The 71,596-nt window shown below is 46.0% G+C and overlaps 2 protein-coding genes across 4 annotated transcripts in view; one reads left to right on the top strand and one right to left on the bottom strand.

The window, feature by feature from the left end:
- The window catches only part of sulf1 (sulfatase 1), a gene marked incomplete at its 3' end in the record, with an annotated part of 31,061 nt that extends 3,326 nt beyond the window's left edge, over positions 1 to 27,735 (top strand). The window contains exons 2-20 of one of the 2 annotated variants that reach the window (XM_079292414.1): positions 8,717 to 9,009; positions 9,487 to 9,726; positions 10,434 to 10,585; positions 13,182 to 13,351; positions 16,055 to 16,205; positions 16,319 to 16,494; positions 16,694 to 16,822; positions 17,383 to 17,439; positions 19,490 to 19,616; positions 21,606 to 21,819; positions 22,206 to 22,452; positions 22,561 to 22,657; positions 22,825 to 22,919; positions 23,071 to 23,142; positions 23,916 to 24,088; positions 24,208 to 24,350; positions 24,542 to 24,665; positions 26,119 to 26,152; positions 27,572 to 27,735. In XM_079292414.1, the coding sequence (XP_079148540.1) occupies positions 8,835 to 9,009; positions 9,487 to 9,726; positions 10,434 to 10,585; positions 13,182 to 13,351; positions 16,055 to 16,205; positions 16,319 to 16,494; positions 16,694 to 16,822; positions 17,383 to 17,439; positions 19,490 to 19,616; positions 21,606 to 21,819; positions 22,206 to 22,452; positions 22,561 to 22,657; positions 22,825 to 22,919; positions 23,071 to 23,142; positions 23,916 to 24,088; positions 24,208 to 24,350; positions 24,542 to 24,665; positions 26,119 to 26,152; positions 27,572 to 27,605 (2,610 nt within the window). In that variant the 5' untranslated portion in view covers positions 8,717 to 8,834. Of the gene's footprint in view, positions 1 to 8,716; positions 9,010 to 9,486; positions 9,727 to 10,433; positions 10,586 to 13,181; positions 13,352 to 16,054; positions 16,206 to 16,318; positions 16,495 to 16,693; positions 16,823 to 17,382; positions 17,444 to 19,489; positions 19,617 to 21,605; positions 21,820 to 22,205; positions 22,453 to 22,560; positions 22,658 to 22,824; positions 22,920 to 23,070; positions 23,143 to 23,915; positions 24,089 to 24,207; positions 24,351 to 24,541; positions 24,666 to 26,118; positions 26,153 to 27,571 lie in introns of those variants that run through there. The other variant, XM_079292415.1, reaches the window with a different exon arrangement.
- Positions 27,736 to 31,745: 4,010 nt separating this feature from the next.
- slco5a1 (solute carrier organic anion transporter family member 5A1) lies at positions 31,746 to 71,239 on the bottom strand. Of its 2 annotated transcripts, none has more exons than XM_079292587.1 (9): positions 69,907 to 71,239; positions 55,887 to 56,019; positions 55,563 to 55,780; positions 51,191 to 51,355; positions 40,242 to 40,440; positions 38,099 to 38,258; positions 37,410 to 37,651; positions 37,152 to 37,216; positions 31,746 to 32,011 (listed from the first exon to the last, which is right to left on the bottom strand). In XM_079292587.1, exons 1-9 carry the CDS (start codon positions 70,823 to 70,825, stop codon positions 31,845 to 31,847), a joined length of 2,268 nt encoding a protein of 755 aa, XP_079148713.1. In that variant the 5' UTR covers positions 70,826 to 71,239; the 3' UTR covers positions 31,746 to 31,844. The 2 variants fall into 2 exon arrangements, with proteins under 2 accessions (XP_079148713.1, XP_079148712.1); XM_079292586.1 differs by having other exon boundaries at positions 31,871 to 33,837.
- Positions 71,240 to 71,596: the final 357 nt, after the last annotated feature.

Here is a 71,596-nt window from a genome sequence, read left to right as displayed (position 1 = left end):
GTTTGAAAGAGATGGGGTTTGTATAGAAAAACACATTTTCAGGAGATGGTTCAGCTGTGCGACAGCCGGGAATGACCCCAGAGTAGTTCATTGTGATGTTAAGTTGAGACCTTACTCATTAATGTGCACTTTGAGCCAGCGAGTGAGGGAAAAAAAGAGGATTTCAATGCGTTTGCTGTGATGTCCGGAGCTGCTTTTGTTCAAATGTCACTGAGCACAGATGCAGCATGGGCTTCACGTGGGGAAAGAGAAAGCTGGGTCAAGGGAGACACAGAAGGGATGAAGTAGAAGAGGCCGAGATAAGAGAAAGGGAGGTGTGACCACGTGATAACAGAGCGGTGGTTTGAAAGTGGACAGAAAGATCCAACGGTGTTGTCGTGATCAGAGGCGGGATCTCGCGCACGCGTTCTTGGTCGCCACTCACACGTGCGCGCATTTGAAACCCATTGACACGAACATAATCTTCTTATGACACAGGCATGTACACAAGAGAAACATAGAAAAACGTGTACACACACACACCATCCACGAGCTTACCCCCTCCGCCCTCCACCCCCCCCCCCAGAGGGCTGCACTGTCCCTGCTTTGTCATCTCTCTTGTCCAATAATCCCCTCCCCAGGGAGAAGCAATCTGTTTTAGATTTGAAAGAGAAAGGGCCCTGCCTGTATCACGTACAATTAAGCAGCCGTCAGAATGCGTCGGCGTAGGTTTGGAGGGAGAAGTGCTGCCACTGGGGGGTTGTCCCTTTCATCCGCCGCTTTTCCCGAATGGAGATAATGGGGTGGGAGGGTTGGAGGGATAGGAATGGATGGAGGGGGGTAGCCGTCCAGAAGGAATGAATGCATTTCCTCACCCCTCCATCCCGCTCGACTAATAGAAGCCAGCATGCGTTTGTTTCAGCTCTTCTGCTCCCTTTCTTCCCCTTCTCCCCCGGAGCGGGCAAACACATTCAGCCACTGCCAGCACTCCCCTCCTCTGCCCGTGTGTGTGTGCACAAACACTCATTTGTGTGGACTTGGCCATGTGCTACTGGTAGCCTCTGGTCCTGTTTGCCCTTACTGGAGCAGCCCGACTTTGCCGTGTGGATGCAGAATGGCTGATTTGAACAGTTGTGTTTATACTGACAATGTCCAGCTTTGCACGACACGCATTATCTGCGCTTTGCGTTCCTTGAATTGCCTGCGGCAAGTTCAGCCGAGTCTGGCCGGTGTCTCTTGAACATGTTTGGGTGATGCATTGACTGCATTCCTTCAACTTTGGGCTCATGATGTAAAGGAATAGAAGCATTTAGCGGCGGTAAGCTTCCTGTTTTATGCTTTGTAAGCGAACTGGTTGCTCAGTAGATATCGCACTTTAGATATTTTGCAATGCACTGAGATCTGGAATTTTTGCCGTGCAGGATAAAGTTAATTCAATTCCAAATGACGTTACTGCATGCTTTGGCAAGCCACACACTGAGCCAGAGGCAATGGAAAGGAGAGCTCCCCTGTGCACAAATTACAGGTTACGTGTCTGACTGATTCTTACTCTTTAGTGAATGACGAGCACGCACGCACACACACACACACACACACACTGAGAGTATATGACATCCAAATACACACATGCATATAGGCCCACAGGCGTGGACAGGGGGGAGTGCTGAACAGGTGCAATCAGACTGCGAATGCGTTTTTATGAGCGGTATCATGTTGGTGTGTCACAGCCGTGGAGAAGTTTGTTTATGGCATTCGGGGTCACGCAGGCTGGTTCTCATGGTCTATGTTTGTCTACCGTTCTCAGAGAATATGCCTACACATGTTCCACATTTTAGGGGTGTTTAGTTTCACGCGCCAGCAGCAGCAGCCCTACACTCATGGGGTTTGCTGACTGAGCTGTTGCTGAGTGGTTGTACAATTTGCACCCAGTATATTCTGTTTACCTTTGACCGCATCCTTTTTGTTGATTCTTACTGTATCGAGACTGCCATAACTCTCTTCAGTCTGCATTATGAGTTTATTTTTATTCTAATCACTGACCCGCACAGAGATGGGGGGAAAAAGTAATGCTCTTTACATTTGCTATGTAAAACATTTCTCTACCTTGTACTACCTTTGCTCCCTAAATCAAGTCAACGTGCTGTTTAGGAGAATGGGGGATCAGTCACACTATTTCTTTAAACTGCGCCTACACTAAAGTCTTTCTGTTATTTTGTCCATTAGTAATCAGTGCCCACGTCTTCCTAATGTCAAATACTATTTCAGTTAGTTGTCTTGAAACTCAACAACGCAGGTCTTAGTTTCCTCGATATATTCAAGTCAGAAGTCGGCGAACGTTCCAGGGCTATTGAACTTGGTAAATCCATCAGACTTGAATTCTCTCTCTCGTTCTTTCTCCGTGCCACCATGCTGCTGATTTCATGGAAAAGAAGTCAATCTCTTTATTCTTGACAATTACCTCAGTGGAAACCCATTGAAGAAATTTGCCATATAGCTCTCTTTTGTGGTGAAAGGAATAATTCATCTGGGGTATATTTGACGAGTCGAAGAGACAAGAAAGCCACCCGTGAGTGAGCAAATACGTTCTCCTCCCTCTCTCGCTCTGACTCTCTCTGCAGCCCTCGCTTCCTGATGGAGTGTTTCTGATGGGAGCGTGGGTTTTGACAAGAAAGTGGCTGGAGGAATATAAATGCGCTGTAATTTATTCATCCGAGGTAGTCTATCGCTAATGGTTTCCATTCATGTCTTAGAATAGATTTAGCAAGAAAGTGCCTGCTTGAGGCTCGTATCCTGTAACTGTGGCTGCTGATCCTCTGCTTGTGATTCCATCTTTTCATATCACACTATAAATCAGAGGACTGGTTTCCCTCTCTTCATCTGGGACCGCAAAGGGGCTTTTGTCGAGTAATACTAATAGTACTTATAATCTATTATTATTCAGTTATTTCTTCATTCGGCCTTTGTGACCCCAAATAGCACAGGTGTGAAAATAAGCACCTTAAGGCTCATTTGTTACCAGCATGAGGCCTTTGCTTGGATATACAGACCTCAAACTGGGTGTCCATATTAAGGATATGAACACTTGAATATACACACCACCTTCAGGAGAGGAACACACATACATACATACATACATACATACATACATACATACATACATACATACATACATACATGCATGCATGCATGCATGCATGCATGCATAACTAAATACAGGCATCCTTGTGTGTTTTTTAATTATTTCCCTCTTAGAGTTCTCCAAACCCCGTCATGATTTCCAACAGACCACCTAGTGGCCCGCAAGCCAATTCCCACTTTGAAGTCTTTTAGACCAGGATCCATTTAATTATACATTAAGATGCATCCATAATATTGATGGGGTGGCCTGGCAGCCTTGGCACTACAAAGAGTCTCTTACCAGGTCCGAGAGAAACATGAGGGGTTTAGCTAATAGCCGTGAACGCACTCACTCCGGGTTCACATTTCACTGAATTGAGGCCATTCTTCCTCATTAAAGTGGCCTGCGTTGTAACCCAGAACACGCCGCATACCAGTGGATGGGAGTCATTTCTAGCTCTAACATCTGAAGTAATACGGACGTAACAAAGTGTCTGAATGTGCCTGTCAAGGTTAAGAGTTGTGAAGCCGTAAACATGTCGGAAAAAAGAGCCAGTGATCTCTCCTCACTTGCCTCGCGCTTTGTTTTCTCACTGGAATTTTGTCATAGATCCTACACTAATTTGGGCATTTTGCTCAAATAAATCAGTGGAGTTAAGAGTCTTAAACACCAAGGTCTGAGCGGTTTCCCAGTGCATATATACCCACAGCCAAGTGAGTGCACCGGCACAGAGGTCTCCTTCAGTCAGCTCAGTGTGGCAGATGGGCGGGTCTTGGTTGGTACAACGTGCTGCCCTTGGCCCGCCGGGCACAGCGAAGTCCTGACACAGGCCTTCCTCAGTGCAAAAGGCCCTCGTCAGTCCTCGTGGAAGCAGACCAGCCGAATTCCCATGCATATATTTGGACAAACCTTAATCTAAGGCCTTGCAATAATTATTTTTTCCCCTCTGAAATGGAGAGGGAGCAATCAGCCAGCACTGAAAAATGTCACTGGTCTGAAGCAAAAATCAAGAGATCTAACATCGTTGTTTCATCTCTACTGCTTTGTCTCTAAGATCAGTTTGCAACTACACATGTATGCTTTCTCTCTGTACTCTCAGTCATTTCTACTTTCCACAGTTCTGTCATGGCAGACGTTGGAGTGGAGTTCCTGCCTAAAAGTTGTAACTGTATGAAGAATGGCCCTTGCCGTCATTGCTCGTCGTGGAGCCTATAGCTTGAGTGCAGTCTACAGAATTCAAACTATGCATCAGACTTTAATTCCCCTCTCTTTGCCATTGTTCCTCTGTGTCTTGGCTGCCTTAGTGATGGACTGGGCAAATAGAGAGGGAGAGAGAATGGACAGGAATAAGAGGGGATTTGAGGTGCTTTGAAATGGCCATTGTCCTTAATAAATCGGCTCTTTATTTGAGAGGGGCAGGGCATCTAGTTTGGGTTTGACTTGCATCTTGTTTCACCTCTTGAACAAGACTCAAAAGTACACAGGCAGACACACGTTAGTGCACAAATGCACTGCTTTAACAGATACATGGATTCATTGGTGTCGATCAGTGTGTTTTCTTCCAGAAGAATTCCCTTCTGTGTCTTCTCGGTGCGTCTGCTGTTCAGTGACAGCTGATGAATACATAGACTGCCACTGTTGACTGAAAGGAACCTAAGCCAGATGTAGCCTGTTTGCCATTGCTGAAAAGAATATGCAGGCCAATCAGAACCAGAACCAGAACAAGGCTTTTGTTACCTTCATACCTCTGTACCGAACCCCCTCCAGTCAATTTTTCTTCCCTCAGAGTTCCCCCTCTTAACCCGTGTGTGTGTGTGTGTGGCTAGCCTCAAGTTGCTGAGGTTAGGTTAGACAAGCCACCATCAAAGCCATATTACCACTTGGGTCAGGGTGCAGCAGGGTGTGTGGTTTGAGGCCCTAACTGGAGGGCACGACTGCCAACCAGCCAAATAGTACTGCCCTGGATGGTTACACAAGCAGCGACACTATTATGTTTTCCTCAGCGCACAAAGCACAGCTGTCTGTGCAGCCACACCAAATCACTGAGCAGAGCTGCCTGTGCCAAAGGAGAGTAAGTGAAAGAGCTTTTTTTCTGCAAGAAAAGTAGAAAAAAACCCCGTTTCTGTCATGAAAGTAAAGAATGGTAGGGTGTTGAGGTGTGCTTAAAGTCCCGAGTGTTGATGGCCATTAATCTGAAAATTGCACATCTTTTATGTATCTGGCAGCTGTGTGTTTGAAAACTCCATAGTGGCCTTTTTGTTCCAGTCTTTTGAACCCCAGGGCATTCTGCGTTCCTCCCATCCCTCCCCAATATTCCTCCTCCAGCTTAACCGTGATGAGTACAGTAAAGGCTCATTTAAAGGGTCATTAGTGCTAATCCTCCAAAACAATGAGGAAGGAGAAACAATGTGCTCCCTAGTCCTCTGACTCTGTCCAGGAATAAAGACCTCTTGTCTCTTCTACAGATGTATAGAAGAAGCCTGTTCTGCTTATATCACATTACATGACAGAAATAAATGACTCATTCAAAATGAAGGGTTTAAAAAAAAATATGTCGTGAAACATAAATCTCAGAGAAGGTTCTCAAAGGGCTCTTGAAATTGGCAACATGCATTTTAACTCAGATGTTGGAGGCAAGTTAGACGCAGTGGCACTAACAGAGGAGAGGTTCAGAAGCCAACTCCATAATGACTTTCAGATTTGAGCGTATTTACTCATATTGTTGCTTGTATTTACAGAGTTTGAGCTGCCTCTTCGGCTTGAATACATCCAGCAATGTTTAGAGCTGGATGCACTGGGTACCTTCCCTGCTGTGTACAAAACACTCACAAATGACTGTGTTTTGAACACACATTGATCTAATACGGTTAATCTTATGCTGGTAATCCTGATAACCAGTAATGAGTATTTAAATTGTCCAAACTGGACGATTTAAGTCCCTCCATGTGAGAGACTTCCTACATGCACCATAGGTCTGAATACAAGCAGCCAACTGTCAGCCAACTGTCATCAATCTACCGCTGGTCCACAAACGGCAGCCGCTAATCTCTTTACACTAGTCTTGTCACTTAGCTGGACATTCTCCATGTGGCAGCTTTAAGTTCCATATGTCATGTTAGCATGAAAAAGCCAGGTCACTGGGGATGCCTCATGAATAAATGATAGTGGTGTTTCCTTTGATTCGGGGTGACTTTGAGATGGACGGTTGTTAAATGATCCAGGGGTACGTTTGGCAATAAATCCTTCTGGTCATAACTGAACTTGAGATGACCGAGTGAGGAAAGTGGATCAGGTGAAATTGAGTTAGGATGAGAGGTAGCCCAAAGGACAAGGGGAGGCCTGCGCAGCGTCGTTTAGCATGCGTAACTTCAGCCCACATCCCATTGGTCGTTATGTGTCGCCCTGCCATCTCAGTCGTTTCAGACAATGTAGCTATTGATACCACTACAGCTAACCACATCAGTACCGCAAGGTTTGTATCAGATTCCACAATGAGCCTTCTTGTCTGTAGTCTTACGTCTCCGAGTCGCATGAAGAGGCTATTGCTGGGAACCATTGGCATGTCAAATTGAATTTGCACTGGGTGCTAACATTACACTAGTGATGATTTCAGGTCATCCACAGCTTGACAGAAATAGAGGCTTGAGTTTTGTTCTAGATTTGGGCTGCATCTTTTTGTTTCTGGGAAGCGTTCCCATTTATGTAAGAGTTGCACCGTCGCAGCAGGCAAATGTGTTTTTGTGGGAGAGAGCCTTGTGAGTGTCTTATGAGTTCCTGCATGTCACCATGTGTTTGTACAGTAGTTTGTGTTGTGTGTATGTGTAATTCACTGTGAGGTTCTGTGCACTCTGCCACCCTGCGCTGGAGGGGTGTTTGTCCAAACGGCGCCAATGTTTGCACAGGGCTGTCATGATGACTGGGCTGGCTGGCCCGGACACTGCTCGTCTGAAACGCAGGACGGACCAAAGTGCTCTTAAAGCTCCGTCTGAAGACCCGTTTATCACAGGCAGCATCAGGCCGGTGGAAAAAACGGGTAAACATGATTTACCTATAAACTTGTTTGTGTTTGTAAGAGAAGACAATTTGTAGGTGTGGTATGTTGTGTAGGGCCATCTGTTTGGCACATCCATGAGGAGCAAGTGTTTGCAGATGTAGGCCTTTTCTGGATATGCGCTTTCTGTGAGTTTGTGAAAGGACTAAAGCAACATGTCAAAGAAAATGTGCGTTTCACCCTTTAAAATGTTGATACACTTATCCAGAGTGCCTTCCATTAGGAGTCAGACACCATACATGATCACTTATTTTAGGTTTTCTGCTCTTTGCCAATCGGGAGCGGCCCTTTGTGGAAATGAGGGTGAGGGTGGAGGCTCAGGTGACACGGCTCAGGTGTCATAGACCTGCCGTTTGTTTTCAGGCCATTAACTCAGGGAAGCGAGCAGTATGAAGTGAAGTGTGGACTGCTGTCCATAAGGCAATGATGGAGTGCTTATTGCTACGGCGTCATGGTTCATCCCACAGCCACAAGCCAATCTTTCACATACATTGTTGTTACTGAAAATTACAGTCAATCTCATAATGGTACGTTGGATTTATTGATCAACGGTTGAAATGTGTTTAAATAAGTGTGATGCGTCTTTAAACGATGGCATAATACTCTGCATAATATCTGCCTACGAGCTCAGGCTTAACGCTAGTATACATTTTACGCTGGTCCGTGGCATTTAAGCAAAGGATATGCAGACTTTTTTTATGACCAACGTGCTACTATGACTCGGTGGTAATCTGTGATTGGCGACAGTGTCATTGGGGTTAATATAGCGGAACCCTCCCTCCGCCTCCCGTGCCCCCTAACCCCCTCCGCCCTAGTGTGGTCCCATCCTCCCCACTGGCCCTCTGTCACGCTTGACTCACCAGGGGGGTGACTTTTGAGTGACTGGTGGAAGGTGGACCGTGATTGGCCGGCACGGGAGAGTGGCCGTGGGTGTTTTGAGCGCGGGCAGCCAATGGCGCGGTCTCGGCACAGTTAGCGCAACAGCTCCCCAGTAGAGAGAGAGAGTTTCCGTGTGCGAGTGTGTGTTATCTGACACAGAAGGAGAGGGTGAAAAAAACACAAGTAAACTTGGATACGATAAGAAAAGGCCAAACAAAATGAGACTTATGGGATTCTCTGAGGTGAGATCTTTGTTTCTAGAGCTTCGCTTGCGGTTTCTGTGATCAAGCTGTTTTTTTAAGTTCAGGTCAGTGGAGTTGATGTTGAGGGGTTTTGTTTACAGGGCAGAGTATTGAAGGGGTCAGCACGCAACTTTAGTTGGAACTGTTGGGTAAGTTTTCCTTGGTGGACCATCAAGGGCTTAAGCGCGGAAGAATCTTTTTTGGCTTCTCTGTTTATGGATCAACTGTTGTGTTTCCGCACGATTTGTGAGCAGATGCACACACAGTGTCTCTGAAGTAAATATGCGTAAATGTTCCTAGAATGGTTCTAGGCTTTTCACTGACTGTCTCTCTTAGAATTGAATGCAGTTTGCTATTCTACGACTTTAAAATTCCCCCCTTTTATTTCTCTTTTTTTTCCCTTGTTGTAATGTCTCCATGTGTTTTCCTCCTTCTCTCTCTCCATAGTCGACCACGGCTGCCCGAGTGTAAGTGAGTGGCCTGGCTGGACCTCTTCTCCCTCCCTTCATTTCTCCATTAATCCTCCTCCCCGCTACCCACCCGGTCTCTTGTTGTTTCGGGAACCATGCTGATGCAGTGGCTGGCTTGGTTGGCCCTGCTGTCTCTGGACTGGGCTCCAGGCAGCTGGGCCTTCACCACCACCAGGGCTCAGGGCCTGAGGGGTCGCATCCAGAGAGACCGCAGGAACATCCGGCCCAACATTATCCTCATCATAACTGACGACCAGGATGTTGAGTTGGGTAAGGTTGGCACACTTTCTGGTCTTCCTTGAATTCTATAGGCCCTATTCACTTTTCATGGTTTTTGGCACTATTATTGCCCTACTTAAAAATGAAAAGAAATGTTGTTTCCGGGATTTGTTTTCACGCTGCCTTAATCAATTTCTTTGTCCTCGAGTACATTTGCATCAGGATGTATGTGGTCTTTTTTCACACATGAAATATTAAATAGAGGCCATAAGCCAGAGCAGAATGGCCATCTGGCCTATTAACTGCTGAATATTTATTATTTGCCACTCAAGAGAATTCAGTTAGAAAAGATCAGGAGATCGAACTGGACTGAACTTTGTTATACAAGTGATTGTCATTTTGCAAAAATAATAACATTTGTCGTGTGTGTATTGTCACAAGCAGTTTTTTTCCCTTAGTATTAACAATGCATGTAGCACAATTAAGACTTCAGTGAATCCGCACTGACCTCCATACTTTGTCCTCCAGGTTCTCTGCAGGTAATGAATAAAACCCGTAAGCTCATGGAAGACGGAGGCACAACCTTCACCAATGCCTTTGTCTCCACACCCATGTGCTGCCCGTCACGGTCCTCCATGTTGACGGGCAAGTACGTCCACAACCACAACACTTACACCAACAATGAGAACTGCTCCTCCCCTTCCTGGCAAGCTCAGCACGAGCCACGCTCATTCGCCGTCTACCTCAACAACACCGGCTACAGGACAGGTTGGTGAAACAAGGACACGCGCTTGCATATATTAACCCTTTTATAAACAATGATCACCATTAAGGGCCTGCTGTATGTCCACCAAAGACCTCCTAATGCAGCGGTTTTCCCATTACTTATTTTGGAAAAGTGGCATTTCTCAGATTCTGATTGGGAACTGTGACCATCTCACTTTTTTTCGCCAATATACTGTCAATCACCACCAGCTCATAGGTCCTCTTAGGCCCTCTTTATTCAACGTGTTTGTCAATGAACATCTTTTACCGTCAGCTAGACTCCACCGCTCTGCCTTGGCTGTCTGCTGTGAGAAATGCAAACAAGGTGAGCGTGCCAGGTCGCTGTCGTCTCTCACCAGACAGTGTCTGTGTGAGTGATGGGCAGGCGTTGGACGTTTGGACTGGGCAGCTCAGTGGGGTCCTGTGGGGCTGCAGCACGTCCTGCGGTTTAAGAGCTGATGCGTGAGTCTGCAATTAGCCTTCTCGAGGACAGGCTGGCTCCCTGCCCAGCCTGTCCGAGAATGCTGTTCAGTGAAGCCAGCAAAAAGGAGACGAGCAAAAAACGTTATGCGTCACATACACACACACACACAGATAAAGTCACACAGAGACAAGGAATTTTCACAGGTACAGGTGTAAGCCAGCAATGAAAACATTATTTATGGCCTAAATTTTGGTATTTAAAGAAACCTTCCTTTGTCTCTCTGCAGGCTTCTTCGGCAAATACCTCAATGAGTACAATGGCACCTACGTCCCACCTGGGTGGCGCGAATGGGTTGGATTGATCAAAAATTCCCGCTTCTATAATTACACTGTCTGTCGGAATGGTTACAAGGAGAAACATGGTGCCGATTATGCAAAGGTATGTGTTCCTATAATTTCGGAAAAAAAGGGGACCGTTAACTCAATCACTCATTTTATTTTCCCTTTATGGCCTGATATAAAGACTTGACAAATTGCAGGTTCCACTCCACCTGTAAATACAGACGGTGAAGCACTTCACTTATCACGGTGTTGTGATCTAGGCTGGCAGGAATTTTCATTCAAGAATTAAAGGGAATGACTTGAGCTGGAGTCTCCGCTTTCTGCAGCATCCCTTTATTATGACGTACCTTAACATTTAGACAGCATATTTATGAGAAGCCTGTGATAAATGCCACCCTGCATTTGTTTTTGTCTCACTTTCTGTCTGTCTGCCTTTTCCTCTTATTTTGTCTCACTCTGACTCTCACTCTCGCACTGATTTTGCGCTATAATGCCACAGTAAAAGAAGAGGGGAAACTTAATTTTACAGCTGTCAGACTCTGGAAATGAACACTGTGGTTACAATGTCTTTTTGTAGCTCTGGATGGCATCGGCCATCAATCATCCCCAAATGTTTTTGGAAGAGCTGTCAGTTTGTTTTTCGCAGCTCCATGCCAATAGCTTCCCAGGTAGCGTAGTCCTGGGTACATGAAGAATCCATGAGGAGGGTTTACAGTTTGGACATGTTTCAAGATGGCCTACCCAAAAGATGGGCAAGCAAATGTTTGGACTGCTATTCCTCTGCCAAGTTGGACTGAGGTGTAAAGTTACCCACAAGCTGAGGCCAAGGTGTTTACATGACATGGGCTTGGTCAGCAGTTTGTGGTTTAGAACCAAATGGACACACTATTTGCTATTTACTGACAAAAACCATGAACCTGCTACTACTGGGACAACCACAGGTCCTGTTTTTAGATTCACACGGGGTCAGAAGGTTGTGGTATTCCAAACAGAGTCATTGTGATTAAATGAGGCACTTGCCCAGTGATTTCATTCAATGAAGTCCCATTTGATTTTCCATCTGTAGGAGGGTGAGCCCATTGACATTAAGGCCTTTGTCAAAGACCTACGTGAGATTTAGTTCGAGTATAATCCATTCAATATGTTTCTTCAAATTGCATGACAGAAGACAACAGTCATTATGACACAAAGCAATGCAAATTCAAGCCAGATGTGATATGTTGGTGTCAACGGTGCTTGAAAGCGTGTAAATAATAACTCTTCATGAACAAGTCTCATGACTTCAAAGCCTCAACTCCCTACTGCATTGACAGTCAAACCATCTTGGCTGTTATACAACCTAAAATGTCAGAGTATCAATTTTAACGGGTGAATGTCATTGGGGGAAATTAAACCATGTGTGAATGGGATTGTATTATGTGACACTTAGTACTAATCATCTCCAAAAGGTTCTGGGAAAAGTGATACTCTTCACCTTCCTGACTACTTTGGAGCTGTTGGCCAGTCATTCCCGGTGACACTTTTGCTTCCTTCTGACCTGCCAGAGCCTTTAGCTGCGGTGGCTCAGATTATGGGGAGCTGGCAACGCATAGAAAACAAGGATGGTGATGTTTCGCCATATGCACGCAATCACCAGCCTCCATGGGCATGTGCAGCCGCCAGGCCATTGAAGCTGGCCCGGCTATAAAGCCTATTAATAGAGACAGGATGACTCAGCCAAACCCACTTCTGACATTTCAGGAAAATCACCCTTTACCCTTTCATTCCGAACCTGGCACTCCCTTCCGCATTATGCCAGACAACAACTGTGGCAAGCCGAAACTGCAGGTAGAATGGTTAATCTGTTGGAAACTTGGCAAATGATATTGTGATTTTTGTTCAGGGTGTGACCCTCCTGTACATTCAAGACAGACTCCAGCGTCTTTTATTCAGCCTGGAATAAAGGTTTTGAGATGTCCGGCCTGTGGGTGGATTGATGTGACAATATCACAAGTCTAAGCTCTTTATAGTAAGCTACAGTTTAATTCACTCATGTGTCCTCCCTGCCAAATAGATCTGGAAAAACAGAGCATTCGGGGACTTTGTGTCCTTCCCATCTCCTGTGTACAAGTCGCTTCTCACTTGAGCTCATTTCCCTGGTAGAGTTTGAGGCTTATAACTGTCGAGGTTATTGTGTCTTATTTGTGTAGTTCCATTATCTCCCAGAGTGAATCCGTGACAAGAAGCAAGAAAACACATGTTGAGTAAAAGGGAGTCAAACGCAGCTGAATAGGAGAGGAGGAAGCTGAAGGAGAAAGGGAATGGATTGCCCAGAGAGGATTAGAGGATGGGAGCTGTCATAACAACATACCATTTGAGAGCGCCGGGCTCCTCTCCACCATCAAGTGGCGTCACATACATGCACAGACTCAAGCACACACTCACACAGGCAAGCTGCCAGCTGTTGACTCGACAAATTGGTAGTGTGTTCAATGGCCCCAGTTCATATGCTCAGTGGCCCTTGTCCATTTATTTGAAAATGCCTGGATGAGGGAAAGCAGCATGTCGTGGTGATTGGACTGCGAACGAGTTTTATCAAAGCCCATGTTGTTTTGCATTCCCCCCCCCCTTCCACCTTCTCTTTAGCCTTCTTCTCTAGATGTGATTTTAGCCCCGCAGCGCCTAATAAATCCTGTTTATTCTCTCTTTTCCAGGATTATTTCACAGATCTGATCACCAACGACAGCACTAACTTTTTCCGCATGTCTAAGCGCATGTACCCTCACCGCCCTGTGATGATGGTCATCAGTCACGCTGCTCCTCATGGCCCAGAGGACTCGGCTCCACAGTATGCCCAGCACTTCCCAAATGCGTCGCAGCACATGTAAGATGCATTCAGACTCACTTCATCACACGTGCACTCATCATGGTTCCTACATAGCTGCTGCTTTATGGATTTTTTATTTTTTTTATTTGAATTTTCATGATTTGGTCTGTATAACATTACAGTATTCATGAGCCTCAATCACCAGTGATGACAGGCTTCTTAGAAGCTGCTTGGAGCGATGACTTGGCAAGCGTGAAATCAAAATGATTTGTCATCCGAGAATAGCCGGGGCACATACCAATGAAGAAGATCACGGATGGCTTTTTTTCTTTTAATGGAGCACAGCGCGCATGCCAAGCCCACGTTGGCCTCCAACAACTCTCATTACTGAGTTGAGGCAGCGTTGCAGCACTGTGGGTCTTTCCATGGCAACATGCCCTGCCATCTCTTGGTGGGCCCTCCAAAAAGGCTCCCAGGATGTCCTACTCCACTGGGTGGGGGGGAGGTTGTTGTTGTAGATATAAGTTTCAAGACCGCCATTTCTGCTCAATATTCCCCTTTTCTGTTTACCAGCGCTTTCAGTGTTTCCCCACTTCCTCCCTCTCACTTTCAACCCCACCTAACATTCTCCTCTGTCTGTTTGCTCGCCCTGTCAGTCGCTCTATCTGTTATATCTCTGTGTCTGTCTGTCTCTCTGTCTTCTGTCGTTTTCTCATCCCTTGCCGCTCTCCCCACCCCTCCCTCTCCTCCTGTGAAATTCGCAAAGCACTTCCTGATCCTGTCCATATCAATCAGTACGTTCTCCCCGTGGGCTCTTGGGATGAGAGGAATGCATTGTGTGCTTGGGAGAACACCCTTTGTGACATTAATAATTTATTTTTAGCTCAAGCCTCTGGGTGAAGGGGGTGGACCTGGGGCCCGGGGGTGACTAAAGGGGTTGCCCCAGTGATTGTGCGCCTGAATATGTGGTGAGGTTACTGCGGCAGCAAACGCAGTCGGTACGGGTCGGTGTTTGTTTTGGTGTTTGTTGACATAACAGATATGGAAAAACTACTTACTGGCAGATGTTGTGGAGCAAATGTCTTTGACATATGATTGTTATTTCAAGCTGTTCCAGTTTGAGTTTGAATTGGTTCAATGGGCTTTGGTAATTCTCTACAAAAGCCATTAAGTCCCTGGTAAGGTCAACCACCAATGGAAATGTGTCTGGTCTGCCACTTTCTGTCTTTCCAGCAGATGTCGTATACCTCTAACCCCTAATGCATTGGGAAGAGACTGCGTGGCAGCAAAGGAGGAGCTGCCTCATATATCAAATGAGCGTCTCTACTTTTGACAGCAACAATAGCCGGGGAGGGTTTGACGTTAATGTCATGAACATTCCTCACTGAAAGTGTTTTTTTTACCGCGCCTCTTAGATGTCAGCCAAGCTCCTGACCTATTTTAAACACTATAGATGTAATGCGGTCCCTCAATGGCATGCCTTCTTTATAGCAGGGAGCGTATCGAAGTTATTCTGGTTGTAGCTAGTTGTTTACGGGAATGTCACTAATCCTCATGCGGGATGTGTCTACGTTAGGTTCCGTAAGGTCAGGAGGCATTCTGGGGTGAACAGCGGGCCCCTTGGGCTGCTGTAATCCAGGGCTAATGCAACAAAACACCGACGTACGTATACGTGGCAGGTGTGACCTCTCCTATGGACTGGCTTCGTTCCATTGACTTCTGCATTCCTGGTTCCCTTGTGCCCAGGGCCCCATACCTTGGTGGCCCATTGCCCAGAGACAGGTCCCTTTGTGGGGCTTATTAGACCGCCTGGCTAGGTGGGTGAAGAGTTCACCCTTCCCACAAAGCAGGCCTGAGGAGACGAAGGCAGCTCACTCAATCAGAGCCAAGCAGCTCCCAGCAGGTCTTCATTAAGTATCTCAGTCGTGATACTTGTCCAGCTGCTTATTCGGTGGTGGAACCTGTTCGTTTGTAGTTTTATTTTGGAGTGAATTCCGACAGTAATTAATTGTCGTCGTCACATTATACGCCAACGCTACTGACGACAAATATGACTATGAATTCTGGGGATAACTATATTATGCTTACAGTATGTTATTCATATACTATTTTGCTTTGAACTGCAGAAACCTTGCAGGCAGAAAGTCAACTTCATGCATTGGTCTACCATTTATCTCTCGCCTTTACTCTACAGCTAATACAGGTGAACAGCTTCTCTCAGTTCTAACTCTCCACAAACAACACTGCCTCTCCCTCCCTCCCTCTTGCTCTTTATCCACGCTTGTAATTCCCCATTTCAAATGACCATGACTTATTGAGTTTTTGGTCCAGCAGTTGTTGCAAACTTGACTTTGGGGCCTATTATTTTCTCGAGCAAGTGCCAACCCTCAAATGACTTGTCTGTGCCAAGAGCGCAGCGGAGCGGGGAGACTCTCGTCTCTGTGTGAGGGGAGAGATGGTCGGAGAGAGGTGTGGAAAAACAGCTAAGGCGCTGGCTGCTCAGTAGTAAGACATTTCCTCCAACAAACAGAGGCGCCGTTGATGCGCGGCAAACACACTGGACAATTGCGGCACCTGTTACCGAGCAGTAGGTTGTGAAAAGTACCAGACAGGTGTTTCTTGGCATCTTAAATGGAGTCCTCATCGATGTTGCGTGCTCTGATAACTCGCCATGACTATTTTCTTACTTCATCAGGAACACGCTGTACATGCATGTTCTCAATCCCAAATGTCTCCCTCCATTGTGTGTCCTCCTACTAGCACTCCCAGCTACAACTATGCCCCAAATATGGACAAACACTGGATCATGCAGTACACAGGCCCCATGAGACCCATCCACATGGAGTTCACCAACTTCCTTCATCGGAAGAGGCTGCAGACACTCATGTCTGTCGATGACTCAGTGCAGAAGGTAAGTGAAATTGGTGATGGACTTTTTTCTTTTTAGGATTTTCCTATTTCTTCCTCTGAGGCATTTTCTCTCAATGTCTGTGTCTTCTTATCGTCGCTCATTTTACTCCTTAGGTGTTTGACATGCTAGAGGAAACTGGAGAGCTGGACAACACTTACATCATCTATACAGCAGACCATGGCTACCACATTGGTCAGTTTGGATTAATCAAGGGCAAGTCGATGCCTTATGACTTTGACATCCGCGTGCCGTTCTTTCTGAGAGGGCCCAACATAGAGTCGGGGGCCGTGTAAGTCCAACTAAAATCATTATCAGAGTTTCTTAGCTTGCACATTACATTGTCTCTATGTTGTAAAGGTCAAGAATGAACTGTGCTGGGTGTGTCTTTTTTTTCTCAGTGTTTGTTCGGGTTCCTTGGTTTTGTTATCTATCATCACTGTATCTATTTCGGAAGATGAACTAAACTTCGTGTCCGTGTACTTCTTCAGAAATCCTCATCTGGTGCTGAACATTGACCTAGCCCCCACCATTCTCCACATTGCTGGGCTGGACACCCCTCCAGACATGGATGGAAAGTCCATCCTCAAGCTGTTGGAGCAGGAAAAGACTGGCAATAGGTCTGTACGGATCCATCAGGCCATGCTGTAATAGCACGGTGTGCATGTGCAACAGTACATGTGCATGTGCAACAGTCCTATTCGTTTGCCATTATTGAGAAAATGCAAATTTCCACCGCAAAAATAATTGCTTTTGCTCCAGCTGAGCTCAAACTGGGTTCGGGGGCAATTCGGTGGATTTTCCTTGGCTGCAGGACTTTTGGCTCTGATTTACTGAGGTTATTCTTCAGAGTAGAATTTGTTTGCAAGTTGAATCATTTGTTTCCCAGCAAACCGTACAAACAGTGCGCAATCTGAATAAAGCACAAAAAAGGCACAAACATGCTATTGTTAACCTATCTGCACTGTTAAAAGAAAAAACATCGACATAAACATTTCCAGGTCCACATAATCAAGTTAATGCTCAAATAGCATGTACACTGTTCCCTTGAACCCACAATGTCTTGAGCTCACTATGATCAATCATAATATTGGCTTGCTGCATGCCTGACATACTGCAACTGATGGTGAGTGCAAAGGCCATATGAATTTTATAAACTTTGTCCGTTTTGTTTTCCCAGATTCAAACCCAACCGGAAACCCAAAGTCTGGAGGGACACATTCCTGGTGGAGCGAGGGTAAACTGGGGTTCTTTATTCCCTTTCCACACCACAGGCACATCCATGTCATTGCAGAGCATTGTGTGTCACACAAAACCTGACAAAACATTTCAATGAACCCGAAATGTGCAAAAGGCTCAACGACGTTCCCTAGTCCAGCAACACAGACATTTCCCCCCCCAGTGATTTGTCTTCTGACAGACATTTCCTGACCACAGTCGGCTTGGAAGGCAGTGGCGGTGGATGAGGTTGAAATATTCAAAGTTGTTTAGTAGAGCCATAAGCGGCTGGCAAATTCTAACAGTTCACGCAAGAGGCGCCGACACATGTGTAACCAGGTCATTTGAGTCTTTGTCTTTTAAAGGGGACCTTTGCATGTTTTAAGCGCCCTAAATCTGACTTCGCCTGCTGTTCGTGCACTGGCAGGGACGGACGGAAGATAGCTAGACACACGCAAAATAAACAAAGACCAGCTAGGCTCAGGATGATGTTACCTGAGGAATGGCTGGGAGGCTCACACTCAATCCACTCACAGGACATGTCACCCGCTCCCCACGGTGAGGAATGCAGCAGCCACGCTATAGCCAACGCTTTAGAGCACACGCTCTCTCGCGAACCCTGTCGGTTCTTTATTTAACCTCGGCCTCTGCTGCCCGATATGTGCTGCAGAAAATGATACCTCCAATCTGACAGCCCGCTTTTGTCCACTTAACATGTTAAGCTGTGGTAATGCCACGGGTTCACTGACAGACACCTGACAGCTTGGAAAGAAAGAATCCCATCAAGACGTTGCATGATGCCAGGTGCCCAAGACGAAAAGGTTCAAATGAAATAAACGAGAGCGGAAAGACATGGGTAGGAAAACCAGTGGGAGAGAACAGTAACACTGGTTGAGGCCAGATTTTACGGCATGTCACGTTCTCCCATACAGCTGCTGGTTTTCCCCCACAATCATTTCCTCACAATTCCTCTTTTTTTCCCCCAAAAACCCTGTCATCTCCTTTCCACTAATTTGCTCATTTGCCAACATCTGCACCCAAGAGTACAAAAGAAGCACTCGTTAGCTGTGCATACAGATCAGGCTCCTGCTGGCGCATGTTTTTGTGACAGAAGAACTAGTTGTTCTACGGACCGCTGTGTATGAAATGAAAAGAGTGTCACCTTTGACATGTGGGGGGGCTTTAGCTCTTTTAATCCATTCCTCCATTAATCCACACTGTTCATAAAGGCTGCCAGCTTACTGAGATTAGCCTCCACAGACCTTTCGCTCTGTTACTCAAGCACTGATGTAGCAGCACACACACACACACACACACACACACACACACACACACGGAGTCGCGCTAATATTTCTGGTACAGTTCTCTCACTGCTCGATGATTTAATATCCTCACATGAGCTTACAGTACCGTTCCTCCGAACAGCTGGGGCTGACTATGTTGTTTGAGAATCTAATCATCTGCATAATGCAGCCGTCGGGGAGTGACATGGACAACAACTGTTGGCTCTTTAATCACCCTTGGCTGAAAGGGGTCGAGACTACAGCCAAGCCGGTGTGTGAACGTTGGCTGTTTTCCCCCCTGGAACAGAGCGCTAGACCGGATTGTGCAAGACAACGGCCCTAGTCTTGCAGGGCACAGGTTGTTCTGTGCGTCGATGTCGCCGCCATTCTGTCTGTGGGTCGCAGGGTATAGCCAGGCCATGTTGGCAGATAGTTGGGGGTTAGTGGAGGTTGGCATGGCCTCAGCAGAGACTCAGCCATGCCTTGTGGTAGTAGCAGAGGAGAAAAGAGGGGGGGGGCAGTGCAGTTGAACGGTCGAACAGCTTGGCCTGGAGCTGAGCAGTGAGGCTGCGCTACATGGCCAGACCCTCTGGCACACAAAGATGCTTCATAACGTGTCCTTTCACTGGTCGTGACCACGAGAAGCACACAGTGACAGAAAGTAACACAACAGGAAACAGTGACTTCAACCTTCAGCTCAGTTCAGCGATACTTTCATCATTTAATAGCATATTGACTCGCTGAATAAGTCTGTTTGTTGATGCTGATTTGTTCTTCGTTGTGCAGAAAGATCCTGAGGAAGAAGGAAGACTCGGTGAACACTCAGCACACCAACAGCCTGCCCAAGTACAAGAAGGTCAAAGAGACTTGCCAGCAGGCCGAATTCCAGACACCCTGCGAACAGCCTGGACAGGTAACACCAACACACCCATGTGCAAATGAAATGAGCCCCTGATACCCACCAAGGAATGTTCTTTTCAGTTCTTCTCTGTAACTGTGATGAGTACCACTCTTGATGTGGCCCGTTGAGCTGTTCCACAGAGCCAAAAAGTGAAACAGCCATTTAAAGTGCATCAGTTGGTTGATAATTGGATCCTTTTGCACAGTTTTGTTAATGTGTTGGTGCTTTCCCCCTTTCATCCATGCCCATTAAACAGCCAAGTGGTACAGTATGTGGCCTTGCAGCACACAGACCAGAACAATACAAATTGTTACAAGTTTTGAGTTAGCGTTAAATGACAGCCAGGGTTTCTGATGGGCTGACTAATGCAGTCCAGATCCAGTTTATGGGCACATAAGTGTGTATGAAGCAATCCGTTATTAAAGACGGCGATGGAGCAATTCCAGCCGAGCTCAGCAGTGTGTTGTGCGATTGCACGCGAGGCTTGTGAATACAGTTGCATGTATGTGTGTCTGCACCTGTAATAGTGCACACAGCATTTGCAGCAGTAACCATTTACAGCGTAGGTCACAATATGTTGCTGCGTGTCATGCAGGATACGGTTTGGTCCTAAGTGGCCCGTCTGGCATGATTTAACATGACCTCCCAGTGAGCGGCCTGAAAGCCTGCGGTGTTTGTCTTACAAAATTACAGGGGAGATGTTACTCACAAACAGCCGGCAAGTGCTTCATCGCTCGTCTTCATTTTGTTCTTGTCTCTCTTTTTTCCAGCTGGTTTTCTGCATTTTACAGTTGATCTCCCTGTTGCAGTTTAACAAAAACTGAAGCATCGGGGTCTTCAACGAGGACATTCAACCTCTTGAGAGGAGTTTTTTTAAAGTCTTGGAAGTTGCTGCCTTTTGAATATGACAGCATGAAGTCTTTTTGTTCACAGAGCAAAGCCTCTGTTGTGTTTAGTTATAAACGGCATAGGTTTGTTATGGGCACACCAGATTTACTCACGAGGGACAGAGACAGATCTTTGTTACTGTGGAGTTTTGGGGGGGTGCATACTTTGGGTCTTCCACTATCTGCTCATGTTTCAGCGTGCACGGTCATCCATGTCTGCTCCGGACTAACCGCTCCCCATCCTCCGCGCTTCTCATCCATCTTTGCTGACCTGCTGCTGCTGCAATGGCACAGGAGGGAGAGTGAGAGAGAAGCATAAAAAGGCCGACTATTTTCATCCCTGAGTGACAATACCCCTCTCTCTCTCTCTCTCTCTCGCTCTCGCTCTCGCTCTCTCTCTCTCTCTCTCTCTCTCTCTCGTGTCTTGTCCAATGCTGATGTAACCGCTTTGTTTAGCCCGCAAGCTATTCGTCACCATGTGAGCCTCCCAGAAGAAACCCGAGCTGCCTCATGGCCCTTTGTTTGGCCTTTCGTTCCCACACTCACCACCGATCATCAGCACTGCGCTCTACAGATGTGTCTCATCCATTTATACGAGACCTCACCAGCGACACTACTCACAGCTTTCTTTTCCAAGTGGGAATACATGTTGAGGAGGACGGAAGATGTAGGCAAGTGCGTGGACATGTATTGATACAGTTACGCTGGTGACGCACTTGGCACAGACGTACCCCGTGTGAGAGTGATAGGGGTTTCCTCTTTGTTTTCTAGACACCAGACAGCCTCAATTCATCTCACGCGGTCGTTTTGGTTTGTCGTTCCTGCTGCTTTTGGATGCCATTCTTTCCCACAGGCTGCGATTTTCCTGATGTATCTCACAGAAGTATGTGTTCCTCGAGGAGTTTCTGAGATTGAGACAGAGGCTTTTGTCTGAGATTGAGTTTTTCACTTATTAGTGGCTCTGCGTGACAGTCCGCTCATTGTTAAAGAAACATGGACATTTCCAAAAGGGATACAGCTCAAGGACACTTCAGATTTACACAAAGAAATCAGGTTAGCCAGAGAGACTATTGTTTCGCCCCGTTTATTTTCTGCTGTGGTTGTCGTTGTGCAGAAATGGCATTGTGTGGAGGAGATCACAGGGAAATGGAGGATACAGAAGTGCAAAGGCGGTTCCAAAGAAGGCTCCAGGAAGAGGGCCCGCAGCCTGAAGCCCCGCAGCAGTTATGACAACAGAGAAAGGGGCTGTGACTGTGGGGACACGCTCCTCAACCCCTCCAGAACCGACCGCCGTTCCCACCGCCAGTTATCTGCCTCATCAGGCCATCGTGAGTATACGTCAATCTTTCTTTTTTACTTACAACATTGCATGATGTCTGTCTGTCGAAAGGAAATCTGCATCGGCTCAAGCCTTGACCTCCTGCTACTGATTATTCACGCTCTTAAGGGGAGGCGAGCAAACCTCCTGCTATTTGTTCTGTGGATGTTGTCTTGAGTGTGCGCGCGGTTGGGATTGTGCTTTTGAATGGTTTGATGCCCTCTAGTGTTGCTTAGAAAAGGTGCAGCTGATGTGTGAACACCGAGGAGCTTTTAAGATGCAAGATGAGTTGAACATTGGGGGTTTGATGCGTCAGGAACACTGAAATAAGGAGTTCATGACTGAAATTGGCACATAAAAGCATTGCTTGACTCGAGTTTTGTATCGTTTTTGTAGGTTTTCGTCCTCGTTTTGTCCACACCCGGCAGACCAGGTCCCTGTCTGTGGAGTTCGAAGGTCAGATATATGACATCGACCTCCAAGCAGATGACCAGTCTGCAGTCCGCCGCCGCGTCATCTCAAAGCGCCACTACAACCCAGAAGACCCCGAGTTTCACTTGGGGTCAGATGACCGTTCGGAGGAAATGCTGGCGGATGATACCAATGCCGTGGGATACCCAAACTCTGTGAAAGTTACCCACAAGTAAGAAGGCAGCTTCCCTTCAGTATCGCAGCCATGACTTCACATGCAGATGCACTGTATGTCTTTCAAAAGAGCAGCGTGTGACAAGTTCCTCTGCATCTGTTCCAGGTGTTATATCTTGATGAATGACAGTGTTCATTGTGAAAGAGAAATCTACCAGTCCTCTAGAGCCTGGAAAGACCACAAGAGCTATGTGGACCAGGAGGTGAGTGTACGAAGCTCAGAATCTCGGACCATACGCCTCACACACACACACACACACACACACACACACACACACACATTCTCCAGGTTACTGATGTTGTCAGTGGTCAAGGATTTGTCTGAATAGTTCACTGTAATTGATAGTATTTGTCGCATATTTAATTCCAGATCGAAGCACTTCAAGACAAAATCAAAAACCTCCGTGAAGTAAGAGGCCACCTGAAGAGGACGCGGCCAGATGAGTGCGACTGTGGGAAGAAGAGGTTCGTCATTTGCGTTTTTTACCTCAAAAATACCTTTCTCTCTTTCATGTTATTTCCAAACACAATGCAAGTTATCGTGACTTGTTTGAGGCCTGATGCAAAACCCCCTATTGGAGTCCTTAGTCTCTGTTTCTGTTTGCAAAAAAAACAGCTATTTTAGCAAAGGAGACAGAAACAAGGCAGAGAGGTTGAAGAGCAGGAATGGTCAACTCCATCCGTTTAAGTGAGTTTCCCCTTTAATTATGAGTTTGCCGCATTGAGATTCACCCCTTTCCTTGTTAATGAACACTGACCATGATTTGCATCCGATCAAGTGTGAAAAAGATTGTATGTCATGACGCTTAACTGTACATTCTTGCTGAATATCTGCATGGTCACTGCATGTCAGCTGAACCTTAAAGCTCACATTCATTCAGATGATTTTGTAGATCCCGGATGAGTCCAGCATGTGTGTGTGTTTCTAGATGTGTACTGTGATGTGTTGCTGTTTGTCTAGAAATGTTCTTTGTTTGGTCCCTGAATGGCGTTTAAATGACAATGCAGATGCATGGCCAGGGATTTTTGTTATTATTGTTTTTTTTGTGTGTGTGTGTGTGTGTATCTGGAAGTGATTGAGTGTATGGAAAGACGGAATGACTCAACAGAGGGGGGGAAATCAGTCGATCCCTCAAACACGGTGATCAACTTACACCAGGAAACATTGGAAACAGATTGTGCCGATACAAAGCAGCTGTTTTCTCGCCGTGCCTGTTCTGTGTTCAGGCCGGGAGGAAGAGGGGACAGTGGCTAGAATGTCATGCCAGAGAAAATTGGACCTAGTGAGAGCTTAAACATGAAAGTAAACAGGCTGTCATCTTCTGGCATCGGCGAGGCCTTCTGGAAGTCCCCTCCGGAATCCTCCACCACTGCGGTTACTGGCATTAGAGCGGGGCAGGGGGCTGATGTCATCTTTGCATCCACGCTTGTTTTGTAATTCTCTCACGTTTCTACTCGCAGGGAGCCAGCGCACGAACTCGACGGGAAGGCCCAGTTGTACATCGAGATCCGCAGAAGAAAGAAGGAAAGGAAGGAAAAGAAACGGCAGAGGAAAGGAGACGACTGCAGCCTGCCCGGCCTCACCTGCTTCACACATAACAATGACCACTGGCAGACTGCTCCTCTCTGGACGTGTATGTACATCGACTTCAAGCTCATTTGACAATGGATTATTTGTGAGGCCTGTTAAGATATTTGTTCGTGGTTGAGGTGGAATTGACTGCAATTCCAATGAATCTTGATTCCTGTCCAGTGGGGGGATTCTGCGCGTGCACCAGCTCCAACAACAACACCTACTGGTGCTTGAGAACCATCAACGAGACCCACAACACGCTGTTCTGCGAGTTCTCCACTGGCTTCCTGGAGTACTTTGATCTCAACAGTGACCCCTACCAGGTGGGTGAACAGCTGCTTCCAGGCATGCGGCTGTGAAAACTGTCATCTCGGAAGTTTAGAAACGTGCAATTTACATCCGGCCCTTTGTTTGGAGATGGCTGAAGATTTAAAAGTAACACCATGACACGAAAACAACATTCTTTGTGTGATTGTTCAACTTCTGTGTGTGTGTGTGTGTTGTGCCTGTGCAGCTGACCAACGCGGTGTACACGGTGGATCGGGACGTGCTGAACTCTCTCCATGCCCAGCTGATGGAGATGAGGAGCTGTCAGGGTTACAAGCAGTGTAACCCTCGCCCAAAAGGCCAGGACACAGGTGAAGATGCCCACTTTCTGCACGTGTATTGATCCCCAGTTAGCTGTCCACAACATGTATGGACGTGTGGACATGTTATGCCAACGGTGACTGAAACAGATTTCTCACACAGAAGAATTGAACCGGTTAAAGTCTCGACCAGATTATTAAATTCAAATGAGTTCAATGAACGCTTGAATTAGCGATATGAATGTATGGAAGTCTAGTCTTCTGCCGTGTTTCCAGTCTGTTTCAGTCTCAGTGGTGTGTGTATTTGCACATGGCTGCATGTGTTGATGACCCTCCTCACTGATGTATGCTGGGATTCCAGGAGGAGGTCAAGGAATCTTCACAGTGTGTCTTTTGTGTTCAACGTTCTCTTCATAAGGACACACACTAAGTCCTCTCTTTCTCAGCCCAGGACCTTCCACTCTTCCCCCACTTACTGTACAAATACTTAGTTTTTTACTGAGGATTTTTCAATAAAATCGGGCCACGTCCCCCGTTGTGACTCACTGAGTGTTAGAGATATTATTTGGAGGGCGCTGTCATCGAGGCAGTTGAGGCTGTCATTTCATTTTGGGCCCGTTCCTGCGTCACTGCCATAATCAGCCACAATGTATTTTTTATTTATTTTTTTAACGACCACCAAGCGTCCTCACTGAGCAGACGTCCCAGCAAAACGGAGGTGGTTAACAAGCGACGCAGTGATGACGGAAGCCTGTATGGCAGAGCCGTAAGCGTTCGTGTGTGGCATGAACTGGCTGCGTCGTTTATGTCCTGAGGATAAAAAAAAACAAAAAACAAAAAACTCAGTCTGTAATTACCAGCTGGAGAGTGGGGAGCACTGGAGCGGCCAAGCTGCTCTGAGGAAACTGATTGTGTTTCAGCGCTGGCACGGCGGACTTGTCAAAGCCGTGCCAGCGCATGTCACACAGCAGCCGAGCATCTCTCACTTTGACCGGCTGCCCGTGCTCGGCTGTGATGCCAGCTCCCCGGACCAATGAAATCGCTTGTTGTGGCTCCACCAAAAGTGATGTTTTTGTTGGAAGAACAGGATTATTAGACGATTACTATCTGGTGAAATGGATCTAACGTTTACTTGCCTCTATTTGCGGAGTGTGACTTAACCATCGCGACCGCCTGACTGGATAACCTTCTGTGTTTTGCTTTGAAGGGGAAACCCCCGTTGAACTCTACACCTCACAAAACACTGAACAATCATCGTCTCCATCCAGCCCAATCGTATGACCTTTCAAACTTTTCCTCCCCGTTTTTCCTTCTATTCAAATCCAAAAATCTCTTTCCTCGTCATTCCTCCCTCCTGATTCTGATCGTCGGATAATTGCATTTCTCCATAGGGAGTCGCAGCTGTGCATGAAGACCTCTTCAGTGTGAATGACCGATTTATTTCCCTCCCGTATCTCCCTGATTCAGAGCATTAACAATCGATTGCTTTTATTTTTCCGATCAGGAGGTAAAGATGGAGGAAGCTATGAGCCACACAGGTATCCACCAATTTTTGTTTCTCTTCAGTGGCTTCTTCTTTAACACCTGCATGGGCCGAATTGCCTCATTCCCACTAATCCATCCATCCACGGAGCTGCTGGCGCTTAATCTGTGGCTGCATGCTGGGGGACACGCTTTATTTTTTTTTTACCTCATTAAAGCACATTCATCATTCATTTGTTGTCACCTCTGTGCAAACAATCTGCCTTCGCTGTTATCTGCAGGGTACAATCAGTCTGAACATATTACAGATACTCCCTGCTGCATATTTTCTCAGCTTTGCTTGAGAGTGCAACATTTAAAGCGGTTACCCCGGCTAAATATAAATTAGGAGGTCTCAGAGGTGCTGAATCTGTGCTTCTACTTGAGACCCAAGCATCAAGTGCACGTGGATGACAATGCATGATACTGTATCAACCCACCTCATGCATCTCATTCTACATGAAAGCTTAAAGGAGTAGTGAGACATTTTGGCCAAAAAGATCAACACTACTCTCGAATCTGTACGCTAAATATGGAGCTTTAGTCCACAGCTGGTTAGTTTAGCAATTATCAAATGCTAATTAATTCACTTTTTACAAAAAAAACCTGCGTAATTTGCCTCTATGTCCAACCATCTTCATCCTCCCGCTGCAGTATGAGTCTGATCGCACAAGGAAAGCCAACCTAAAGTGGCACTGATGCTTCTTTTCCTCAGCTTTAACTTGCCGACATCAAACTGACTCTTTTTTTTCCTGCAATTTTCTTTTATTTATGTCTTTTTCTGATATTCTTTTGAATTCCATTATGATTTTGTGTGGGCTTCCACCATTCAGCAGCAAGCTCCCTTTCTCGTTGTTTCCTGAGCATCTTCCTTTGTTGATCACCTTTTCTGAGTCCTCTGCTGTTAAATTATTTTATTCCAGGTTGCCTGACTTTGCATTTCAATCCAGTGCAGACCTTTCATGAACTACGCCACTCCATTTTTTTCTTTCATGTGCAGATCATTATGTCAGTCTGTTATGTATCATTTCATATTTTTCATTTCAGTCTGTCTCTCTTATGTGAATTTCTAAGGCCGCATGTGTTTGCACTACTCGTGGCTTGAGCTTAGTGTGGGCGCTGTGTTTGTCTAATGCTGCTTTGCAGTGTGTGTGTGTGTGTGTGTGTGTGTGTGTGTGTGTGTGTGTGTGTGTGTGTGTGTGTGTGTGTGTGTGTGTGTGTGTGTGTGTGTGTGTGTGTGTGTGTGTGTGTGTGTGTGTGTGTGTGTGTGTGTGTGTGTGTGTGTGTGTGTGTGTGTGTGTTGCTTGGGGTCTCGACCCCTATGCAACTGGCTGCTGTAGAGAGAGCCGGAGGCTGGGCATTGCTGCATGGTGTCTGACTCCTTCTTCTTCTTTCTGCAGCAGATTCTCACCGTCTTGTTTCTTTCTGTTTGGCAGCACACAGACAATATGGGACGGACGACAGGGTTAAGCTGCCCAACTTGACAGACGAGGAGGTGAACTGGCAGGGACTGGAGGATCTGTATAGCATGAACGAAAGCCTTTATGAATGTAGGCCTGACTACAGCCCCGGCCCAGACAACTGGGTCAACTTCCGGAAGGATATAGATAATATGTTTGCACTGCGACACGTTTTTAACAAATTCAACCGAACCCATGACGACTCCACCCTGCCAGAGCTGGGCTCCGGGGCCGGGGGTGGAGGCTTTGAAGAGGGCAGCGGGGAGGAGCCGGCCTCAGCCGGCGACGTCTGGCCATTCCCGGCCACAGAGGCTCGCCACACCACGCCCGCCCCCAGCAAAACGCCGTCAGCACCACCCGCACCCAGGCAACTGGAACCTGTTGTCAACGACCTCCCCGAGAGGCCTGTGATGTCATCACCATCGGGTCCAAGAAGAGACGGGCTCATCTTCCAGAGCGACATGTGGGCACCGCAGCTGGAGGAGCTGGAAGGGGAGATGTTTAGCGGGAACGGCGTGACGGAGCTGGAGACTCGACACGACAACCTGCTGAGCGCTCACAACAGCCTGCAGGCCCAGCTGGAGCCCGGCCTGGGCCTCGGAGAAGAGGACATTTTCCAGGCCCAGGGCTACCTCCCTTTCTCCCCGCAGACGTTGAGGCCCAAGGTGCAGGCCAGCACCACCCGGAGCCCCCCCACCACACAGACTAGTGTCGGGTTGGTAGTGCAGGTGCTGCCTCAGTCCACGCTGCCCCTCACCTTGGACTACGAGGGCAGCGGTTCTCTGCCTCAACCCTCCAATCAGACCCTCTGAATCCGACGCATGCGCTGATTCAGCATACAGACAGTTATTGGGAGATGAGCGTGCCGAGAGCAACGGCAAGTGATGCCACCTCAGTCAGTCCGAGTTGTATAATGAGTATTAAAGTTATTTATTTTTTTACAGGTGCCTACTAGTAAACAGTGTTATGTTCATGTTTTTTCAAATATATATAATTAGAAAAAAGAAAAAGCCTTAATGCAGCTAAACTTAAGTGTCGGGATTAAAAGTGATTAATTCCGCATGGATAACACCATTGATGTTTTTAATATGTTTTTATGAAAAACAAGTGCGAGTGGTGAAACCATATCAACATCTGAATGAGTAGTTCGCAGTAGTCAGCTTTAAAGTCTATGCATCATAAACCTGCCCAGTCACTGGACGCTTCATCAGTACAGTACTCGCTCTATATTCATAAAAAGGTACTTTTCCACGTGATGACCCTGTTTGAAGTCTGTGTCCATGTGTAAAATTTAGATTTTATAAAAAGATTATTTCCTACCAACTCGTTTGTTTTTAAACTAAGACCAGAACTGGATTGTCACTTGTGAAAAAGTTCCAGAATCAACATCTGTTTCACAAATAACTCTTTTAAATAAAATGTGTTTTTAATATTGCCGAATGACAACATTCTTTGCATTTGTTTCACCTCTCTGTCATACAGCATTAATAGTATCAGAGAGTTTAGACAATCATAGGACAGTTAACAGTAAGTAAAGTACAGACAGCTCGAGTTACGTTTGTCACGGAATCTTATTTTCAGTAAAGTTATTCCAAATCGCAAGCAAAATGCTGACACAATCACCAAGGACTAGAACGTGTTTGTTTTTAATGGAGATGTCGCCAATGCCTCATGTGCTGTATGATGTGGAGCTTCTGATAATCCGACAGTGAAGCGCTGCACATGGCCAATTCATTTTGAATGTAACTGCGCAGTCTAAGAACGCGTTATAGGACAGCACACTGTGCTCTATGACGGTAAAATACTCTGCAGACGTTGCATAAAGTAGTCCCATGTTGAACCTTTATGCCTGTAGTTCATCTGTACCTTCTGGGTAGAATACGGTTCTGCAAAAAACCGAGGCTGTCCTTTTCTTTCTTGGCAGTGTGTGTGTGTGTGTAGGTGTGTGTGTGTGTGTGTGTGTGTGTGTGTGTAGGTGTGTGTACAAAGTGTTAGAACAACTCTGGTTTCAGGAAAGCCACGAAGCTGTTAAATAAACCCTTTCAACCTTCCCTGTGACGTTTCCGTTGTAACTTTTTGTCGCACCACATATCCATGACGCTCTGCAATAATTCATCCATCCGAGTCCAGCGTTTTTATCTTTTTTTAAACTTTTTATGACAAATATCAGGTATTCAAGGCATTTGTAAACCAAGAGTTGACAAACATCAATCAGACCTCTGCTCCCGAGGAACAAAAGCGATCAGAGCTCGACTTTCAGAATACAGCTTCTACAGTCAACCCCAAGTCACGTGTCAGTAGTAGTCCAGGCTGAACAGCAGGACACAGAATACCAAGTGTCCAGTAACAGTAGTGTCCAATACCGATCCGTGTGCCATCGCTGCATGAGTCTTTACCCTCCACTGTTCTAGCAGCGAAGTCTAGATAAAAGCTGCAATCTACATTTTAAACATTTTTATTCAAACATGTTCATTTAGTATTTTATCAGAACAGTATTTCATAAGCGGCCACATTAGTAAGTGAATATAAGAAATACTTATTTGTAAAATGACTCTGCATGGATCTATAATCCCACATCGGTATTCTTCTTTTTGAAGCCGTGGAATGGTAGAGATTCCCCCCCCCCCCCCCCCCCCCCCATGATGAACTCAACCCTTCCCGTGTGAATAATACTGTTCAGGCACAACGAGACAAATCCTCTGTTTTGAGTAGTTGTGAGTCATTTACAACCCTTTTTTTCATTTTAAACTACAATATCATGGGTAAATTCATAAATATGCTCCGAGCTATGCGCGAGCTCAGTAATACGCTTCATTTGATTTCTCAATATTTACACAACGATCACTTATGAATATGTAAATTGAGGTACTAAGTCACGATAATACTAAAATAAGTTACTGCCATCACCACGTGATAATCTTTAACTGGCAGAATACCACGGATCTTGGCCCAAAATGTTAACTTTTAAAATGTATTCACTGCATCAGATTCTCCATCGAACTAATCAGAATCATTTATACAATAACTTTATTCGATTAGTTTAATAGTTAACATTAAAGCCAAGACTTTCATAGCACAGTAAGACAAACCGCAACATTCACTGGCCTTCACGCAATCACCTCTTTGTCCACTAGAGGGCCCCACACACCCAGGAACAGAATACTCAACATCCAATTACTAGAAAGGGAGTTCACTGTTTTACATGCTCGCTGCACTACTTTCTTAAAAGCCTAGACTACTAGATAACTGCTGTGTGACGAAGGACGACCTCAGACGGGTTTCGGAGAAGCAGCGGAGCAGGAACCGCACTACGCCCGTTGCGGAAGAGGAAGGCAGTCAGCTGCTCGCGGACTAATATTAACGGCGTGAAGGAAGTGAAAAGGCTTGAACGAGCTAGGCGGCGCGAAATGACGGCCGTGTCTGTAAATAGATTAGTTTATGTTGCTGTTCGGAGTTTGACTCGCAAGACTGTGTGCGTGCAAACAACCAGTAAGTAGATGTAAAGTTTGGTGTTAGTCTAATGTAGTTATAAGTGTTATATTGTGTCATTTGCACGGAAAGCTATTCTGATAGTTAGTAGCTCGTTCCTTGTTTGCTAATTGGTGGCTGTCGGAGTCCCGGACCTGTTTATCACGGCCTGTATTCTGTCCCTGTATGTCCTAATTAGAAACCAATGTTGTATAGAGGTATTTACTAATTATTATTTAATGTATGTCTGTTTCAGAACCACACACACAATTGCTTGTTTGACTGTTGTCAGTAAACCTCTCAAAAGGAACATCTTGTCTGGAGTGCATTCTGATCGATGCCCCCTGGTGGCCACAACGTTTAATGAACCACAGTGAAAATATACAGTCAATGCAACAAATGGTCCTTCGCGCCTGATCAGAGTGGTCACCGTGGGATTGATTAAAGATGTTTCCATATCAGCAGAGGACTTCACGTCCTGCAGACGCCCGACTTTAAAACTTCTTCAAAGTTAAATTATTTGTATCTTATCTATTTGCAACAAGAAAGAAAAAGATGCATCACTTTGGCTTTACATTCTAATGGTCATCAGATGTACATAGTATGTGTTATCAGCCTGCACGACGTGCTGCTGAGGGGGCTCAGACGTCTGTGAAAGAGAGGGGGCTCTCTGTGGCGGCAGTGGTGGGTCAGGGAGATTACGCTGTCTCCATGCCAGCACAGCAGCGGCCTTACTACAGCGAGGAGAATTTTCCGGAGAGAAACGCCAGGATGACGCCTCTCACATCTCCCCGGCTAGATGAGGACTGGAGTGCTGCGCAGGGAGCGGCAGCTCAATATCCCTTCCAGCCTGAGTATACAGACACACTTTTCCAGAGTACGCCTGCCTCTCATCGACGGAGGACTGCAGCAGAAACGGCGCCAGAGATCCTTGAAGCCCTCCACAGGCTGATGGAAGACAATCACAGGTTGCAGCAACAGATGTCAGACATACACAGGCGACTCCCTGACCCACCACTGCCGCCACAGAGAGCCCCCTCTCTTTCACAGACGTCTGAGCCCCCTCAGCAGCATGTCGTGCAGGCTGATAACACATACTATGTACATCTGATGACCATTAGAATGTAAAGCCAAAGTGATGCATCTTTTCCTTTCTTGTTGCAAACAGATAAGATAAATAATTTAACTTTGAAGAAGTTTTAAAGTCGGTCAGATTTGTTGAGGTTTTGCCACATTCTTTAAAATCTCCATCGCATTTCCAGTTTAAAGTACAATCACATCTTTTGGACATACAGTAGCGTCAGCACATGGTCAGAGATGAGTTACCGTTCTTATTCCTTTTTGCCATTTGGCTAATTATTACACGTCATAATAGTAAAGTAGTGTGGTGTGTACTGAAATATAGATTTCATAGAAGTCATTAAACACTGTACCATTGGTGCTTGGTCAGCTTTAAGCTACGTGGTTACTTTGCCCAAGGCGAGGAGCTTCGTCCGACGGGCGCAAAAGACTCAAGTTCAGTGACAGCTGTTCCCAAACACAGAAGAGGGCTGAGGAGGGCAACAAAGCAGAATATCGTCGCTCGACTGAGAGGACAGCGACTGGCTTCTCTGTAGCTAGCGTGCACCCTGGTAGCGAGCTTTGTGTACTGGACTGGCCGAGACAGCCTGAGAGGCACTGTTAAAGAAAAAAGGGGGGGAAAAACACTTCTTCAATTCTTATGATCCAAATGACACCAGAAAAGGCTCAAATACAAGAGAGGTTGCTGATATGTTCACAGCTCAGACTGGAAGGGGAAATGGAATTGTGAATGAGCTGACAATAACATGTAGCAATTGAGCGGGGAATAAGAAAGAGGTACAGATGTAGTACAGAGGGAGCTGTACAGGACTGAGGAGCTGTACATCGGATCTTGCATAGTACAGGCTTGTCAGTTGTGCTTTAGAGGCTGTGTTGATGATGACTCATCTGTACAGAGATTTTAATGCCCTGCCCTTTAACAGTAGCACCATGTGATGTCTTTACATCATCCGAAACCTTCGAGCGGAGGTCTGACCTCCTGTGTGGACGCTGTGTGTGGCTGCGGCTGATGATATGCTCAGAAAGAAAGAACATTTGTCAGTCTCCTGTACAAGCAACAATGAGCAGCCCTTTAAATATGGTGGCTGCAACCTGCGTCCCTGCCCGTATGTCCCGCGGCAGCTGTGCAGCCCCGCCTGGCGTCTCATTGGTGGGAAGCAGACACTGTGTGGTGAAGAAACACAAACAGGAAGGCACGTGTCACAATGGACCCCCGGAGGGATGCTTGGAGCGCTCTCAGACACAGGCGGAGCCTGTGTGGTGATGTGGCAACAGGATGGGCGGGGTTATTGCTTTGAGGGCGTTGCCGGGGCAGCTGAGGCTGCTGTGGCCACGGTTGAGCAGCAGGGCGGCGGGCGGGTCCGGCCGAGGCGGGATGAACACGGGGCAGGAGCGGGTGCGCGCGTGGCTTTTGTGACCTCCGGCGTGACAGATGAGCTCGCTGACTGTGCCCAGAGGAGGCAGGTGCTGGCGCCAGCGATCCGCTCGATCCTCCTTATGCTTGATCGAGTACCAGGTGAGAAAGATGAAGATGAAGCCCACAAACTTAAGGCTGGCCGCCAGGCCAAAGTAGACGAAACGGAACGAGGTGACGTCGTACTCCCAGCAGGAGCCGTGCACTCCGCAGTCCTGCTGCCACAGCATGCAGGTGGTGTCGATCACAGCGCCAAAGTAGATGGGCGTGGGGATGTAAGCTGAGGGAGCAGAGAGTTCAAAACTTAAAAGCCAGCAAGCAAAACAGTTGCTGTGGGTAATTTCCTGTAAGGACACACGGTGAAAGTAGATCTAAAAAAATCCTGACAATTTTGTATACAGTAAATTGTGTACAACACGTACTAAGCAGAAATAGGTTATTTTTTTCCATGGTTGATGGCGGACAGTTGAACGGCTTTCAGGGAGATAGGCCACGACTCCTCTCCGGCGAGTCCAGCGCGATTCACGGGACTGAACACAAATAGTCCCCGGTGAGACCGGCGGCGCGAATGACGTAAATACCTTTGGTGTGAACACGGCATAAGAAGAGAGGCCCGAGGCCTGCAGACTCACAAGTGAATCCCTTTGCAGTTTAAATGAATGGGGACGATATTGTTGATTGTCATATTCTTCAACCATTCAGATCTTTAGTTTGACATGTTGGGCGTATTCTTTGACGTGCCTAGCCATACGTGATTGGTCAGTGAGCTAGCGTGACATGTTGGGCAGTGACAATCCCAATATCTGCTGCCTCTGTCAAGCGGACATTTTCAGTCCTCAAACGCATTAAAACGTATTCAGGAAATACAACTGGGAGGCTCGACTGTCTTCACTGGCGTCCATGAATCGAGGACTTCTTACTGGAACTAAACGGATGTGCGATACGATACTTTTAAAACAATACCGGTGCCTAAACCGATACTTTTTTCTTCAAATTGAACAACATATTAACTGTTTAAAGTATACTATAAATAAATACAAAACACTTTGCTTCAAACTACAGCTTCACACTTTTTAACTATGAACAATATATTAACTGTTAACAGTTTACAGTATACTTAAATAAATACAAATCACACACACACTCTGTACACACACTACAGCTTCAAACTTCAGCAATTATTTTGCAGAAATACAGAGTTTCGGTACCCAACCCTATTCCTGAGGGACTCCCTGATAGTAGCCCTGGCTTCTCTTAGCGGATGCTGACGGTTGGCATTTGAACTGCGGGGAAGACACTTAAAAGCCCTGCATAGTTGGTGATCGCTTTGTGGGGCAAGCCACGGGCTGCCTTCAGCATTGCGTAAATAAGGTCGACCAGTCTTCAATGCTACCAGGGGGCAGGAAGTCTGCGTAGACTTTGACTGCTACCACTTTACGTAATTTGACTCGGGATGTTTGGTGCCACCATAGTGATTTTAGGATTACCAAATATCAAGTTGTTAACATTGATTATTTACTGAGAGTAAAGTACGGTAAAACTTAGTTAGAGAGCTGTCACGGCCAAGCCGTGTGTGTGTGTGTGTGTGTGTGTGTGTGTGTGTGTGTGTGTGTGTGTGTGTGTGTGTGTGTGTGTGTGTGTGTGTGTGTGTGTGTGTGTGTGTGTGTGTGTGTGTGTGTGTGTGTGTGTGTGTGTGTGTGTGTGTGTGTGTGTGTGTGTGTGTGTGTGTGTGTGTGTGTGTGTGTGTGTGTGTGTGTGTGTGTGTCACCTAGTCTCCTCCTGGCTTCTTGATGACAATTCACCTCACCTGCCCAGTCAACCCAGCTGCCTTCCAACAGTATATCTACCCCGGTTCTTCATCCACTCTTCGCCAGATCGTTGTTACAACTTACGTGGTAGGTTGTTCGTTCGCAGCTGCTGTGTTTGAAAGTATTTCAGAGTTTTTAACCAAAAGTTTCATTGCATTGACCCTGTCTTCCTGTTCCTGCAGTTTGGTTCATCCTCCCGGTTCCCCAGTCTGCCTGCCCTGCCTCGTCCTGCCTGGATACCACCCTCGCCCTCCTTGGAGTTCCTCGCTGTTTCCCCCTTGTGTTGTCCCTGTAAATAAACCATTACACGCTCGTACTCCCTGTTCTGTGCCTGCGTTTGGGTCGGCCACCACACCCCGTGACAAGAGCTTTGCTTATCAAGTGATATTTTGAAATATAGTATTTATAATCATAGTTTTGAAATAAGTAACTGTCGAAAAAGGAAAAAAAAAGGTCATAGTATGTTGGAAAAAGTTTTTAAGCTATACAGTCATTAGTATTTTATACAAAGTAATAAAAAGTCTAGTACATCTTGAAAAGTCATCAAAAAAATTATGGTATGCATCATAAAAAGTCATAGTATTATGTGTTGTAAAAAGTCAGTGTCCTACAATATAAAAATGCATAGTATAGTATTTTGTAAAAATATATATATATAGTGTAAATATATAAATATAGTGTATCATAAAAAGCCATAGTACAGTCTGTCTATAAAATGATGAATTAGTATGTCGTAAAGTCATAAATAAGTCATAAAATAATGTCATAAAAGTAATAAAACGTCATAGCATAGTATTTAATTAAAAAATCATAAAACAGCCAGAGTATAGTATGTCATACAAAAGTCACTGTATAATATTTTGTAAAAAAGTAATAGTACAGCAATAGTCATAAAAACACAACATAGCAAAAGACGTGTCAGAGAAGTGTTTGTCATAAAAGTAAAATAAAAAAGGCATTGTATGGTATCTCATAAAAAGTCATACTAATTCATAATTCAGTCATAATACAATATGTGAAGACAAGTGGTATAGTATTTCATGAAAAATAGTGTAGAATGCCATAAACAAAAGTCATTATATAGTATATCGTTAAGTTTTTTTTAAATGTCATAGTTCAGTATGTGATAAGAAAGTTATGACGTAGTATGAAAACGTCAAAGTGTAGCAATCTAGGATTTCATAACAAAGTTAAAGTATAGTAGGTCGCAACAAATGTCCTAAAAGGTAATAGTATTTCATAAAAAAGTAAAAGTCAGAGTACAGTAATTGTATAGTATGTAACAAAAAGTCAAAAATATCTAAAGTAGTATGTCGAAAAAAGCATATTGTAAAAAATGACACAGTATAGTATGACATAAAAGTCACAAAAAACTTTTAATATAGTATGTCATGAAATTATTACAAGAATATAGTATATTATGTAATGAAGAGGTCAAAAGAAACAGACACAACATAGTGTGTCATAAAAAAGTTGTAAAAAATGAAAATCTTTCTGTGGTTCAAGAGAAGTGATGTGGCAGCTTTATGTTCACACAGCCATACCAGTGTTTACTAACCCTGAGGGCTGCCGGGGTGGTCGTTTACTGTCTAATTATTGACAGATTTATTACAAATATGTTGCTTTGTCTAATTTAAACAATTTCTCCTTTCCGAAATCTTTTTAACCTTAAAAAACACCAAATGTTATACAATCGACAAGGGATTATAGTAGTTTAAACCCATAAACAAGGTCACAAAACACACGGTATGTGGTACTAACACAGCGCAACTACTCAGGAACTTACCAAGAGTTCGGAGCAAGACAAACTGCATCCCAAGAGCAAAAGGCCTCTCCTGTGCTTTGACAGACCTGAGAAAGGAGACGCAACATGCAAATGATAAAGATTCACTGCATTCAAATAAAAGAAAAAAACGTTCCATGTATTATCATTGTAAAACAGACAGAAAAGGAGACTTTAAGCAAAGTGGACATCAACAGACCAACAACCAGCTGTAACAGCACTGTGAGGACTCTGTGATGATCGGCAGAGCCAGTCACTTACCTGAGCGTGACGATGATGGCGGAGGGCTGGGCACAAGCGGTGATAAGAGTGACAATGAAGAGGAAGATGAGGAAAGGGATGAGGGTGTTGCAGGTGCGGTCACACTTCCCCGAAACGGCATAGCCGTTTTCGTTCAGGTAGGTTTTAACGATGACCAGTTGGAGCTGGTTGACCTGGCCGCCGGAGGATGGAGTGATGACCTGTCTGCTCTGCACACAGCCGCAGTCTGTGTAGTTCCTAACCTGTGGTGAGAAACAATACAAGTATGTATTGGGCACATACATGCCCACTCGGATGGGGTAGCTCTCTTTGTAAGATGACTAAAGTCTGACGCTGATTCCAAACATTACTGGTATTGTTGCTACATTGGGACACACACACACACACACACACACAGGCTGAATGGGTGGCACCAGGGATGTGGTGCAATCTGGACATTCCTTTTCCTCATGCTGTTATAACTTCCTATCTGACATTGTAGTGGAGTCGGACACTTCCTGTACTTTCAGAGCTATGGGAGCAGAATGTACAGAGAACGGGTGTTTGTGTATTCATTGTGATTAGTGTGTCCGTTCTCTGAAATCGGAATGTTGCATTCTACTTGATGTAAAAATGGCTACATAGCAGTTATTTCTGAAACAAGAAAGCAATGAGTGCAGCGAGTACGCGTTATGTGTGTGTGAGTTTACCCCGGTGCTATCATTGCCCACGGCGTTGCATCCAGCCAGACAGGGGTTGAAATAGGTAATGCCGTCAGAGCCGCAGACCGGAGCGTACTCATGGATCCTGCAGCCACAGTTCACGTTGCAACTGCCCGTCAGGTTCCTGTGGGCCATCGTAAGAGTCGGACTGCACGAAGGGACACAGAAGACATTTGTTAGGAACAGCAGGGACCCATTATATCCACTTAATAGACCGTTTTGGTGCAGGGGCTACATGCACTGAGAAGGTTTATTTCCTTTTTTTGAATCCCACTTTGGAGATACCCAATGCTTCCTGGTGCAAAGAGGATGATGCTTATTTTCCCCTCTCTTCTTCCCTGCATGGCGTCCCCTCTAGAAATGTTTGTTTCAGCAAGAAACAAAGACCCAAGCAGCCATTGGCTGGGGAGCGACACCTCCAGTGCCTCGAGAGGCAGTGTGGGAACAGACGCTGGACTTTGACTTTGTCTAAACCGGGAGCAGTGAAGCGAGTCCTGGGTTTTCTCTGGGAGGCTTCGCTCTGAGCCCTGCGGAACAGCCGGGGGGACGGGAGCCCGACAACACAACAGCCTGGGAGCGACGCTGTAGCATGCACTTACATACACAAAACCAACACTGACAATACATATTGGTATTGTGTGTTTAAGATACCAAACAGGAAAAAACATACAAATATCTTTTGCTACTTCTTGAAATCAGTGGAATGTCATTTTTCACAAGACCAGAAACTCAGCCTCATTTTTATATTGGTTGTCACAGGGGAAGCACGCCCTGACATAACAGTGTTACATTCCACACACTGTGTGTGAGGGAGAGAGACTGTGTGTGTGCCTGAGTCACCGGCTCACTGCACTGATTGCACGTCTTTTTTTCCCACCAGACTAAACCTCGGCTCTCACTGACCTCCAGATGTTGTGGCACCCGAGCAGAGCGTTCAAGAGGGCGAGTGGCTTCATGTGGTTTAGTGCTGCATACACTGAACAGGCAGAGTGAAGGTTGATCAAGATGCTTTGTAACAGAGGACACAAAGTTATGTTCTGAGCATCGGACCGCCGACTCACGACACAGTAGCTTTTCATGAAGCATACAGGCCAGACTCATCATCATGCGACGCTTTTGCAGATATTCAAGAACATTACATAACTTCATCTTTTGGCTCTGAAAACGTTGAGGACCTTTCGACTTTGTTTTGTCCTTTTTTTTTGGAAAATAGCCTCCGGCCTGCCAGCGGGGGAGAGTTATGTCTAGACTCGTGACACAAAGGGTGGGCTTGGCCTAAACATTCCTCATGTGGGTGCTACCGGCGACTAGTGACCAGTGCTGTTCATAATGAGGAGCCGCTACTGGCTCACACGTCTTGTTGACCCTTCTTATAAACACTGGCTTAAACAAAGACCACAGTTGTTAACGGGTCAGCCATGGGGCTTTAAAGGGCCCGGTAACTATTTGGCAAATAATCTGTGATTAACTTAGTTATGTGAAAAGTAAATTCACAGAGGTTCAGCAGTCTCACCTCTTTGTGTTCAGTGCTTTTGTGAACTTCTGAGATGAAGTTGGCCTACAAAGGCAACCGGGTCCATTATCAAAAAGTATTTTTATATATAGAATACTTTTTGAATGAAATGACTGCGCGACATTTGGCAGAATACGTTCTGATAAATTAGAATTTGTATAAAGTAGATATGTGTTATATTTGTGTGTCTTTTGCATCATAGTGCCCCTCTGCTTCTGTAAGAGTGTGTTGAATAATCCTGTGTGCCAACAGACTCCGTATTTCTGTCTGCAGGGGCTGACACATCGGATGACTTGTTGTGTTAACTGTGCAGCCTGGCTGCTGCTGTGGTGTTGAGCAGCGGCCTCAGAAATAGAGGTGGCAGAGTGAGTCAACGGAGCCACGAGAGCAGATGCCAGTGTTGCCAATTAATCATTTGTACTCCCAACACATGATGATGGGAGCGCTGACAGCACCCCCAGGCACACACCTTTCTCCTGTATTTCTATAGATAGATATAAATTCATAAGCAGACTTTTCCTTAAATAAGCCGTTTAGAAACAAATGTATACCTGGCTTCATGTACCACACACATAAAACGAGTCATATTGAATATGTAGCGTATACATTGGTCCTTACCCAGTGGTGTAAGGTATGTTAATGCCTCCTAAATTGATGCTCTCGCAGCCCACTATGAAGAGTGTGGAAAAGCAGAGCAGGGACACCCCGCTGCAGATCATGGCCAGCTTGGCCGACTCTCTGGCGCCGAGCTTCAGCTTCTTGATGATGTAGCCCCCCAGCACGATGCCCACCCCGGCACTGGGTACGATGATCAAACCTGCGAGACATCGGGGGAAAAGTAGAGGGTGAGATGGAGGGGGGGGGGGGGGAAACTTCAGAAGTGTTGCGGCATGAACGGCATAATAACAGAGCAGCTAATTGGTGGCAAGAAAAAATATATTAACACTGACTTAATTGCTGTAATGCACGACTGAGTGAGAAGCATCTGATCTACAGTATTTCAAACCAGGAGCACTAACATGAATAATGTGAACTCGTCATGGTTTCATATCAACGATTTGTCCCATCAATGTGACCAAGCTACTCTGCGGGCTACCAGTGAGTCATTTCAGGCTGAGGCAGCACAGAGCACGCGCCCTCGCTCCACTAGAGCTGGTCCAATTGACAGCGTGAAGAAAAGGCAGAGCTCTGCTGCTGGCAACTTGGAACCGGGTGTAAAGTGTCACATTGTGCAGGAGTTAAGGCCCGGGGAAGGTTGCACATGGCCGGCCCTCGAGCACCGGCACACGCGCCCGCTTAACGAGAAAGATGGGGGTCAGTCGGCGGGGGTGAAGGGTCGTCAGAGATAGAAAATGTGTCTCTTTGAGGACACTCTCAGAGAGAGCTCGGCAACAGACAGCTGTGGCATAACATTATCCTGTTCAGTGCATGTTTATGTGCTAAAACCTTGTGCTTTCTGCAGGATTAAACATGTTCACAGCCAAACCAGATATCATATCACAGTGACATAAGGCATCCACACACACACACACACACACACACACAAACTAGTTTGTAGGATTAACTGCTACACAAGTGCTCTGCACATTTTTGATCTGGATTGACAGTCATTTGATGAATGTGTGCATGTCGGTCCTACATCACAGACGTTGTGAATCTCATGACAAACCTTTGCACTGCTTTGTCAACTTCAGCTCACACAGCAGATAGAAGAAGAGAAGTCAGAGCGTAGAAAGAGCATAATGGGGGAAACTGCATTCGAGGGAGGCGTGTGCGACGTGTTCCAGTGTCTATTTCTGTAGCGACGTCTAATCAGCATGTAGCAGCGATACGGACTCACCGAGTTGGTCATTTGTGAGATTTCCATTTATCATATTTTGACATTTTTTGGTTCTACATTGCAGTCTTTGTGGTTCACTTCCTACAGATCGCTTGGCATATAGTAAGACAAAGCTACCGGTATTATAGATTTTTCTTTATAGCCTTCTTTGGACTCGTCAGCCACTGTGGCTAATGCTGCTAATACTAGATACCAAACGATTCCTCTAGTTCTAGCAACTCCCCCCCCCCCCAAAAAAAAAGACTGACCGGGCATACTGCAAATACAGCAAAAACACAATAAAAGCCTTAATGAACAGAACCAAACCAATCAATCCATTGTCAATTAGGGCTGGGCTCTGTTAGCCGGATTCATTTAACATCTAGAGTAGAATTGGTTTTAATGGCCTTAAAGATTTTTAGGCCACTTGGGATCAGCGCAAAGAAGATGTAAACACAGCATTGATGTAGCCTGTTCATAACCTTTCAGTTGAAACGGTGAACTTGATGCCATACTGTTGCTTATTTATGCAACCAGCATATATGAAGCAACATTGGCATTCATTTGGGACATTTGTTGACATGCTATACTCTGACCTTTTGATGACTTATTTCAACATACTATACTATGACGTTTTTAAAACTTTTTTTTCGACATGCTATACTATGACTTTTTTAAATATATGATATATTATTATATATATATATATTACTGTTTCTGGCAACGAATGAAAGAAAATCCAATATTCACTTTTTTGGTTTGTCTTCTGTAGAAGCCATTACTCGGATTTGTGTTTTACCTGTACATTCTATACTTTTGGGGAAATTATGGTCATGCTACTGATTGTACATAAAACCATGCTGGTTATGATTTACTGTTGAACCTGTTGGGACGTTACTACCAAAATGATTGTGACACAATGATGACGTCAGGGGGCGTTGACTCTTTATGTAGACCTCACCTGAGGACAGGCAGGTGTGTTCGTTCGACTAGAGAGCGGAAGGGCTAACTATTTTTCAACCGCATTAAGCATTACGAAACCGCATTAGGAGACAAAGCGGGCTTTTCTGTTTAAGATCATTTCCATGTATGCTTCTGATGCTGTTCTCGAATAAAATAAAGTTTCGAAGTGACATTACGAGAGAATGCGCGTTAATCGACCGACCGCTCCTACAATAAGTTGAAAAATAGCCCATCAGAACGCCAGTCAACGTGGGCATGAGAGAAGGAGGCCCGGAGTCACGGTCGCTTGGATTGATCTGGACTGCGGCCAGGATGCCATTTCACCGGTACCGTGAGTAAACGAGTGGATGCGCTGTTTTCCGAACCTGGTTACGATCAAACATTAAAGTGACAAAGGAAACGAAGGAAATGTTTGATGAGCAGACAAATAAATCCATAAACTGCCTTTAAATTACGAAACCACTGAAACTATAAATGGCAGGACGCTGATCAATAGCGCTGCACGGAAACGGAAACAAAGCACGGCCGTGCGCATGAAAATAAATAAATAAAGAAGTAACCGAAAAACTAACGAATATTCCAACAAAAGGTGTCGGAATTACTTGTAAAAATTCCCTACAAACGAATATTAAAGGCTAAGAACGAACTGATGGCAGAAGGAAGTGAACGGGCAGTCACTGAAGCCGGTGTTACTGAGATGGACGCCGCACAACAAAGGAAAGCGTTTAAATCACTCAGCGCAACACGTAGAGGGAAACTCTCACACTGTACACGGAAAATGAATGAGATAAAAACAATGATGAAAGACGGTGCTGATGTTGACGATGTTAACGAAGCTGCAAATGAATTTCTAAGACTGCTGGATGAATTTAAAGTATCTCATGAATCTGTTCAGTTATTGCTGCCTGAGGATGTGAGAATGAATGAAACTTTGGACTGGTATGAGCCAAAAATGGCTGATTACGAAGCTTCTATGGCTAAAGTGGATCAATGGTTAACACCTCAGCCGGACCCACAGACTCTTGTGCAGGCTGGGGACAGTGTCTCACAGATTGGCTCAAGGAGTTCTAAAGGTTCCAAAAGGTCCAAATCTTCATCTGTGGTTTCAGCACGCATGAAGGTAGCTGCAGACGAAGCTGTTCTGCAGGCCAGAGCTGAGGCTCTTAAAAGGAAACATGAGCTGGAAACGGAGATGCACCAGCTGGGTTTAAAAATGGAAACGGAGAAGCATCAACTAAGTTTAAGAATGGAGTCTCTTGACTTGGAAGCAAACATTGCTGCAGCTGATGCGAGGCTCAAGGCTCTGGAGGAATTTGAAAATGATGAAGCATCAGAACCCGGAAAAGAAAGGGAAGAACGGATAGATGAATCTGACAAAACGGAAGAAAGCCTAGCACAGCTGGAGTATGCACAGATGGGAACCATACCTAAAACACCATTACAGAGATTGATGCACGTTCGGTACCGACCACTAACTGGAATCACAAGACCGTCTGAACAACAACCAAGAGCAACAAACCCTCACACAAGCAGAGCTGTGGTTTCTGATGGACCACGCAGACGAGGCGAATCCACTCCCAGAAGTGAAATGGCTCAGAGCGTCGATCTCACAAACATTATACAAAGACAGACAGACTTGACGGACCTGCTAGTGATGCAGCAGAAGGAATCTAAACTCCCAAGAAGGGAGGTTCCGGTGTTTGACGGCGATCCTCTCGCTTTCAGGCCATTTATGAAGGCTTTTAAGCACAACATCGAGGACAAAACCAACAGTGACGAGGATCGACTGTACTTCCTGGAACAGTATACTGCTGGACAGCCAAAGGAACTAGTTCAAAGCTGCTTTCACATGAACGCCACGACTGGTTACGAGGAAGCAAAGCGCCTGCTTAAATATCACTTTGGTGATGATTTCAAAGTCATATCTGCATACGTTGAAAAGGCTTTGAACTGGAACCAAATACGAACGGATGATGGAAAGGCACTTCATAGCTACGCCCTCTATCTAAGAGGCTGTGGTAATGCAGTTCAGGACCTCCCATACAGGTCAGAGCTGGACTCGCCATCTAACATGAAAAGGCTTGTTTTCAAACTCCCATTTAAACTTCGAGAGAAATGGCGGTCTGCTGTATGTGACATCACTGAAAGAACACAGCAGAGACCTACATTCCATGACCTTGTTCGGTTTATGGAAAAACAGGTCAGAATCATTCAAGATCCCGTCTTCGGGGATATCCAGGACCCTGCCGGAAGCACAAATGAGAGAATATCCAAAAGAGACTTACCATATATGAGAGCTAGCAGCAAGAAAAGCTTTGCTACGACTGTTGTGCCCAAGACAGAAACCAACAAGAACCCTAATGCACGGGAAGGGGCAGACAGACCAGAGGGCAGTCGTACAGCCATGGACGCTTTCGTCAAGCCCTGTGCTTTTTGTAAAGGAAATCATGTGATGGAAACATGTGAAATAATAGCAAAGATTCCCCACAAGGAGAAAATTGAGCTGCTAAAGAAAAATGGACTGTGTTTTGCCTGCTTGGTCAAAGGTCATATGAGTAAAGAATGCAAGAAACGTCTCGTGTGTCGTTCCTGTGAGAAGAAACATCCCACGGTCTTGCATATAGAGAACTTTACTCCAGGAAGTACCAAGCCAGCAGCTAAGCATGACTCAGACACCAGGAGCAATTACATTGCTAGAGTTTCATCAGCAGCCCAAACAGTGGACAGAACCACAGACTACAAGTTAGCAGTGGTACCTGTAAAGATAAAGGCACATAAAGGCAGCTGTTTGATAGAAACCTATGCGTTTCTAGACCCTGGAAGCACTGCTACCTTTGTCACGGAAAACCTGATGGAACAGTTGTCCGTCCGAGGAAAGAAAACAGAGATCTTACTCCGAACAATGGGTCATGAAAAGCCTGTGAAAACCCAAGCAATAAGAGGACTGGAAGTATGCAGCCTGGATGGCAACAGCTTCATAGAGCTTCCTGAAGTCTTCACCCAAGATGCCATTCCTGTCAGTCAAGAGAACATTCCTACAGAAATGGACATAAAAGGATGCTCTTATCTAAAGGGGGTCCAACTAAGAACCATCAAGGCTGAGGTAGGCCTATTGATCGGTGCAAATGTCCCAAAGGCTATGGAGCCACTGAGAGTGATCAACAGCCAAGGGGAAGGGCCCTACGCAGTCCTAACAAGCCTAGGTTGGACTATAAATGGACCACTCTGCAGTACTGCACCTATGGATGAGCATGGTCGACCACAGATAACGTCCAATAGAATATCAGTGGCCAAGCTGGAAGAGCTCCTGATACACCAATATAACCAGGACTTCTCAGAATTGGCCTACAATGAAAAACAAGAACACTCATTTGAAGATAAGAAATTCCTACAAGTGATGAACAACTCAGTCAAAAGGAAAGAAGGCCACTACGAAATACGACTTCCGTTCCGCCAGGATAACATCAGCCTGCCAAACAACAGGAAAATGGCGGAACAAAGAGTATTAAATCTTGCCCGCAGATTCCAGAAAGATGAAGCCTTTCGGAAAGACTATAATGGCTTCATGAGTGATGTCTTGAGGAAAGGACATGCAGAAAGAGTGCCAGAGGAACAGCTCCCTCGGAAAGATGGAAGACTGTGGTACATCCCTCACCATGGTGTCTACCACAAAAGGAAAAAGACAATCCGGGTGGTGTTCGACTGTACCTCCTCATTCCAAGGAACTTCGCTGAATCATGAGCTGCTACAGGGTCCTGACCTTACGAACACCTTGCTGGGTGTACTCCTCAGATTCCGACAGGAGCCAGTAGCAGTGATGGGGGACATCGAAGGAATGTTCCATCAAGTAAGAATACCTAAACATGATGTGGACTTCCTCAGATTCCTGTGGTGGCCAGACGGCGACACCAACCAACCGCTAGCAGAGTACCGGATGACGGTGCATCTCTTTGGAGCGGTCTCATCCCCGAGCTGCGCCAATTTCGCACTGAAGCGGACAGCCGATGATAATGAAGGAAAGTGTAGTGCTGAAGTTCTCAACACCATTCGTCACAACTTCTATGTAGACGACTGCCTCAAATCTGTCCGAAGCGAGAGCCAGGCAATCTGTCTGGTGAAAGAGCTCAGATCAGTATGCACCACAGGTGGATTTAGACTCACCAAATGGACCAGTAACAGTCGAGCAGTCCTTGCCTCTGTAGCAGCTGAAGAGAGGGCAAAAGAGGTCAAAGATCTAGACCTCGACAAAGACAAACTGCCCATAGAAAGGGCTCTTGGCATGCGATGGGACATTGAGTCAGACACGTTCTTCTTCTCGATCACCCCGAAACAACAAGCGGTCACCCGCAGAAGCATTTTGTCTGTGTTGAACTCAGTATACGATCCTCTTGGGTTCATAGCACCAGTCATGCTGACAGGGAAAGGAATACTGCAGGACCTGTGCAAGCTGAATTGTGGATGGGATGAATCGATACCAACTGCTTACACAGAGAGATGGAAGGAGTGGCTTAAAGATCTTAACCTGATTTCCAGTCTAAGAATCAAGAGATGCTTTAAGCCACCAGATTTTGAGGTTACTAGAGCACAGATGCACCACTTCTGCGATGCAAGCGAAAGAGGTTACGGGACAGTCAGCTATTTGAAGCTGACCAGTAACAACGGACTACCTCACATTGTGTTTGTGATCGGGAAGGCAAGAGTTGCACCTTTAAAGGTGGTGACAATCCCAAGACTGGAGCTTGCCAGTGCAGTCCTCGCTGCTAGGATGGACAGGATGTTAAGGAGAGAGCTCGAGTCAACCCTCGGAGACTCAGTTTTCTGGACCGACAGCACCGCCGTATTAAAATATATCCAAAATGACGCCAGAAGGTTTCAGACCTACGTGGCTAACAGAGTGACCACTATTCGGGATCTGACACACAAAGGCCAATGGCGCCACATAAAGACCGGACTCAACCCTGCAGACAATGCATCAAGAGGCATGAAAGCTGAGAAGTTCCTTCAAGAAGGACACTGGCTGAGGGGTCCAAATTTTCTGATGCAACCGGAAACAGACTGGCCAGTGATCCGGGTACCACCCACACTGTCCCACGGTGACCCGGAGGTCAGGAAGGTGGCTGGAGCTTTCACTACAAGTGCACGGCAGATTCAAAGTCCACTGACTCGTCTTATTGAGCACTTCTCATCATGGGACCAATTGATTCGATCATCAGCCTGGCTCTTAAAATTCAAAGAACGTCTGAGACAATTGAACCTAAAAAAGGAAAAAACGAGTGACTCAGACCCACCTAGGTCACGGCTGTCGGTGGAGGATTTAAGCAAGGCCGAACAAGCACTTGTGTCCTACGTTCAACAACAATCCTTCCAGGATGAGGTGACCTCTCTACAAAAGGGCTTACCCGTAAAGAGAAACAGTAGGATCTACAGACTAGATCCCATCCTCCAACAGGGAATCCTGAGAGTTGGCGGCAGACTAAGCAAGCTGGCAATGCCAGAGGAAACCAAACATCCTGCCATTTTGCCCAAGGACAATCACCTGTCAAAGATACTGCTACACCACATACACGCCTCAATGGGTCATTGTGGAAGAAATCAAATGATCGCAAAACTCAGAACAAAATACTGGATCCTTAGAGCAAATTCCGCTGCAAGAAGGATAACACGGGATTGTGTACTCTGCAGGAGATGGCATGGCACCGCAATGACACAAAAGATGTCCGACCTACCTCTTCACAGGATAACACCTGACTTGCCACCCTTTACCCACACGGGACTGGACTACTTTGGCCCCATAGAAGTCAAGCGTGGCCGCAGCAAAGTAAAAAGATATGGAGCCTTGTTTACGTGCCTCTCATGCAGAGCCGTACACCTGGAGATGGCCTACTCAATGGATACAGACTCCTGCATTTCTGCACTCCGACGTTTTATCTGCAGACGAGGCCAAGTGAAGGAGATTGTTTCTGACAACGGCACAAATTTCGTTGGGGCAGAACGAGAGCTTCGCGAAGCATTTACCCACCTTGACCTCAGCAAAATCCAGCATTCGATGCACGCTGTAGGTATTAAATGGACATTCAATCCACCCTATGGTCCTCATCATGGAGGTGTATGGGAGCGGCTCATCCGGATAATCAAAAAGATTCTCTACTCCATCACGAGGGAACAGACCCTGGATGACGAAAGTCTCCAAACAGCTCTATGCGAAGTAGAGGCAATCATGAATGACCGGCCCATCACAGTCCTATCTCAGGATGTGAAAGATCCAGAACCCCTGACACCCAACCACCTGCTTCAAATGAAGCGAAGGCCGACTCTTCCACCTGGACTCTTTGACAAAAGTGACACCTATTCCAGAAGAAGATGGAAACAGACCCAATATATAGCTGATCTCTTCTGGAAACGGTGGACACGAGAGTACCTCCCATTGCTACAGGAGAGGCAGAAATGGAATGAAACTAAAAGGAACCTAAAGCATGGAGACATAGTGCTGATCATTGATGAGAGCTCACCACGCAACTCCTGGCCCATGGGCAGAATCACGGAAATCTTCCCCGACAAAAAAGGACATGTACGTCGAGTCAAGATCAGGACACAAAATGGCACCTTGGAAAGGCCCATCACAAAGCTGTGCCTTCTACAGAACATGACCTGATGAGACAAGTCCCTTGGCCCTTTTTTGTATTTGACACCTGAAGAGACTTTAGTTGAACCTTTTCTCTCTTTTTTCTTATCCTTTTCTCAAGAACTTTTTTCTTCGTTGAACCTTTTGCCGAAATCTTATGAACTTGTTTGGCGAAATGGACTCGCGGAAACTAAATGGATTACATTTTTTGGCTTATTTTTGAAATTCCATGGACACGTGATAGTTTTGAATATTGTCACAAAGGACTCTTAAGAATAGGCTTCCTATGTATAAATGTATGAATTGCCCTATACCGGTCAATTAGGGGCCGGAGTGTAGAAGCCATTACTCGGATTTGTGTTTTACCTGTACATTCTATACTTTTGGGGAAATTATGGTCATGCTACTGATTGTACATAAAACCATGCTGGTTATGATTTACTGTTGAACCTGTTGGGACGTTACTACCAAAATGATTGTGACACAATGATGACGTCAGGGGGCGTTGACTCTTTATGTAGACCTCACCTGAGGACAGGCAGGTGTGTTCGTTCGACTAGAGAGCGGAAGGGCTAACTATTTTTCAACCGCATTAAGCATTACGAAACCGCATTAGGAGACAAAGCGGGCTTTTCTGTTTAAGATCATTTCCATGTATGCTTCTGATGCTGTTCTCGAATAAAATAAAGTTTCGAAGTGACATTACGAGAGAATGCGCGTTAATCGACCGACCGCTCCTACATCTTCTCTCCCTGCACAGCATTACGTTTTGTAACAGTCGCCTGCTCCTTCTGAGAATGAGCTTGATGAGAATGGAGAGTCTGAACCAAAGCAGCCTTTAATCAAACCAATGAGCCGACAGTCTCTCTAAAACTCTACAGAGCGGAGGGGAACAACAGAGTTGTGGGAGGATTCTGTTTGATCTCTGCGTGACATTATCATGCTGACATGGTTTAAATTCTCTCATATTATATATTATCGACTATCGCTGCATAGTTTTCAATGAACAAACATGAATACAAACATTAAGAAGCAATGAATGTAACGGTGCAAATACTTCAAGATTAAGTGCAAAGTTATGTTGATGTTTTGTGAGTCCAGTTATTTGTTGCATTTGAAGCAGGATGTTTCACATCCAATTACAGCAATTTCAACAAATAACTCACACAATGAACAGGAAATGTAATGACATTCCACCTTGAAATAAAACAAACAATCCCCAACAATCATCAGAGAAACGTCAGTTGGCAAGTCCATCTGTCTGTCTGAGGAAGCACTGTGCTACCATCAACAGGAGCGCCCTCTCCTCCTCCTCCTCCTCACCGACCATCACATCCCAGCAGCTTGGCATCGTTCAAGTAGCCATGGCAACCGCACCGCCCCGCTTGCCCTTACCCCTTGTATCCTGGCAACAGGCAAATGAGATGAGGCAATGGCATTGTGCGTGTGTTTGTATGTGCATCCAGAGGTGGCCATATGTTAGCGAGAATACATGGACACACACACACACACACACACACACACACACACACACACACACACACACACACACACACACACACACACACACACACACACAGACTTGATTGAATTTTCAATCACTCCTCATAATCCTGAAACCAAATTTGTTGTGTTTTAGTACGACTTGCTTTTATCTGTAGATGCTATACATGTGTGGAGGGTAGTGTGTCTGTGTGTGTGTGTGTGTCTGTGTGTGTGCATGAGGCCACAGTACGGTGAAGGTGTCTCCCGCAGTCAACAGAGTTACAGTGTGTTACGGTCAGTCGATGTAATGGAAGCTCATCACTTAATGAAAGTCAGCAATGACTCACAGCCCTGCCCTCGACCCTGTGAATCATCCTGTGCACGTGGAGAGGTGGGAACAGATGTGCGCTTGAACTGGCACCGACTACACAACGAGATGACGTGCGATCGTGTTCAGGATCAGAATAAACACAAAGAAAGCAACATAAAACGCAGAACACACCAATTTTCACTGCAGTTTTTTTACTTTGTTGTTCAGAACATGTTGCACAGAACCCCTCATTACAGGCTCCCACACATCGCTCATCACTCACAAGACAACTCTATTATGCCCGACTCTGCTTCTGCAACTGCGATGGAGTCGATTGACAGACGGCCCTTTTACAAAGAAAGACTCACCGGTGTATATGCTGGCGCTGGAGGCGGGGATACCAAACTGGGACTCGATGAACTTGGGGATGAAGGTGATGAAGGCGGTGACGATGGCACACTCTGCCGTGTAGGACAGGCTGACGAACAGGAAGGTGGTGTTGCTGAGGATCCTCAGGGCTGCCTTGGGGAGTTCTGGGGAGGGATACAAGACAAGACAGAGCCCTTTATTACAGCGGTTCGGCAACTAACACACAATCAGCCTCTTAGTGTGGCACTCACGCCCCACACCAGCTGAGCTCGACGGAATCATCAGAAAAAGGGTCATTACCGGAAAGCTGTAAATAAGAAGAAGCTGGTGTCATAATTACCTCGTGTAATAATGAGTAAATACAACACCGTGTTTAAAAAAACACATAAATAAACCAACCATGTCTCATTACATCTGGTAGCAACTATCCTTGTTTCACGCCAGACTGCAGGAACAAACAAGACATAAACACACAGACGCCCGTTGTAGCCTGAAACCCTATGAAGCCATCTAGCTACCAGCAGGTTTCGATGTATAATAAAAGTATGGGGATCAGGTGCATTTCTGCCGGGAGCCCAAAACAATCCACGCTCTGCAAATCCAGCCCGAATGCAGTCATCCTTGGTTCATCATAACAAGGGCAAGTGTCCATACGATTTGGCTGACACGATGCAGAACACCCTCTCAGCGTGAAAGTCAAAAGTCATGTGGTCACACTGTAAGTACACATTTCTGTTACCAGGCAGAACGGGGTTTTTAAGCTTTCCTCTATGGATCCATTCATCACTAAAGATAAAGATCTAATGTCACTTTCTGCTATGCAGAATGAAACAAACAGGAGCTCGAGGGGATTCAGTTCCTGACTCAGCACTAAATGACCGATTAGATTGAAAATGACACACCATCAATGTCCGTTTTGCCATTCTCCTGCCCAATTTACAAGCATCAAATCATGTTCCTCTCAACTGTAAGTCCCATTCCCAACATCCCGTTTGATATGGAATCATGTCACAACTTTGAGAGAGAGAAAACTACGTCTGTCAGATCATTTTAGGACCACTGTGATGGTTGTCCTGATTTGTTCAGTGTCTAGTCTCTCGCATTTAAAAAGTTTGCTTTAAATGTCTTTGCCAGACAACACAGTCCTCAGGGTCACCACAACATACAAGCTCCTTCATCTCCAGACTGAGGGCAAAAGATTTCAGGAGCAGGTTTGACAGAATGGGGGATCTCCGCAGTCCACAGGGACCTCGGAGATCAGCCAGGACACGCTGCGGGGACGACATCTCCAAACTGTCCTTGATCTGGAACACACTGCTGGAGAGAGCGGGGGTCTGCTGTGTTATTTTGTTCGTCTTACATCCAATGAAAAAAATATTTTCAGCTCACAAAAATAGACGCTTTTCTCTTCGCTTCTTTCCTGCAGTTGATATCCAAAAAGGCCAGGAGAGGTCCCTTCCTCTAAATAATGATCAGGAACTTAAAGAAGCGAGGTCACTTATGTGCACGCAACGCTTCTCTAGTTCAATGAATCTTAACTTTGGGGGCTGATCGTTTTAACTTTAATTAGACACGGAATGATAAATGGCAGAGGAGAGAGAATTCATCAGCAGAATATGAGCTTTGGGGATTTTATCATCGACCTCGGTTCTGTTCTCTCTGTGAAGTCTTTTTTCCTCTCTCACTCTCTTTCTGTGAGTGTGTGTGGTCTGTGAAGGGCCACATTTGGGAACAAAAGTCAGCCATCAGTGTGTGTTTTAAGCCACGTGTTGAGGGCAAATATTAAGACTTTACAGTCATACAGCTATCATGAGGAGCTTCTGCTGTCTCATGCGCTTCACACACACAGAGACGAAGAACAGAAAGAACAAAAGAAAAAGGCAGGACAGCAGTATGTAAAGTGGATTAGTATTATTTTAGTAAGGAGGTTATTATGAAGCTGGCACATTGCATTTATTTGGGGATAGCCGTCTTAGCACTAATTCAACTGACCATGTTGTAGGCGGGGCAATGTTAGCATCTGTCGATGTTATCTTGGATCAAAACAAAAGGTATGAATAGAATGGTGACGCTAATTATTTCATTCCTGTGGAGCTGGGCTGTAATCTTGTCTGGGGGGAGGGACACAGATGGCGAGGTCCTGTTGACGTCTACAGCAGCTGCTCTCTCAATCAGACCGACCACCGGCTCGCAATAGTCGCCACACTCGCTCCGTTCTTGTGGGAAATGTATTTGAGGACTTGGTCAAACCGGAGACGGGTGTTAATAGCATTGTGTTTGTGATAGCTGTCAATGCACTGTAGCTTAAACAAGTGATGTTTCAACCCATGAAGCGAGCCTCAGCAGTGGCAATAAAATAAAATCCCCAACCAACACACACAATAACCAACCAATAATAATATGAGATCCATCCAGACAGTCAATCGGAAACTTTCATCGAGAAGGGAGGAGTGTGTGGACCAAACAATCCGTTGCAGCTCCGTATCAGGCTACATTCTAAGCCCACCCATTTGAGCGGTCCAATCAAATGCATTTGATTGTGTGACTCATACCCCTCTTGTAACTGTGCACCGCTCAAATATGCATCTCACTGGGGAATACGTCACAGTACAGAAGCTAAAGACGCTCTCACCTCCATTTCACTGGGAGTTTAACAACAATGGTGGGCACAGTCTAAAAAGACTTTACATTTGACAGATTTCGTGAATTTAATACGACAACTAATCTAATCTGTAATCTGAGCATTTAATGTAAAAGCAGGCCAATTTAATCCAAATTTGTATGGGAAATAAATCATGGATTAGACAAGATATACATTTATATAAAAGGTCTTCAATGATTAGTCGATCGACAGAAAATGTATCGCCAGTTATCTTGATTGTCGATCTGGTTCTGAAATAACATTGAGAGGACGTCACCTCGGCTTGGAACATACTTGACCAGCAATTAGTCGATCAATCGATGAATTCCTTTTGTCAGTTTCTTACCATCCGTCAGGAAGTTGAAACATTGAGAATTAAACAGTGAGAGTTGAGTCACACCTTATTTGAAAGTATTCGTTGAAACTACTTTTGTAAAACATCACTTTGCTTCACGGTATGCGTCGGGTATCTGCCACTGAAATATAATTGTGATAGAACATTTGTGGCTCATCTATTCTAGCAGAAAGAAAGACATTTTAAGAATTGCTTGCAAACGGCAGTCGCACAAGGTCTGCAACATTCCATAGTCAAAAGTATGACTCCCTGAGTCCCTGACGTGCATTACTGAAAATATTCAGTGTTGGCATTTTTAATTGTTTGCTGACGATCAGAAGTGGGGGAAAAAAAATAAATACTCGATGAAAACAGCTTTTTCACACATTTCACTGAAAGTGCTGAATTTGTGCGACGGACGAAACACAAACCTCAATAGGACACGCACAGCAATATAATACATTACAGATCCAAACATTGAAGTGCCTGGGTCGGCAAAACTGGCCATAGTTTGCACAACAGCCCCAAACATCCTGCTGGGACGAGTGAAACAGCAGGAGAGCCGCTGGTCTGAAAAAAAGCTTGAATGCATTCATGGTTGCATTTCGTGTTATCTGCTCTCCCAGACTAATCCTGCTCCGGGGAAAGCACATAAGCATGATTCTATGAGTTATACACCCATTTAAATAAATATTAAAATTCACTTTAGTTCTTTTGCTTAGACGCTCTACTCCTGTGTGGGGGAACGTGACTGAGCTCCCCTGAGAGCTCGTTTAAGAGAGAGCGAGTGTGCGTGTGTGTGTGTGTGTGTGTGTGTGTGTGTGTGTGTGTGGTGTCTAGCTGAAAAATAATCAGACAAGAGGAAGCTGGGAAACACTGGAGCAGAATAGAGCTTTAATCAGGGGGCTCTTCCAGGGAAAGCCAGGAGATCCCTGGTCTATCTGACTCAGAGAAGGAAAATAAATGCTCTTAAAACATTTCAAATCCTAATTTTATGTTTTTTTTATTCAAACTGAAGAATTCCTGATTGTTTGAGGAGTATCATGTCAAAAGTCGACAGTCCTAAATTTGAACAGCAAGTCCCCAACTGACAGGAATTATTTATGACTTGAAGCCATGTTTGCTATTAATTTCCTAAAGTCAATAGAACCACATGGCCACCAAAACCGCCCGTGTTCAAAGTGAATCCCTGCTTCCAGCCTCCTCCGTCACAGATCAATAACATCTTTAAAGAGGAGATCTCAGCGGAGCTTCCGCTGTTAGATATAATGACTAATCCTGGCCATCGATGGGATCACGGGCCATTTGTACATCAATAACTCACAGTTCCTTTATGTCGGGTACTCGCGACACCTCCAGAGGTGGCGAGGGAAGGCTGATATTATCCGTTTCTCACCTTTGATGTCCTTTCCAAAGCCCATGGAGGAGGAGACATTCTGGTCTTTGCTGTTGGACTTTTCCTTCATCACATCGTCGTCGCTGGACACGTCGCCGGGCGAGCCCATCTTTTTCTTCTTCCTCTTTTTGTGGCGCGGGGGAAGCTTTTTGGGGAAGGCAAACATGGGAAAGATGACCAGAAGCATGGCTACGGCACACAAGAGAAAGCCGCTCCACCTGACGGGAAGAAACGACAGGGCGGGTTGTGAAGACACTTGAGAACACATCTTTGCCACGAGAAACGCACCTAAGGGATCGGGCAATCGCACAGGTGTATATTTACCAGTTGCCAACGAAGCGGGGGTCACTCTGATCAATGTTCACGGCCGTTTTGGGGTCGACGTAGAAGCCGATGAGGACGCCTCCCAGCAGGTAGCCAGCTGCAGGTCCCAGGGCTCCCATCACGTACATGATGGCTGGAAGGGACACAGAGAGAAGCAATCAGAAACTTCTAGAACATCAAACAGCCTTTAAACTGGAGCTACTACTCATTTGTATGACAACACTTTGTTTCAGAGCAAGTTTGTTCAACTTCCTTCATTACTGCTCTTAATGACCCACTGTTAACTGTTTAAATCAGACCCGTGGGTGCTGCTCATTACCCCTGATGCATCGTCCACCATGTTCAGAACACCTGCACCGAGATCAGTGGGAACTCTCCACCGGCCCCGAGGTCATTTCTCACAGCTTTTGAAGCGTCTGTAGCAGCCGACCTAAAAGCTCCGGAAGGTCTCGCGCTGACCGGAGGGCAGCTCTCCCACGCCAGCAAACCTCAGAGAGCCAGTGGGGTGAAACATTAGCCCTCGGGGGCTTTCGGGGGCCCCTCGCTGGAGGTGAACAAATCACTCACTTTGCCGCAGGAAGGGAAAAACTCATTCAAGTTAGATAACCTCAGTTGGACAAGTGGAAAAACCTCCTGTGGACATCCAGCAGAGACGAGTCAAAGCCATTTACTCGCTGTAATCAGGGGGCAAACTTTCTATAATTACACCTGGAACATTGCTGCCAGCCGTCAGGGTGTGACAGTGTGTGTGTGTGTGTGTGTGTGTGTCTGAGAAGAGGAATCAGCTTTTTACGATGTGTGTGTGTGTGCGCATAAAATGTTTCCGTGAATGACTCATTCACAAGTAGACTGAGCAGTTCTTTTTCAATTTTCACTGGCGAGATGTCTACAAACCATCATATCTGCCAGATTACATAACAAATGCACACACACACACACTTCTCCATCAACCTCAGAAGCCATTTCAGCCGCCCTGCCAGCATTTGCATACAGCACACCTACATCACAGGAGGGTTGCTTCTTTTACTGGCCTCGTATTTTAATCCCAACACCTTGAGTGCTTTTGGACGTCCATGCCTCTCTGGATGTGTCCAACAGAGCACATGTTAACTCCTATAGCGCGGTTCCAACAACGTCCCAAAGCTCACATCCTTATCCACAGTTAATTAAATCACGGCTTCTTTAAAACGGAACTATTGGGGAGTGAAAGAGAGGAATATATTACTGTAAGAACAGAAGGCCCTCCAACAAATCTTATCAGCCTAAATAGGACACACACACACACACGTATATGTCTGTGCGAGTGTATACATTTAAAAATACATTTGCCAGTTTCATACCTATACATCTAGCAGACATGAATCCCTTCTCTAAGCAGGTGTCCCTCCCTCTTTCACTTCTCTGTCCCTCGCTTATCCTATTTATTTGGAACTCCTTTCATTGCACCATTTCTCATATCCTGCTGGCTGAGAGAACCAATTCCCCGTGGCAGTCAAGCAGCTACACAACGAAACCGGAGAAATTACCCACCAAAGACAATAAACTATTAATTACAAGAGGCAAGAGGTCATATCTTATTATTTCCATCTTGAAAATAAAAAAAAGTCTCACAATACCTGTGCTGGTGAATCACGCTCTTGTGGTAAACGGCTAAATCATTTCTAAAAATCTATAAAGCACAGAATATAGTCTATAATAGGCTGTCTGGCTGTAAAGCCGACTATGTACAAAGATGAGGGTGAGACTGGTAATCATGGATTTTAATCTTCAATACAACTAAACATCTGCCACAAAGAAAAGCCCAAAAAACAATCATTCTCGTTACATCACCTTGCAGACTGCTGACCCTTCCTGTGCCCCAAAATATAACACACCATCATTTAAACACGCCCAGGATTCAACCAGATACACCGGGCGCACCCGGCCGTTCACTCGTTAGGCAAAGGTTGAGCGCCAAGCGTGGTCCCTTCGGTTGCCCCTTTAATCTCCATCATCCCCATATTTCATCCCCCTTTGGGTGATTGTGTAAGCGGCCGTCTCGCCACTCCATCCATCACGTTAACAGCACTCGCGTCCGATTGGAGGACGAAGGGGGTCGTAAACCGCGCCTGCATCCGCCGCCCTGCCCCGCCCCGCCGAGCGGGGCGGGGCAGGGCAGGGTTTTGGTCATTTTATGCTGACTTTGCTTTATGCACGAGACATGCATGAACAGACACCAATTGAGAATGAAGTCACAGAGCGTGACAATGTTACACTGTAACGAGATATTATTGTTTATTGCACAGGAACAATAAAAAATACACAAAAGAGGCACCACAGCATCGATTACAAGTCAGTGACTTCACTGTGAAGCCAGGTCACTTCCTCCCTGCATATTAAACACACACACACACGAATGCTTAAAACGTGCATGCACATGGACATGTGACAGGGCCATCATGGGTAAGAACAGAGGAGGGATACGGTTAGAAGGTTTTATAGTGCATCGTTGACCTCAATTTAGAGTTTCCGGTCCATTATTTGTGAGGGATGGACGGTGTCAGGAGGAGGAGATTTACTCAACAATATTCCAGAAGCAGGAAGGCAATGTAGAAGGAAATAAAAACTGATAAATGGAAAGAAAATTGGCCAGGAGAGCAAGCGGAGACAAAAAAAAAAAAAAGGAGAACAGATGAGGCAGGATGGAAACGGCGAGAGTGATGGAACATAAAGAACCTGAAGGAGGGAAGAGAGTCTGTGGCGACTGATCCGGCTGTGTAACAGAGTGTAAAGCTTGCTCAGCAACAATCCCTCTCATATCTAACCTTCGGGGACCAGCTCGGTTGTCTCTGCTCTGCCTCCTCCCGACTCTCCGTCTGTATTCATGAGCTGCACTGACTCACTCAGAGCTCGTAGGGATGAATGAGGGTGAGTCAGAGAGAGAAGAAGAAGAAGAATGGCAGCAGAGCGGCGTGGACATGAGGCATGACTACAGGAAGGTAGAATGCCCAGGTGGCTGCTGATGCTGCTTTCGAACTGGTGTAATTTCATCACTGCAGATCCATTGTATCTTAATGCGTTTCTGTTATCTTGCAATCCTTTTCACATACAATTAATTTGTTAAACTGATTACTCCTTTCAGCTTTGCGGTCAGTCTTAAGTCTTGCAACGGAGCAACTTCCCTTTCCTGAAACAACTTCTGCAAGAACTGCAAGGAACTTGCACCCAGCGGCTTCAACAGTTGCCGTGGCTGTGAATGCAATTTCAGGCACAACAATAAAATGTCGTCTGTAACGCTCCCCCTCCCCTCTCCTGACCTTCTGTTCTCCTCACCCCTCACCCTTGAGACGCAGCCGGAGCGGAGCAGAGGATGAAGGAAGGGAACGCAGAGCAACCGGACGCGATGAGGAAGCACATTGCACCTGATGAAGCGGCTCCCTGGTGGCCAAACTCATTAGCACAGATTAATGATCTGATTTCATCGCGCAGACAAAATAGAAAGGACGGGACGTTCACTGCCTTGTCGGAACACCGCAGGGTTCTAAAGTGGAGGCGAGGCACTTTTATCACATCTGTAGCTCCACACAAACTGGATTGTACAAACTGTGTGTGTGTGTGTGTGTTTACATGTAGGCCATGTGCAGTAAGTCTCATTTGTTTTCACATTTTCTTACCATTTTGCAATAAAGGCTGCAGAGCTGTGAGCCTGGCTCTCTGTAGACAATCAATTATGTAGCGGCCCACCGGGCTATTAGCCTGCAAAGCTCAGGCAGGATGGCAGGCAGCAACACAACTACCGTGGATTTGTATTCAGTGGGTGACGCCAGCGAACCAATCTCTAAAAAGATTCAATCAAAACGGTCTTCTCTGCATTATTCAAGAGCCGTGTCATGTTGATTTATGCAACGCCATGCCTCACGCGTTACCCATTCGCTCTGACGCGGGGTAATCGATTCCCACATCTACCGTGTGACAGAAACAAATCTAAATGAGCCATTCCGCTTGATTTAATAACATCCTCTTTATGCGACACGTCCGCCCACACACAACTCAGAATCCTCACGCGCTGCACCGACTCTTTGAGAAAGCGGCGCTGCAGGTGACCGATGATCTGTGCGGCTGTGAAAGAGGGCGAAAAGAGAGGGACAGTGCTCTATGTATCCCTGTGTTACGGGGATCAATTCAGTCATGTGACCTCACCCCCTGAAAGACAAGAGGAGGAAAGAAGACAATGAAATTGGGGGGGAATGACTGCATTGTCATGGCAACTTGCTGACACAGCAGTGTCTTCTTACAAGTCCTAACCTTACAATTCTTTCTACCCAGCCAGAGGGCATGCACGGGAGCTGTGGCCTCACACATACACGGATGCACACAGTGGGACTAGTAGCATTAATGTGCCTTACACCACCTTCATGCAACAATGTGTGTAGCGAAAAGCACGTTTTCTCTGACTTGATTTTCTGTGGAAAGCTAGTGCGTTGATCCTCTCATGTTGCGTCACGTTCTGTACCGATGACCAATCGGACGCTATTTCAGGTTGTTAATTGTCTCATCGTATCCTCAAATGTGAAAAGCAGCAACATTTGCACCGCAAAGCATTTCAAGATTAAAACATGAACCGCTGATGAGTGTTTTTTTTCATTATTCGGATCAATCCGGGCAGAACACAGACAGCCAACCAGTCTGAAGTGTGTGCAGTATAAAGCAGCTGTACGACAAACACTGTACACATCACTCATATTGATTCAGACTGATTTACCGACGTTCATGCTCTCACCACATTCAAATTATCGCTCATAGCGGAGATTGCACGATTGTGCTCCTGCATCAAGCATCAGGTCAATAACGGTCTATATGGGGACTTGTACAAGTGCTTCGCTCCTATAGAATGAGAACCGTCAGGGAGGGAATCAAGAGGAAGTCAAGAGAGAGGGTGTGAGCGCAATGACCGCAATGGCCAGACAGATGGGAATATAATCCACTCATGCATTCATAATCTGATGGTATTCATGTAACGTTTTATTGCACGGCACTACTAGTCAATGAAAAGAGTGCTGGCGTCCCACAGGCGGAACAGTGGGTGGTAAAAGGATGAGATCAGAGTGAAATGTGGGCAGGATGTGGTGAATGTTTTAATGGATCAAGTACAGTAAAGAACTTTGATCCCGGTATGCAGGCGGTACAGACTGGTACAGACAGAACCATTCGAACAGCAACATCAAAGCTGACTTTGGAAATCTGCGTTCAGGGCGTTACTGTTATAAGCCCCTTCAGCAAAATACTTATCACAAGGGGCACAAAGGACTTAATCAGCATCTCGAGTCTGCTTTTCACATCCCATCCCCCCCTCTCGCGTTATTCGTCGATACCCCAAACTATGACCCGGTGACCTCGTCTCTCATCCAGATGTGGTGAGGTGCATGAATGAAGTTGTAGGGGGGGAAGACGCACAATTACATAAATCTACTGTACACGCTCCACTGGAGAGATGTGCCTTTTGAAAGAAAAGTCAGAAATTGTGTCGTCTCTTTTGTTATGTTTATACCAAAGCTCTTCACTGCAGGATAGGAATGCCCAAAGCTTTGTCACAGTACAAAGAAACCCCAAAACTGTAATAACATTTGCATGCAAGCTGCTGTATTTTCCTTGCAGGGGTTCCCCAAGCTCACTTCCTGAAATCAAATATTTAGAAATTGAGAGAAAAGATCACTTTCTTTATCTCCAGCTGCTCCAATGCTTCGTGCGTTTCCTCGCCGTTGATATTATTAACCGTTTTAACCAGATGCGATTCAGCCGGTCAGCAAAGACAAAGCGGCTGTACCAGTGAGCCTCATCAGTTGCCGCTTAAGCTTCTTGCATGCACGGCTCTCCTGAGGGACCCCGGTACGACGTCCCGTGTGCGTCACAACGGTCACGGATCCCGACTCCGATGCAAAAACGACCGTTTTCTGCTGATTCTGATGCTGGCGTCAGGCTTCTGGGCCCGCATTGACGGCAGAAGAAACACAAAGCTGCTGCCGTTGCTAACTTCTGTCAGTGTACACTTAAGGGACCGAGGGCTGCGGATGAATGCGAAGAAATCGAAATGGCAAACGGGCAAAAAAATCTGCGATGGTGGTGATGGAAGGACACCAGGCCAGTCCTCAGCGGCTCACTCTTCTGTGCTGCATTAAACGTGGGACTCAGCCTCTAAATCACTTGATTCCTACATAGTTTTGTATAAATGAATGAGTAAAAAATACATCATGTACATTATTTATGAACATACTACAATATATTGAGAATCAGGCAAGAATATTGTCATCGGCGCCTCTCTAGTTTTTATACAAGTTCTAATTTCAATTAACTCGGGAACGGGACGGGACAGGATTCATTCTTCCGGGATATGATTTCATTATTTATTTTTACAAGCGATCGGGCCAGCAGTGGGAAGGGAAGAGAGTGAAACATCCACTCTGGTGTCACAGTCGAATGTTCGTCTCCTCGCTTGTACTAGAATAAAGGTTTGCTGGAGTACACACTGAAAGCAACCGTCTCTGACTATGTATTATTCTCAGCCTGTAGAAAACAGCACTGTACCTAGTGAAGATGGTTGATTCTGTTCACACCAGCTGCTGGAAAGGTATTTTTGTGAATGCCGTACACAAAAGGAATCCTACGTTGTTGTCAGTCAAGAAAGTTCTCACCATCTATGCCGGTGTTATTTATCAGACAGCTGGAAATGCATCTCTCTCTCTTGCTCACAAGCCCCCCTTGTGACAAGCCAACACAACCAACACAGCTCTCTTTAACTGGCTTACTGATGGAATGTCGTGCAAAGACTGGGCCTAATTTCTTTGCGCCTCCGCCCTTTTATAGGACTTCATTTTTTAAATATCTCTCACACACTGCCACATTGAGCAAATCCTATTGCTCGATACTTAATTGTCTAATCCACCATCTTTGGTGGATTTTCCTCATAATACATCTTTCTTTGTGAATCTCACTCCCATGCCTTTTACAGAACTTGAGCAAATACACAATTTCTATTCTATTCTTCTAATGGAAGGGCAGTTCCAAGAATTTTCACAATAAAAGCTCCTATTTAGACAAGCTCAGGTCAGTATCGAGCAAATTTACAGATCATGATGCACAGGTAGGCCAACAGGCAGGAACAGAGGGTCCACGTTTATTTTGTCCCCCATTTCTGGACACGCTGTTAAATCAACAAATTGCTGGTCTAGGTTCGGATTAGTCATCAGATTTGTGAGATTAAGGGCACAATGAAGCTCCAAAAAAGGCATTTCCAAGTGAAAATTGACCACACTGTAGCTTCACAGCTTCATCAAACAGTTGGAGTCATTGTGGAGAGGAAGACTGGGCGTTTACCTCCATTGGTTGACGGAAACATATCCCGTTATTATGCCTAAACTTGCTTCATTATCAACTTCTGATCAAAACGGTTCCAGCCAATCAGCTCTACCTCTCGCCAAAACACACACACACACACACACACACACACACACACTGGTGGAGTGCCGTCACCACTTTGTGTGTCCGTGCATACATAATGTTCCAGCATTCGAGAGGGTGGCAGATAATCTTTCAGCTGATGAGGGGCCGTGAAAGGGACATCTGGGCCGGGGGGTGCAACCACATTATACTTAGGCACCGAGTATGTGTGTGTGTGTGTGTGTGTGTGTGTGTGTGTGTGTGTGTGTGTGTGTGTGTGTGTGTGTGTGTGTGTGTGAATCCATTTGAGTAGGGAGTACGGGGCTTAGGTGTTATGCCAAAAGCGTGCACCTGCATCTTTTCAGCCTCTCTCATTCAGACACGGCACAGCAATCTGGTTCGTAGTGCTAACCCTCATCTTTGGCCAGACCCAGGAACATGGCCGATTCATCACTTTTACCCTCTTCTGTCCAATTCCAGCACCAGCTACACCTCAAGAGGAAAATAAACAAGACTGATGGTTCCATTCTAAAGCATTCAGCTCATGCCTTTACAACTATTTTGATGCCTGCATGCGTGTCCTGTGTGAGCTGCATTCCTTTGGCAACAGTATCTTGAAAGGATAACAAGCTAAACGATCATTAATAGCTGAGCTTATGTGATCTTAACCATTAATCTGGAATACTTTGATGACTATTGCCGTGAATATAATTACTGTGGCTGAACACGCAGCAGATGGAGTGACGACATAGCAGCCCTGCTTTCATTCATACTGCCTGTTGTAGACCTGTTCTGCAGTAGAGGTTCCTCCCGCACACTGTGGCACAAGTTAAAATAGCAGGCTTCTATTTGAAAATGACCACAGTACCTGTTTAAGGCTATTAAAAGAATGCTACTGAGTAAAATTAAAACTTTTCTCCCAAACATCCCACAATAATGAGCAAACTCGGATCAGCTAACATAAGTGGACGACTCTCGTCTAAACACTGTCCAATGAGCAGTGTCGCAGTTACACGTTAGCCCGAGTACAATGCACAACCAGCTTAACGCTACGTTTAGAGGCATAACAGAGCTTGGCAGAGCCGCCACAACAGACAGAAGAATGTGCACGGTGAAATCTTTATGCATTATTTTTCAACAGATTTGTATTTGAGTGTGCATGTGTGTGTGTGTGTGTGTGTGTGTGTGTGTGTGTGTGTGTGTGTGTGTGTGTGTGTGTGTGTGTGTGTGTGTGTGTGTGTGTGTGTGTGTGCAGCCTGGACACTAGAAAAACAGCTGAAGGTCAGAAGGGGACAACAAAAAGAGTCCAAGCAAAAAGGACAACCAGTGAAAAGAAAAGGTCAATGAATCAAACACATTTTATTCAATAAATTGTCTCACCAATGTCGCTGTAGTTAGCCAATCTGCTTGGATGTCCATGTCGAGGACCGTATTTGTTGACATTATCCTCAAATTTGTGACCAATAGTACGTTTTCTTTTTGTGCTCAACACTTATGTAAATGTCATTAATACCAGCGGCCCCTCCTCCATCGTGCGCCATCTTTGCAGCAAAGGGGTCAAGGAGAACAATAGGCAGTCCACTGCTCTGAGGGCATAACACTCGGACGGTGGGGGATCTTTTTCATTTCTGTAGGAAAACAAACACCCGACAGGCTGAATCAACTCGGGGGGCGGGCTGAGCCGAGCAGATAAGATGAGGCACGGAGGGGGATGTAATTGAGCTCGACATGGACGTACAGGCCGTGTGTGTTCACTATGTGAGACCACTTGATTCCAGAGAGTTGATGCAGGTCAGATATGTCGATTCTAGGAATCTAGTGCTTAATAACAACCGTATCCTCTGTTCTGATAGCCATCGTAGGACATCCTGCACCACTGGCGACATATACACATCTGTACTTAGTGACAACAACTCATTTCCTGACTGGACACAGCAGGCAAAAAGGGATGGGCATGTTTCTCTTCACAACGCTGATTAGTTCAATCAGAGAAGATACACAGAGGCTGCAGGTTTTTGAGTGATTTCAGCCAGTAAGAGACGCAACGACAAAGGACATCTTAAGTGGAGTGGCCTCTCCTCTTGTTGTTATTTTTGTTTCAGGCCATAAAACACGTAGGAACAGATGCGATACCTCAGGGGACATAAAGAAGTATTAAAGCTATCCATCTAGATGGGAAATGTAAAGTGAGAAATAAAAATAGAAGGCTTTTTGCAAGGAAGATGGTGGTACTGTAATTTGTCCACATTGACAGACATGGTTCAGGTCATTATGTAATCCCCCTCCCCTGACACTCGACAATTAGGATTCATGGCTTCGTGGGTAGGGGGAGGAAGTGTCTGCCAGCCTGAGCTTTTTGCTCTTACTGTGGAACATCTGGCCAAACACATAAACCACTCAGCCATAACATTAATCAGTCTGAAAATCTGAATCATGTTTTATTTCCCAAGCAGATTTCTAATGTGTTAAACGTCCAAAAACACACGAGAAGCAACAATCCCCTGCAGTGTTTCTCTGCAGTCACAATTGAACCGCCTCAAAAGCTATTTGGGGGCATTATGTAATCTCAAGTCTTAACCCCAGCCAACAACAGCCAGGGATCAAAGCAGATTTGGTAGAACAACACGGCCCAAAGAGCCAGCGGGGGAACAAAGAAAAAAAAGAAAGGAAATTCCATTTCTTTCCTGCATAGCTTAAAACAAAAGGTTTCTCAGAATTCCTGCGATCACGAAAAACCTCTTGCGGCGTTTCCCCAGGAACCTTCCCACACTTCCAAAACAACACTGAAAAAGTGTCCAGCAGTCATCGGCCAATGAGGCGCTGACCGTACTACGGCTGCTGAGGTCAGGACCCCTGCCTCTGGAAACAATCGCACTCCCACACTAGTCTGAACGCTCTCCGCCTTATTCCATCCCTCCTACTCTCACTGCGGACTTATTAAAAGACAAATTGGGAGTGCAGGTTGGTGGAGAGAGGAACAAAAACAAAGAAAGGTTTTTGAGTCATCAGTGGCACAGGATCCGCCTCAGAGGGATCAGTGGTCCACAGGAGAGGCATGATAGTAGTAGTAGTGGTGGTCAGAGCTGGCAGGCCTGCAGCTGAAGAGGTCGCCTGCTGCTGAGTAACAGCACCGAGTGAAGGGACACGGCGGTATTTAACCCTTCCTTGAGGATAAGGCCAAGGGGCAGTGATGAAACAGCCTTCTTTTAATCTGTGTGTCAGCCTCTGACGGGGTCAAACGTGTACCCAAACAGATCCCGAAATGTGATCCGTCAGCAGCCTGGTGGGGCGGAGAGAAGGGACGCGTGTGTGTTTGCGTCTGTGTGTGTGTGTGTGCGCAAGATCTGCATTTTGCTTTGGCTGCTAGGCAGAATAGGACAAACAGTTTAACGGAGTTGACTGAGTGAGCACAGAAAGGGAAGCGCCAGGGCTGTGACGGATAATACTTAATAAAAAACACAGCGAGGTACGACTGAGAATTAAATGTTCATTCCTGTTGTTTTCTCTCTAATCTGGTGGGGACACACACACACACACACACACACACTTTAGGAGAGCGACTGAGAGCAACTGTTCTTTCTAAATTTGTCAGAGAGAGAGAGCAGAGAACACAACCCTTGTGCTTATGCGAGCGCGTGTGTGTGTGTGTGTGTGTGTGTGTGTGTGTGTGTGTATCAGAGAGCGCAGACAAGACCAGTCTTCAAGCCGTCCCCGTGGGTGTTAAAGCTCCTCCTCTTCCTAAATTGGGCCCCACCTCTTCTCCACCTCTTAAAATAAACGGCCCTCTATAGTCCCACTATGTCAGGCCGCCCTACGTCCGACGTCGTGGTGTTTCCGTGAGCATCTAACCGAACATTAATAATGCACACAAGCACAAATAACACTCGATGAGTGTGTCATCGGCACTACAGACGAGTTAATGCAGAGGCAGTGGGACTTTTGTAGGCCGGGGAGGAATCGATTAACATGATCCTGCATGTAGAGAGGGGGCAGCCGCATGTGTATTTGTATGCAAAGAGGCTGCAAAGTCAAGACAATAAACAGGTTATTGAAGACAAACTGTGCACAAACAAAGGGTTATAACAACAGTATGAATTCCAGTTGTATTTTTGCAGCAAACACCTCGTCTGGAATGCGGCGTGGACATGCAGACAGCAATCTAATTAGAGCCGACCTCTCCATTCACCCCACATCAATAACAGCTTCTCAGTATCATTAGCCTGTAAATCACAGAAGTTGCCCCCCCCCCCCCCCCCCCTCTCATAGCTGGAGGTCACAGCCACTGTCCGAAGCTGGTAATGGATCAACAATTCAATGAGGAGAATTTAGTTTATTGATCATTTAGATCTGTGGGTCATAGCGTTGCCAAATCAGACGGAGATGGTGTCAGAGTGTCGGAGTGTTGGAGGCAACAGTAAACAGCGGAGACTGCAAATCGAGAACAAAAGCCGGGTGTTTCAAATAAAGTTTGTTTTCTCGTTTACTCCAGAAGTGTTACTCAACCGGAGAACAGAAGCCTCAGCGAGTCACCTTCGTACAAGATGGAGTGGCTCCTCAGAGACAAACGTTCACCATAGTAACGCCGAGAATGCTATGCTGTAAATCTGTCGGAGCAGAAAGAGAGAAAAGAGGCAGAAATGTGCACACGGTGGCTACTTCCACACACACGAGCTGCCAGGTTTTGTCCTTATAGTCTCTGGAGGAGTGCTATAAAACCACTAAAAGAGAGATATATACGAAGCCAAATTAACTACACCCTCATTTCACCGTTCGCTAACAAAGTGGAGAAGAAGATGATGTAAAGTTCAGACGCTGTGCCCGTCACATTACCATAGAGATGTGGGGCCAGAGCTGGGAAACGGGGTGACGGGTCAGAGGGAATGCCCTACTGTGTGTATGCATGCATACACAAAGATAACATCCTGACGCACACACACACACACACTCTCTCTCTCTTCCTCCAAGGGCACCAGAAGTACCCTCAGTGTAAATCGCATTGTCCTAGAAAAGCAAGCAGCTCCTCCCCTCTGAGCCGGAGTAAATTGAGAAGGGGTTTACATTAATGGGTGTGTGTGGGGGGGCCATCTCGTGGTAATTCCGGGTGGGGGGGTAAGTCTCCTCGAGAAATGGGTAGCCTATATCGACACAAAATTAGAAAATATAAAAAAATGGCTTGGAGGGTTTAAGGATGAACAGGATGAAAGAGCTACATTTGACCCTCTTGTCGGGAGAACGGGGGACGGGTGGATGTTAAAAAGCTACATTTCAATGTTAACTCTTACACTCGCCAAACAATGTGTCGTTTTCTGAGGTGAAATGAAGAATTATGTCGAAAACGTGGATTGGATTTAAACTACCGTGACAAGCCATCACCACCTGGAATTTCATGCACCAAATACCAGAACAAGCCTTCAGAGAATGTCAGACATATAAAAATGTACTGAAAACACCTGGATAATAAAAGTGAAGCCCGGCTACCACGGCTATTGTGACTATGTGATATAACATCTAGGACATTTTCCCCCAATTATCTGCAACCACAGACATGTCAGAACATGTCTGCTTTCCCAAAGCAGCTTGTCAAGGTCAGTGCATCTGTACTCTGGGATGTCTCGACCGCGATGAGGAGCCTTAGGAGGTCCCGATGCATCTGCTCTGCAGTGCCGAGGGCACAGCAAGCCTGTGTTTGGGGTTGTTTTCTCCTTGTTTTCCTGCCTGGTTCAATAAGCTATGCTGCATTGGCTCCCTGTGACGCAGGGTCCCGATCAATACTGGGTCTCGGGGGCAGCGGAGCGGGGCAGCGAAAGTACTCAACGGAGAATATGCTTCACAGGCTGGGTAATGTTGTGATCAAGTGTAGCAGCGCGGCTAATGCTGTGCAACCGGGTCAGTGTTGTTTTCCGTCCAACATGGGTGCATGCACTGCTCCTCACAGGAGACCAAAAAAAAAGAAAAGAAATACAACTCGCATACTGAGAATTTAACGCTGAACGGATCAATTGAAAGAGGCAAACATTCAGCGGCCATTTTTCGCTACTTTCTGGAATTTAATCCAGAATATAAACCAATAGATTAAGCGATGATGGGTACAATCATTAGCTACAGCCGTACACACAGGTCAGTGGGACAGTGACCATCTGTGGAAAGACACCAGATCGAGGGGCGCCCCATGGCCCCGATGACCCAACTACAGCGCTCAGGCAGACAGCAAGATGACTTCTGTGTTACTGCTGCGAGCCTTCTGTGCACACACACACACAGCAGTGTTATGGAGACACACACTCAAGACAGTACAGGACCATTAATCATAAGCAACCCAGTTCTGCTTCTCATCCCACACTCCTCTCACGTGCTTCCGGCCCATCCGTGGTTGACTTTGCAGATTCTGTATTTACCTCGATGTGGTGCAGAGGTTGCATGCCGCGGAGAGAGGACAAAGGGGGGGGGGGGGGGGGGGGGGGCTGGTGGGGGCGAGTGCATTTTGTTGAACTCTGGAGGTACACATACATACATACATACATACATACAAGACCAAACCAGCTACAAGCCGCCTTCTTCATCTATCACAATGCAAACATCAAATAAAATGAATGACAGGATGTCTTACCCAAGTAGAGAGATGCATTTTCTTTCTTCACGTTGTCGTCCAGGTAGGTGGGCCCCAGGGTGTAGATCGGCGTGGACCCCATGCCCACAAGTATCTGGGCGCATATGAACAGAGTCACATACAGGTTGTGCTCGTTGCCTTCCTGGTCGCGGGGGCACGACGCCACGTCGAGCTCGCGCCCGCTGCCGTTGCCGGTCTGACAGAGGCCTTCGCGGCCCATCGAGGAGTTCACCTCCTGGATCTGGTAGGGCGGCGAGATAAAGTGGGGGAGGGAAAACAACGCCGCCCCTACGGCGATGATCACACCACCCACAGCCAACCAGCGGGGCCTCTGGCCCCTGCCCCCGAAGTAGGAGATGAAGACCACCACCAGCAGGCTGCCGATGTCGAAGCAGCTGACCAGCAGGCCGGACTCGGAGCTGCGCAGGCTGTAGCGCTTCTCAATGGTGGTGATGACACTGCTCAGGTAGCCCGAAACCATCAGGGACTGAATGAAGGTCAGGTAGCACATGCAGAACAGGAAGCAGCGGGAGTCCCTCAGGATGACCCGCGCATACTTCCTGGCTGGGATGCAGATAAGGCGGGTGAGAGAGAAACCAAGTTTTTTACCGCCAGCGGCCCCCCCTAGAGAGCTACTGAGTCCCACCATGCTGGAGGCCGAGGGGGAGAAGTCCGTCCTGGAGGAGGGAGTCTCCGCCTGACTGGAGTCTGGGGTTTTGGACCGGAGCTCGCTGCCCTCCTCCGCGGCCACACAGGCGCGGGCGGCCTTTCGATCCGGCGGACAGGGTCCGTTCAGGATGGGCAAGCTCTTGGACTTGAAGCAGGTCTCCGGGTCCATCATATACTGGTCCTGGAGCTCACGGATCTCCAGAGACTCGGAGAGATCGCTCCCCGTTTCGTCATTGTCCGATGAAGTCATGGTGCGGCCGGAGATGCAGCTTCTGTTGGCCCCCCGGCTGCGCTGAAGAATCAGTCAATAACTATACTGCCACATGAGGACACGGTGGAGCTGGTGCTGGAGAAAAGACCTGCCAGCGGGTCGGACCGAGCCCCTCTAGTTATGTGCATGTTTTATTCCACATAGCTTACAAGCCAAGAGGGTTATCTTGTCTGAATACAGAAGAACATCAGCTTCCTTATCTTAACACTTTAGAATATTGTCTGAGGAGTGAATTGTTTTAAATAAATATCTTATTCGGTTAAAAAATGATCATATACAGATAACAAAAAGGTGCTGTCTTTTCAATGTTCCCCCCAAATTAGGATTCCATGTGGATTTTATGGCTCTTTGTTAGATTCATTGGGGGTGTTTGTAGCCCTTGTCCCAGAGATGTGCAGCATCCTATAAAAAAAAAAAAGATAAAAACATGAAAATAAAATGTTAACATGTTGCAAAAAATGTTGAGACTTGCAAAGTAGCAACATTAATACATATATACCTGGAAGCAGATACAATATAACAGCTTTCACTTCTGGCTTTATGGAATATGTGTCCACCCTGGATTAAACTGGTCACTTCATAACGATACATCGCTAACGCTAGACACATGGAAATATCACAATAAAAACAAAGAAAATGTACCTACACGGACGAACAGACGCATATGTGTATAGGTGTGATACTGTCGCAGCGGGGAACCTTAAATAACAACGCGCGTTCCTTTGTCAAAACGAGAAATATATCTGGAGA

The sequence above is a fragment of the Melanostigma gelatinosum genome, assembly GCF_949748355.1.
Source record: "Melanostigma gelatinosum genome assembly, chromosome: 20".
In the NCBI taxonomy this organism is placed as follows: domain Eukaryota; kingdom Metazoa; phylum Chordata; class Actinopteri; order Perciformes; family Zoarcidae; genus Melanostigma; species Melanostigma gelatinosum.
This window is presented reverse-complemented; position numbering and strand designations above follow the sequence as displayed.

Excerpts from the sequence above, each read along its gene's own strand:
- slco5a1 (XM_079292586.1), bottom strand. The coding sequence starts at position 70,825 with ATGACTTCATCGGACAATGACGAAACGGGGAGCGATCTCTCCGAGTCT. Across the intron at positions 40,441-51,190 it reads CAGCGCCAGCATATACACCG|GTTTGATCATCGTACCCAGT; the intron begins GTGAGTCTTTCT and ends GATGTCTCGCAG. Across the intron at positions 37,217-37,409 it reads GCCATCATCGTCACGCTCAG|GTCTGTCAAAGCACAGGAGA; the intron begins GTAAGTGACTGG and ends CTCCTTTCTCAG.